The following is a 72089-nucleotide window of genomic DNA, read 5'->3' as shown; positions in this document are numbered from 1 at the left end:
AAATAATTTTTTGTTCATACAAGCTTATTCGAATTAAAATAATACAAATTTAATAATATTTTGAAAATTAATAAGGAATAGGTTTAAAAAATAAATTTGTTTATCGAACCAATTCATATGGTTAAGACAATTAGAATAATTATCTTTTTCACATCGTTCTGACCTTTTGTTTGGTCATAAGACAATTGTTTCAATTCATACAATCTTATTCAGAATAAATTAATACTAATTTATTAACATTAAAAAAATTAATAAGAAAGGGATTTAAAAAAATAAATCTATTTATCGAATAAGTTCAAATTGTTATTACTATTTGAACAATTGTCTATTTAAAATCGTTATGACATTTTGTGTTGTCATAAAACAATTGTTTTAGTTAATATAACCTTATATGGAATAAAATAATACAAATTTACTAATATCTCTAAAAATTAATAAATAAGAGATTTAAAAAATAAATTTGTTTACCGAATCAGTTAAAATAATTATGGTAATTTGAATAATTATCTATTTCAAATTGTTATAACATTTTGTTTTGTTATAAAACAATTTTTTTTTATCATTCAAGCTTATTTGAAATAAAATAATACTAATTTATTAATATTTCAAAAAGTAATAAGTAAGAGATTTAAAAAATAAATCTGTTTACTGAACCAGTTGAAATAGTTATGACTCTATGAATAATTAAAATAATACAAATTTATTAATATTCAAACAATTAATAAGTAAAAGATTTAAAAAAGAAATCTGTTTACCAAATAAGTTCAAATAGTTATAACTATTTGAACAATTATTTATTTTAAATCGTTATGACTATTTTGTTTGTTATAAAACAATTGTTTTTGTTCATACAAGCTTATTCAGATTAAAATAATATTAATTTATTAATATTTCGACAATTAGTAAGTAAAATATTTTAAAAATAAATATGTTTACCGAATAAGTTCAAATAGTTATGACCTTTTGTTTCATCATAAAACAATTATATCAGTTCACATAGCTTTATTTGAAATAAAATAATATTAATTGAATAATATTCCAAAAATTCTTGAGTAAGAGATTTAAAATATGAATTTGTTTACCAAACAAGTTTAAATAGTTATGACTATTTAAACAATTATCTATGTCAAATCGTTATAACATTTTGTTTTGTTATAAAATAATTGTTTCTATTCATACAAGCTTATTCCGAAGAAAGTAATATAAATTTATTAATATTCCAAAAATTAATGAGAAAAAATTTTAAAAATAAATTTGTTTTCTGAACACATTCAAATAGTTATGACTATTTGAACAAATATTTATTTCAAATAGTCATGACCTTTTGTTTTGTTATAAACCAATTGTTTTTGTTCATACAAGCATATTTGAAATAATACTAATTTATTAATATTACAAAAAATAATAAGTAAAAAATTTTAAAAATAAATCATTTACCGAGCAAGTTCAAATAGTTATGACTATTTGAACATTTACTTATTTCAAATAGTTATGATCTTTTCTTTTGTCATCAAACAATTATTTATATTCATACAAGTTTATTCAGAATAAAAAAGTATTAATTTATTAATATTCTAAAAATTAATAGGTAGTAGATTTTAAAAATAAATCTTTTTACTAAACAAGTTCAAATAGTAATGTCCATTTGAACAATTATCTATTTCAAATTGTTATGACCTTTTGTTTTATCATAAAACAATTGTTTCTGTTCATGCAAAATTATTCAGAATAAAATAATATTGATATATTAATATTTTGAAAATTAATAAGAGATTTAAAAACTAAATTTGTTTACCAAAATAGTTCAAATAGTTATGACTATTTGAATAATTAGCTATCTCAAATCTTTATGATCTTCATTTTATCATAAAACAATTGTTTCTTTTCATACAAGCTTATTTGGGTTAAAATAATGTTAATTTAATAAATTCTAAAAATTAGTAAAAGATTTAAAAAATAAATATGTTTGCTGAACCGGTTCAAATACTTAAGACTATTAGAATAATTATCTATTTAAAGCCATTATGATCTTATGTTTTGTCATATAACAATTGTTTTAGTTCATAAAAACTTATTCGAAATAAAATAATACTACCCTATTAATATTTCAAAAATTTTTAAGGGATTCAACAACTAAAGTTGTTTTTTGAACCAGTTCAAATAGTCATAAATATTTGAACAAATGTCAATCTTAAATCGTTATAATCTTTGTTTTCTCATAAAACAATTGTTTCTGATCATACAAACTTATTCAGAAAAAAATAATCCTAATTTAATAATATTTCAAAAATCAATAAGAGATTTAAAAAATAAATATGTTTGTCGAACCAGTTTAAATAGTTAAGAATATTAGAATAATTATCTATTTTAAATTATTCTGACCTTTTGTTTACTCATATAATAATTGTTTTAGTTCATACAAGCTTACTCGGAATAAAATAATACTAATTTTTTAACATTCATAAAATTAATAAGCATGAGATTTGAAAAAACAAATGTGTCTACTTAACGAGTTTAAATAGTTATGACTGTTTGAACAATTATCAATTTAAAATCATCATGACCTTTTTATTTTGTCATAAAACAATTGTTTTAGTTCATAAAAGCTTATCCAAAGTAAAATAATACTATTTTATTAACATTTCAAAAATTAATAAGAGATTTAAAAAATAAATCAATTTATTGAATCAATTCTAATAACTATGGCAATTGGAACAGCTATCTATTTCAAATTGTTATTACTTTTTGTTTTGTCATAAAACAATTATTTTTCAACATACTAGCTTATATGAAATAAAATAATCCTAATTTATTAATATTTCAACAATTAATAAATTTATTTACCAAACCATTACAAATAGTTATGACTATTTGAATAATTATTTATTTCAAATTGTTATAACCTTTTGTTCTACCACAAAACAATTGTTTCTATTTATATAAGCTTATTCAGAATAAAATAATACTAATTTTGTAAAATTCTAAAAATTAATAACTAAGAGATTTAAAAAATAAATCCATTTGCTAAACCAGTTTTAATAGTTAAGACTATATGAATAATTATTTATTTCAAATTATTACGACCTTTTATTTTGTCATAAATCAATTATTTTAGCTCATGCAAGCTTCTTAGAAATAGAATAAAACTAATTTATTAATATTTCAAAATTTTATAAGTACGATGTTTAGAAAATAATTCCATTTATCGAACCAGTTCAAATAATTATAACTATTTGAACAATTATCTATTTCAAATCATTATTACTTTTTTTTTTTGTCATAAAACAATTATTCTTGTTAATATAAGTTTGTTCGAAATAAAATAATACTAATCTATTAATATTTAAAAAATTAATCAGTAAGAGATTTAAAAAGTAAATATGCTTACCAAACCATTTCAAATAGTTTTCACTATTTGAATAATTAACTATTTCAAATCATTATAACCTTTTTTTATCATCAAACAATTGGTTATGTTCATATTATTTTATTCAAAATAAAAAAATACTAATTTAATAATATTCTGAAACTTAATAACCAAAAAAATTAAAAAATAAGTCTAATTGCCAAACCAGTTCAAATAGTTAAGCTATATGAATGATAATCTATTTCAAATTGTTATAACCATTTTCTTTTGTCATAAAAAAATTGTTTTGTTCATACAAGCTTATTCGGATTAAAAAAATATTAATTTAATAATATTTCAAAAATTAATAAAAGATTTAAAAAATAAATTTGTTTAACAAATCAGATCAAATGGTTAAGATAATTAGAAAAATTATCTATTTCAAATTGTTTTAACCTTTTGTTTAGTTATAAAACAATTGGTTCAGTTCATACAAGCTTATTTAGAATAAATTAATACTAATTTATTAACATTCAAAAAATTATTAAGAAAGAGATTTCAAAAAAAATATATGTTTATTGAACAAGTTCAAATAGTTATTATTATTTGAACAATTGCTTATTTAAAATCAATATAACCTTTTGATTTCTCATAAAACAATTATTTCAGTTAATACAAGTTTAGGCATAATAAAATAATACTAATTTATTAATATTTCCTAAATTATTAAGTAAAAAATTTTAAAAAATAAATTTGTTTACTAACTCATTTAAAATAATTATGGTCATTTGAATGATTACCTATTTCAAATCTTTATGACCTTTTGTTTAGTCATAAAATATTTGTTTTATATCTTATAAGCTTATTTGGAATAAAATAATCCAAATTTATTAACATTCAAAAAATTAATAAGCAAAAGATTTGAAACAATAGACCTGTTTATAGAACAAATTTAAATAGTTATGACTGTTTGAACAATTATTTATTTAAAATCGTTATGACTTTTTGTTTTGCCATAAAACGACTATTTTAGTTTAGAAAAGCTTATCCAAAATAAAATAATACCAATTTCTTAATATTTCAAAAATTAATAAGCATAAGTTTAAAAAAATAAATTTGTTTACTGAACAAATTCAAGTAGTTACTACTATTAGAAAAATTGTCTATTTAAAATTGTAATAACCTTTTGTTTTGTTATAAAATAATTGTTATAGTTCATACAAGCTTATTCAAAATAAAAAATACTAATTTACTAATATTTCAAAAATCAATAAGTAAGAAATTTAAAAAGTGAATCTATTTACCAAATTAGTTCAAATAATTATGACCATTTCAACAATTATCTATTGCAAATCGTTATTACCTTTTGTTTGGTCATATAACAATTATTTTTTGATCACACAAGTTTATTCAGAATAAAATAATACTAATTTATTAATCTTTCAAAAATTAATAAGTAAGAGATTTAAAAAATAAATCCATTTACCAAACCAGTTTAACTAGTTATTTGAACAATTGTATTCAAATCATTATAACCTTTTGTTCTATCATAAAATTTTTTTTCTGTTCATACAAGCTTATTCGAAATAAAATAATATTAATCTAATAATATTTCAAAAATTAATAACGAAGAGATTTAAAAAATAAATTTATTTATCGAACTAGTTTAAATAGTTAAGACTATATGAACAATTATCTATTTCAAATTGTTATGACCTTTTGTTTTGTTATAAAATATTTTTTTCAATTCACACTAGCTTATTAGGAATAAAATAAAATGAATTTATTAATATTTCAAAAATTAATAAGTAAGAGATTTAAAAAATAATTTTGTTTGCCTAACTAGATCAAATAATTATGACTATTTAAACAATTATCTATTTCAAATCATTACAACCTTTTGTTTTATAATAAAACAAAAGTTTTTGTTTATATAAGTTTGTTCGAAATAAAATAATACTATTCCACTAATATTTCAAAAATTAATAAGAAATTTAAAAAATAAATCTATTTATCAAAACAGTTCAAATAGTTATGACTATTTAGCAATTATTTATTTCAAATCATTATGACTTTTTGTTTTGTTATAAAAATAGTAGTTTCTATTCATACAAGTGTATTCAAATTAAAATAATATTAATTTATTAATATTTCAATAATTAATAAGTAAAAGATTTAAAAAATAAATATGTTTACCAAACAAGTTCAAATAGCAATGACTATTTGAGTAATTATCTATTTCAAATCATTTTGACTTTTTCTTTTATAATAAAACAATTGTTTCAGTTCATATAAGCTTATTTGATGTAAAATAATACTAATTTATTAATATTCCAAAAATTAATGAGCAAGAGAATTAAAAAAGAATCTGTTTATCGAATAAGTTCAAATAGCTATGACTATCTAAACAATTATCTATTTCAAAACATAATGACTTTTTGTTTTGTCATAAAAAAACTGGCTCTATTGATGTAAGTTTATTTTGAATCAAATAATATAAATTTATTAATATTCCAAAAATTAATAAGTAAAAGATTTAAAATATAAATCTATTTATCAAACGAGTTAAATAGTTATGACTATTTAAACAATTATCTATTTCAAATCATTTTGACATTTTGTTTTGTTGTAAAGAAATTGTTTTTATTTACATAAAATTATTCAGAATAAAATAATATAATTTATTAATAATTCAAAAATTAAAAAAAAAAACTTAAAAGTTAAATCTGTTTATCAAGCCAGTTCAAATAGTTATGATTATTTGAACAATCATCTATCACAAATCGTTATGATCTTTGTTTTGTCATAAAACTATTATTTGTGATCATACAAGCTTATTAGAAGTAAAATATAGCTAAACTAATAATATTCTAAAATTAATAAGAGATTTTAAAAATAAATGTGTTTGCTAAACCAATTCAAATAGTTAAGACTGTTAGAACAATTATCCATTTCAAATGATTCTGACCTTTTGTTTAGTCATAAAATAATTGTTTCAATTCATACATGCTTATCCAAAATAAAATAATACTATTCTATTAACATTCAAAAAATTAATAAGTAAGAAATTTAAAAAATAAATCTATTTACTGAACAAATTCAAATAGTCAAGTCTATTTGAATAATTATCTATTTTAAATCATTATGGCCTTTTGTTTTATAATAAAACAATTGTTTTAGTTCATAAAAGCTTATGCAAAATAAAATAATATTACTTTATTAATATTTCAAAATTTTATAAGTTGGATATTTAAAAAATAAATCAGTTTATTGAATCAATTCAAATAATTATAGTCATTTGAATAATAATCAATTCAAATTGTCAAACCAGTTCAAATAGTTATGACTATTTGAACAATTATATTTCAAATCATTATAATTTTTTGTTTTGTCATAAGACAATTATTTATGTTCATACAATCTTATTCAAAATAAAATAATATGAATCTAACAATATTATGAAAATTAATAACTAAGAGATTTAGAAAATAAATTTGTTTACCAAATCAGTTCAAATAATTAAGGCTATATGAATAATTATCTATTTTAAATCATTATGATCATTTGTTTTGTCATAAAAAAAAGTTTTCTTCATATAAGTTTGTTTGGAATAAAATAATACTAATATACTAATATGTCAAAAATTAATAAGAGATTTAAAAAATAAATCTGTTATGACTATTTGAGCAATTTTTTATTTCAAATTGTTATGACTTTTTGTTTGTTATAAAACAATAATTTCTATTCATACTAGCATATTCGAATTAAAATAATATTAATATAATCATGTCCATTTGAACAATTATCCATTTCAAATCATTATGACCTTTTGTTTTGTCATAAAGCAATTGTTTCTATTCATGTAAAATTATTCAAAACAAAAAATATTGATCTATTAATATTTTAAAAATTAATAAGAGATTTAAAAACTAAATCTATTTACTGAAACAATTAACAATGTTATGACTATTTGAACAATTATCTTTCTCAAATCGTCAAATCGTTATGATCTTTATTTTATCATAAAATAATTGTTTCTTTTCATACAAGCTTATTTGAATTAAAATAATACTAATTAATAGTATTTCAAAAATTAATAAGTTAGAATTTAAAAAATAAATGTGTTTGTTAAACCAGTTCAAATAGTTAAGACTATTGAACAATTATCTATTTCAAATCATTTTGACCTTTTCTTTAGTCATAAAACAATTATTTCAGTTCATACAAGCTTATTCAAAATAAATTAATACTAATTTATTAACATTCAAAAAATTAATGAGTGAGAGATTTTAAAAAATAAAATTGTTTACCAAACAAGTTCAAATAGATTTGACTATTTGAACAATTATCTATTTAAAGTTGTTATGACCTTTTATTTTATCATAAAACAATTATTTCAACTCATAAAAACTTATCTGAAATAAAATAATACTACTTTATTAATATTTCAAAAATTAATAAGCAAGAGATTTATAAACTAGAGTTATTTTCCAAACCAATTCAAATAGTTGTAACTATTTGAACAAATATCAATCTCAAACTATTATGATCTTTCTTTTTGTCATAAAATAATTATTTCTGATCATACAAGCTTATTTGGATAAAAATAATACTAATATAATAATATTTTGAAAATTAATAAGAGATTTAAAAAATATATATTTTTGTCAAACCAATTCAAATAGTTAAGACTATTAGAACAATTATCTATTTTAAATCATTCTGACCTATTATTTAGTTATATAATAATTGTTTCAATTTATACCAACTTATTCAGAATAAAATAATACTAATTTATTAACATTAAAAAAATTAATAAGCTAGGGATTTGAAAAAATAAATTTATTTACCAAACAAGTTTAAATAGTTATGACAATTTGAACAATTATATTTTTAAAATTTTTATGACCTTTTGTTTTATCATGAAACAATTGTTTTAGTTCATAAAAGCTTTTCCAAAAAAAATAATGCTAACTTTTTTAATATTTCAAAAGTTAATAAGCAGAAGATTTAAAAAATAAATAAGTTTACTGAATTAGTTTAAATAATTATAGCCATTTGAACAACTATTATTTCAAATCATTTTTACCTTTTGTTTTGTCATGAAAGAATTGTTTTTCAACATACAAGCTTAATTGAAATAAAATAATACTAATTTGCTAATATTTCAAGAATTAATAAGAGACTTAAAAATTAAATCTATTTACCAACTAGTTCAAATAGTTATGACTATATGAACAATTATCTATTTCAAATTGTTATAACCTTTTGTTTTATCATAAAATAATTGTTTCTATTCATATAAACTTATTTGGAATAAAATAATACTAATTTAGTAATATTCTAAAAACTAATAACTAAGAGATTTGAAAAATAAATCCTTTTACCGAACCAATCAAATAGTTAAGACTATAAAGCAATTATTTATTTCAAATTGTTATGACCTTTTATTTTATCATAAAACAATTATTTCAATATAAGCTTATTCAGAATAAAATAAAACTAATTTATTAATATTTCTAAAATTTATAAGTAAGAGATTTAGAAAAAAATTCTATTTACCAAACCAGTTCAAATAATTATAACTATTTGAACAATTGTTTATTCCAAATCTTTATTACTTTCTGTTTTGTCGTAAAAAATTTTATTTATTAATATAAGTTTATTTGAAATAAAATAATACTAATTTATTAATATTTAGAAAATTAATCAATAAGAGGTCTAAAAAGTAAATCTATTTACAAACCATTTCAAATAGTTTTGACTATTTTAGTAATTATCTATTCCAAATTGTTATAACTTTTTATTTTGTCATCAAATAATTGGTTCTATTCATACTACTTTATTCAAAAAAAAAAATAATAATAATTTAATAATACTTCAAAACTTAATAACCAAGAAAATTAAAAAAATAAATCTAATTGCGAAAGCAATTTAAATTGCTAAGACTGTATGAAAGATTATCTATTTGAATTTGTTATGACTTTTTCTTTTGTTGTAAGAAAATTATTTTGTTCATACTAGCATATTTTGATTAAAATAATGCTAATTGAATAATATTTCAAAAATTAATAAGCAAGAGATTTCAAAAATAAATTTGTTTACCAAATCAGCTCAAATGGTTAAGACTACTAGAACAATTATCTATTTCAAATTATTCTGACTTTTTGTTCAGTCATAAAATAATTGTTTTAGTTCATACAAGCCTATTTAGAATAAATTAATACTAATTTATTAAGATTCAAAAAATTAATAAGAAAGTGATTTAAAAAAATAAATCTATTTATCGAAAAAATTTAAATACTTATTACTATCTGAACAATTATCTCTTTAAAATCGTTAAAGCCTTTTGATTTTTCATAAAACAATTGTTTCAATTAATACATGCTTACATGGAATAAAATAATACTAATTTATTAATATTTTTGAAATTAATAAGTAAGAAATTTAAAAAATAAATTTGTTTACCAAATCAGTTAAAATAGTTATGCCCATTTGAATGATTATCTATTTCAAATTGTTATGACATTTTGTTTTTTCATAAAACAATTGTTTTTGGTCACACAAGTTTATTCAAAATAAAATAATACTAATTTATTAATATTTCAAAAATTAATAAGTAAGAGATTTATAAATAAATTTGTTTACTAAATCAATTCAAATAGTTATGACTATTTGAATAATTATCAATCTCAAATCGTAAAGATTTTTGTTTTGTCGTAAAACAATTGCTTTTGATCATAGAAGCTTATTCAGTTAAAAATAATACTAATTTTATAATATTTCAAAAATTAATACGTAAGAGATTTAAAAAATAAATGTGTTTGCTAAACCAGATCGAATAGGTTAAACTATTAGAATAATTATCTATTTTCAATCATTCTAGCCTTTGTTTAGTCATAAAATATTTGTTCCATAACTTACAAGTTTATTCGGAATAAAATAATCCAAATTTATTAACATTTAAAAAATTAACAAGCAAAAGATTTGAAAAAATAAATTTGTTTACCGAACAGGTTCAAATAGTTATGACTATTTAAATAGTTATTTATTTAAAATCATTGTGACCTTTTATTTTGATATAAAACAATTGTTTTAGTTCATAAAAGCTTATCCAAAATAAAATAATACTAATTTCTTAATATTTTGAAAATTAAAAAGCAAGAATTAAAAAAATAAATTTGTTTACTGAACAAATTCAATAGTTACGATTATTTTACCAATTGTCTATTTAAAATCATTATGACCTTTTGTTTTGTCATAAAACAATTGTTACAGTTTATACAAGCTTATTCAAAATAAAATGAATTTAATTTATTAATATTTCAAAAATTAATAAGTTAGTGATCTAAAAAATGAATATGTTTACCAAATTAGTTCAAATAATTACGGCCATTTCAACAATTATCTATTTTAAATCGTTATTACCTTTTGTTTGGTCAAATAACAGTTGTTTTTTATCATATAAATTTATTTGGAAGCTTATCAAACCAGTTCTTATTTGAACAATTATCTCTTTTAAATCACTATAACCTTTCATTCCCTAATAAACTAATTGTTTTAGTTTATATAAGCTTATTCGAAATAAAATAATACTAATTTAATAATATTTCAAAAATTAATAACTAAGAGATTTAAAAAATAAATTTATTTGCTGAAGCAGTTCAAACAATTAAGACTATATAAACAACTATCTATATCAAATTTTTATGACCTTTTGTTTTGTCATAAAATAATTGTTTCAGTTCATACAAGCTTATTCAAAGTAAAATACTACTAATTTATTAATATTCTAAAAATTAAAAAGTAAGTGATTTAAAAAGTGAATTTGTTTACTGAATCAATTCAAATAATTATGGCTCTGTCAATAATTATCTATTTCAAATTGTTATTACCTTTTGTTTGGTCATATAACAATTGTTTTTGAGCATTCAACCTTATTCGGAATAAAATAATGATAACTTATTAATCTTTAAAAAATTAATAAGTAAGCAATTTAAAAAATCTATTTACCAAAATAGTTCAAACAGTTATGACTATTTGAACAATTGTAAACTTCAAATTGTTATAACATTTTGTTTTGTCATAAAACAATTATTTTTGTTCATACAAGCTTATTTGAAATAAAATAAAACTAATCTAATAATATTCCAAAAATGAATAACTAAGAGAATTAAAAAATAAATTTGTTTGCCGAACCATTCAAATATTTAAGACTATATGAACAATTATCTATTTCAAGTCATTATGATCTTTTGTTTGTCATAAAATAAGTTTTTTTGAATTGATACTAACTTATTTGGAAAAAAATAAAATGAAGTTATTAATATTTCAATTATAAATAAGTAGGAGATTTAAAAAATAATTTTGTTTACCTAACTAGTTCAAATAATTATGACTATTGTAACAATTATCTATTTCAAATTATTATGATTTTTTATTTTATCATAAAACAAATATTTTTATTCATATAAGTTTGTTTAGAATAAGGTAATACTTCTATTAATAAAATAAGTAAAAGTTTTGAAAAATAAATCTACTTACCGAGTGAGTTCAAATAGTTATGACTATTTAAATAATTATTTATTTCAAATCGTTATGATTGTTTCTATTCATACAAGTTTATTCAAAATAAAATAATACTAATTTATTAATATTCTAAAAATTAATAAGTTTAAGATTTAAAAAATAAATTTATTTACCAAACAAGTTCATATAGTCTAGTCCATTCAAACTATTATCTATTTCAAATCGATATGCCATTTTCTTTTATTGTAAAACAATTTTTTTTATTTGTACAAAATTGTTTAGAATAAAATAATATTAGTTTATTAATATTTCAAAAATTAATATGAGATTTACAAACTAAATCTATTTACCAAAACAGTTCAAATAGTTATGATTATTTGGACAATTATCTATCTTAAATCATTATGATCTTTGTTTTGTCATAAAACAATTGTTTCTATTCATACAAGCTTATTAATAGTTAAATATTGCTAAACTAATAATATTCTAAAAATTAATAAGTAAGAGATTTAAAAAATAAATGTGTTTGCCGAACTAGTTCAAATAGTTGTCTATTAGAATAATTATCTATTTAAAATCATTTTGACCTTTTTTTAGTTATAAAATAATTGTTTCAATTCACACATGCTTATTCGAAATAAAATAATACTATTTTATTAACATTGAAAAAATTAATAGACAAGAAATTTTAAAATATATATATTTACCGAACAAGTTCAAATAGTTATGACTATTTGAACAATTATCTATTTAAAATCATTATGACTTTTTGTTTTATCCTAAAAAAATTGTTTCAAATCATAAAAGCTTATCCAAAATAAAATAATATTACTTTATTAATATTTTAAAAATTGAGATTTGGTGATTTAAAAAATAAATCAATTTATCGAATCAATTCAAATAAATATGACCATTTGAACAATTATCTATTAAAAAAATTACAAACTTTTGTTTTGTCTAAAAACAATTGTTTTTCATCAAATAAGCCTATTTGGAATAAAATAATACTAATTTATTAGTATTTCAAAATTAATAAGTGATTTAAAAAATAAATATGCTTACTAAACCAATTCAAATAGTTATGACTATTTGAACAATTATATATTTCAAATTGTTATAACTTTTTGTTTTGTCATAAGACAATTATTTATGTTCATACAAGTTTATTTGAAATAAAATAATACAAATCTAATAATATTATGAAAATTAATAACTAAGAGATTTAAAAAATAAATTTGTTAGCCAAACCAATTCAAATAGTTAAGGCTATATGAATAATTATTTATTTCAAATCATTATGACTTTTTGTTTTGTCATAAATAAATATTTTTGTTCGTATAAGTTTGTTTACAATAAAATAATATTAATTTATTAATATTTTGAAAATTAATAAGAGATTTAAAAAATAAATCTATTTACCAAACCAGTTTAATTAGTTATAACAATTTAAATAGATATTTTTTCATATTGTTGTGACCAATTATTTTGTCATAAAACAATTGTTTCCATTAATACAATATTATTTGAAATAAAGTAATGCTAATTTTTTAAATTCTAAAAATTACTAAGTAATGGATTTAAAAAATGAATCTGTTGGCCTAACTAGTACAAATAGTTATAATTGTATGAACAATTATCTATTTCAAATTATTATGATCTTTGTTTTGTCACCAAACAATTGTTTCTGTTCGTATAAGCTGATTCGAAATAACATAATTCTAATTTATTAATATTCAAAAAATTAACAAGTAAGATTTTTAAAAACTAAATTTGTTTATTGAACAAGTTTAAATAGTTATGAATATTAGAACAATTATCTATTTCAAATCACTATAACCTTTTGTTTTGTCATAAAGTAATTTTTTCTATTCATACAAGCTTATTTCAATTAAAATAATTCAAATTTTTTAATATTCAAACAATTAATAAGTAAAAGATTTAAAAAATAAATATGTTTATCGAATAAGTTCAAATAGTTATGACTATTTGAATAATTATTTATTTCAAATCGTTATGACTTTTTGTTTTGTCATAAAACAATTGTTTTCATTCAAACAAGTTTATTTGGATTAAAATAATACTAATTTATTAATATTCAACAATTAATAAGTAAAATATTTTAAATATAATTATGTTTACCAAACTAGTTCAAATAGTCTTAACTATTTGAATAATTATCTATTTAAAATTATTATAACCTTTCGTTTCATCATAAAACAATTCTATCAGTTCATATAGGTTTATTCAAAATACAATATACTAATTTATTAATATTCCAAAAATTAATGAGCAAAAGTTTAAAATATGAATCTTTTTACCGAACAAGTTCAAATAGTTCTGACTATTTGAACAAATATCTATTTCAAATCATTATAACATTTTGTTTTGTCATAAAATATTGGTTCTATTCATACAAGCTTATTTCGAATAAAATAATATAAATCTATTAATATTTCAAAAATTAATAAGTAAAAATTAAAAAAATAAATATGTTTTCTAAACAATTCAAATAGTTATGACTTTTTGTTTTGTCATAAACCAATTGTTTCTATTCATATAAGCCTATTTGAAAGTCCTAAATCATATGTTTCTATTTATACAACTTTATTCGAAATAAAATAATACTCATTTATTAATATTCTCAAAATTAATAAGTTGAATTTTTAAAAAATAAATCTGTTTATTGAACAAGTTTGAATAGTCACATCCATTAGAAGTATTAACTATTTCAAACCATTATGATATTTTATTTTGTTGTAATATAATTATTTTTATTCATATAAAATTATTCAAAATAAAATAATATTAATTTATTAATATTTCAAAAATTAATAAGAGATTTAAAAACTAAATTTGTTTGTTGAGCCTATTCAAATAGTTACAATTTTTTGAACAATTATCTATCTTAAATCATTATGACCTTTGTTTTGTCATAAAAAAATTGTTTCTATTCATACAAGCTTATTCAGAGTGAAATTTTGTTAAACTAATAATATTCTAAAAATTAATAAGTAAGAGATTTAAAAAGTAAATATGTTTGCCAAACGAATTCAAATAGTTAAGATTATTAGAACAATTATCTATTTCAAATTGTTCTGACCTTTTGTTTAGTCATAAAATAATTGTTTCAGTTCATACATACTTATTTGAAATAAAATAACCCTATTTATTAACAATCAAAAAATTAATAAGCAAGAAATTTAAAAAATAAATCTATTTACTGAACAAGTTTAAATAGTTATGACAATTTAAACAATTATCTATTTAAAATCGTTATAACCTTTTGTTTTATCATAAAATAATTTTTTCAGTTCATAAAAGCTTATCCAAAATAAAATAATATTACTTTATTAATATTTCAAAATTGAGAAGTTGGAGATTTAAAAAATAAATCAGTTTATCAAATTAGTTCAAATAATTATGACGATTTGAACAGTTATCTATTTCAAATTGTTTTGAATTTTTGTTTTGTCATAAAACAATTATTTTTCATCATACAAGCCTGTTTGAAATAAAATAATACTAATTTATTAATATTTCTAATATTAACAAGTAGGTGATTTAAAAAATAAATTTGCTTACCAAACTAGTTCAAATAGTTATAATTGTTTGAACAATTATATATTTCAAATAGTTATAACCTTTTGTTTTTGTCATAAAACAATTATTTATATTCATACAAGCTTATTCTAAATAAAATAATACTAATCTAATAATATTATGAAAATTAATAACTAAGAGATTTAAAAATAAATTTGTTTGTCGAATCAATTCAAATAGTTAAGGCTATATGAATAATTATCTATTTCAAATCATTATGACCTTTTGTTTTGTCATAAAACAAAAGTTTTTGTGCATATAAGTTTATTGAAAATAAAAATAATATTAATTTATTAATATTTTAAAAATTAATAAGAGATTTAAAAAATAAATTTGTTTATCAAACCAATTCAATTAGTTATAATAATTTGAACAATTATTTATTTCAAATCGTTATAACCATTTTTTTTTGTCATAAAACAATTGTTTCTATTGATACAGTCTTATTTAGAATAAAGTAATGCTAATTTATTAAAATTCTAAAAATTAATAACTAATAGATTCAAAAAATGAATCTGTTTGCCTGACCAGTACAAATAGTTATAACTATTTGAATAATTATCTATTTCAAATCGTTATGATCATTTGTTTTGTCAAAAATCAATTGTTTCTATTTGTACAAGCTAATTGGGAATAACATATTCTAATTTATTAATATTCTAAAAATTAATAAGTAAGATATTTTTAAAAAGAATCTGTTTATCAAACAAGTTCAAATACCTATGACTATTTGAATAATTATCTATTTCAAATTGCTATAACCTTTTGTTTTGTCATAAAATAACTTTTTCTATTCATACAAACTTATTTCAATTCAAATAATACAAATTTATTAATATTTAGAAAATTAATAAGTAAAAGATTTAAAAAGATAAAATCTGTTTATTGAATAAGTTCAAATAGTTATAACTATTTGAATAATTATTTATTTCAACTTGTTGTGACTTTTTTTTTGTCATAAAATAATTGTTTTTGTTCATATAGGCTTATTTGGATTAAAATGACATTGATTTTATTAATATTTTAATAATTAATAAATCAAAGATTTTAAAAATAAATATGTTTACTGAACAAGTTCAAATAGTCATAACTATTTGACTAATTATCCATTTCAAATCGTTATGACCTTTTGTTTCATCATAAAACAATTACATAAGTTCATATAGGCTTATTCGAAATAAAATAATACTAATTTATTAATATTCCAAAAATTAATAAGTAAGAGATTTAAAATATGAATTTGTTTGCTGAACAAATTGAAATAGTTATGACTATTTGAATAATTATCTATTTCAAATTATTATGACCTTTTGTTTTGTCATAAAATAATTGTTTCTATTCAAACAAGCTTATTCTGAATAAAATAACATAAATTTATTAATATTTCAAAAATTAATAAGTAAAAATTTTAAAAATAAATTGGTTTTCTGAACATGTTCAAATAGTTATGATTTTTTGTTTTGTCATAAACCAGTTGTTTTTATTCATACAAGCGTATTCGAAATAAAATGATACTAATTTATTAATATTCCAAAAATTAATAAGTAAAAGATTTTTTAAAATAAATCTATTTACTGAATAAGTTCAAATCATTATGACTGGTCAAACAATTATTTGTTTCAAATAGTTATGATCTTTTGTTTTATCCTAAAACAATTGTTTCTATTCATATAAGTTTATTCAAAATATAATTAATACTAATTTATTAATATTCTAAAAATTAGTTGATAGGAGATTTAAAAAATAAATCTGTTTACCAAACTAGTTTAAATAGTTATGCCTATTTAAATAATTATCTATTTCAAATCGTTATGACCTTTTTTTGTCATAAAACAATTGTTGCTATTCATGCAAAATTATTCAAAATAAAATAATACTAATCTATTAATATTTTGAAAATTAATAAGAAATTTAAAAACTAAATATGTTTACCAAAATAGTTCAAATAGTTATGGCTATTTAAACAATTATCTATATCAAATCGTTATGATCTTTATTTTGTCATAAAATAATTATCTCTTTTCATACAAGCTTATTCAAGTTAAAATAATACTAATTTAATAATATTCCAAAAATTAGTAAGTAAAAGATTTAAAAAGTAAATGTGTTTATCGAACTAGTTCAAATAGTTAAGACTATTATAATAATTATATATTTTAAATCATTCTGACCTTTTGTTTTTTCATAAAATAATTTTTTCAATTCATACAAGCTTATTCAAAATAAAATAATATAAATAGATAATTGTTCAAATAGTTATAATTATTTAAACTTGTTTGATAAACGATTCTTTTTTTAATTCTCTTTGTTATTATTTTCCAAAATATTAATAAATTAGTACTATTTTATTTTGAATAAACTTATATAAACAAAAATAAATCTTTTATGACAAACCAAAAGGTCATAACAATTTAAAATAGATAATTATTCAAATAGTCATGACTACTTGATATAGTTCAGTAAACATATTTTTTTAAAATTTTTTTACTTATTAATTGTCAAAATATTAATAAATTAGTATTATTTTAATTCATATAAGCTTGTATGAACAAAAATAATTGTTTTATAATAGGATAAGAAGTCATAACGATTTGAAATAAATAATTTGTCAAATAATCATAACTATTTAAACTAGTTTGATAAATACATTTATTTTTTAAATTCTTATTAATTTTTGAAATATTAATAGATTAGTATTACTTTATTCAGAACAAACTTATATGAACAAAAGCATTTGTTTTATGATAAAACAAAAGGTCATAATGATTTGAATTAGATAACTGTTCAAATAGTTGCAATTATTTGTATTTGTATTAATTATTAATGTATTTATCTCATTCAGTCAATCTTTTTACCAATAATTATGCAAAAAATACAATAAATACCTTTAATGAAGATCTTGATGAAAATTAACATTTTGGTCCATGAAAACATTAATCTTTTGACATCTTGAGCCTCCTCTAATATTAATCTCCAAATCATGCCAATTTTTTTTCCTTGTATGTTCCTTATGCAAAATATAAATTTCTCATAATTACCTTTAAATTGTTAGAAAAAATAAATAAGAGAAAAGAAATAATAGAAAATAATTTTGGCTCTGAGGCATGAAGAACACTTTCATAAAGGTAATTATGCATTTAGAATACAATAAAACCTCAAACTCTTCAATCAAAAACAGTGAAAATGATTGTACTGACAGATTTATTTATAATGAATGAACAGACATAAACTTATATTCAGATGGTTATGACTTTTTGTATAATCTTGACTTCTACGAATAATAATCTATTTATATTCAAATAGTTATAACCATTTGTCATATGATAATTCTGTTCAAACATAATTATTTAAAATATGAATAAAATTAATACAAAAATTAAATTTATTCATCAATAATTAAATCTTTCTATCCAATATGGAATGCATCACATTCTAAACTACCAATAAGTTCTACAAACTGAAGCTAAGAAAGAGTGGTTAACAATGATTTGCTATTGTTATATCCTTTGAAGTCCAACAACGTGAAACTTTTGGTTCTCTATATATGTCAATGATCTTATATTTATATTTTTATTTAAAAATTAACAATCAATTATATTCAAAATAAGTCTTTTGAAAAATTAAGTTTACAATTGTTCCACAACCACAAACAGAATGAAAAAAGAAAAAGGAGAAAATCTCCAACTCAATTATGATCGCTTAGAAGGCATACTTGCATGCAGAAGATTTGATACGCAACAAGCAAAAAGATGTAAAGGTGAAACACACTAGTAAAGTAATCAGTAATTAGCGAGCTTCATCAGCTTCTTGCCAGCATTTCGGTTGGAAATGGCCTCCCACCATGCATCGACATGGTTCCTTTGGGCCACTAAGTGCCCCATTGCAGCATCGTTGACCAAGTATCTAATGCCTGGTAGATGGCTAAGATCAGCCAACGTGAATGAATCTCCAGCAAGATAGGTGGTGTTGGACAAGCGTTGCTCGTAAATGTGCAAGACTTTCTCCAGCTTTTGCTCACAGCTGTGCGCCAAGGCCAAGTCGCCCTACTTTCCCATTCGTGGCAGGATCACCAGTTGAAGGACCAGAGTGTAGACCAAGTCATTGAAATTGTGTGCTTCCACTTCAAGCCACTGATCCACCACTGATCCATTTAGTTATTATATTTAATTTATTAATTTAAATATAGTCAAATGAAAAATATGCCGACCCTCCAACTTTGCTTAAAAAATTCAAAAACTTAATATAATAGTCCATAAAATGTCTAGTATAAAACTTGTTTTTGATACAAGGAAAAGGATATGAAACTAGCTCTTTAAATAGAGTGAAATTACATGCATACATTATCGTAAATCAATTGTAGGGTGCTACATCTAATTTGTTTAATACCAGAATTAATAATTAATATATTCTTAATTATATATTACGGTAGACCAGATAACATCATCAAACCGATTCCAACAATATTACCAAAAAGTTTCAAGTCTCCATCCTCTATGGCTGGGACTTGTCCAAACGGCTGCATACCAAATGTGAAATTTTAAATGAGTTATAAATAAATGGTGATAATACATGTATTAAGGCATTGATAAAATGACAAAAGATAAGTTTTAGTTATACAAGAATAATAAGAAGAAGAAGAATGATTGAATGAAAATTGACGTACTTGATGGAGGAGGAAATCGGGTTTTTTATGCTCTCCTGCATCAAGATTGACGTGAACAATCTCAATTTCAACATCTCTCGAGAAGGCAGGCCACAACCCTTTGGAGGCAAGCTGCTCTTATTGGACCATAGACTTTCATTACCATTTTCTAATATTTAATGTTTTCTTTTCTTTTTTTTTATTTATTTTATGTGCGTTTCTTCAAGCTTTAATTCTGGCTTGCTTGACTTGTTATTATTATACATACAAGGGATTAGGTTTTTAGTGACATTTTTTTTTACGTTTAGCGGCGTCTATAAACGCCACTAAAAGATTAGTGGCGTTTGTCAAAAATACCACTAATAGTGTTAGCTATACCTACATCAGAGAAAATAACGACGCTTTTAGAAAAACACTATTAACTTAGTGGCACTTTTAAGAACAAATGCCACTAAATTCAACATTTAGGTTTTTATTAGAAAGTGCCGTTAAATTTAGTAGAGTTCATAATATAAAATGCCACTAAGTTAGTGGTGTTTATAGTAGAAAGCTCCACTATATTTTGGCATTTAGCGGCATTTTTAGGCACAAACGCCGCTAAATTAAGAAATTTATTTTTTAAAATTTCTTTTAAAATTTATTATTATCATTAAATAAAAATATTAAAAGAAATAAAAATAAACTTAAATTCATAAACTGACTATTATAAATACATAATTTGTTTCAATATAGATGAAACATAAAGTTTAATATATGCAATAACATTCAAATTATTTTAGTACATTAACCAAAAATTTAAAATGTATGAAATTGATGACTGTATAGATTTGGAACATTACTATTTCATGAAAGATTTTTTTCACCTTGGTCACTAGCATACTTAAGAACCTACCGAATAAAGTAATACAAATTTTAACACTTAATAATAAGCTATTTTTTATATTAAAAAATATAAATAGTTACTAAATATAATACCTAAGTTGGTGGACCACTTAGATTAGTTTTTGAAAATTGTTGTTGCACAAAATTCATAAAAGTATTGAATCGATCATGTAACTGCTGAAATCTTGCACACTCTTGGTCTATTCTAACATGTTCTTCTTGAATTTTAACACACTTCTGTTCTCTTTCTACTTTCATTTGCTTAAAATCTACAGTGTAACAAAAGAAGATTAAGTATGTGGCAAATACTTTACCTTGCAGCATTCATAAATAAATATAGATGCCTTTTTGTGGTTATCTATCTTCTATTATTGATGGTTTTCATGCACAATGAATCTTTTTAAGCAAGATTAAGTCATTTCATCAAACAATATAATTTGGAAAAACAAACAAAACAAATGCCAAGATGAGATGAGAAAATTTAGGTAACAATAAAGTATAGGCAAAATATATTCATCGACATACGCACATTTTTTTATATGAAGCATACCGATATTTTGAAATGCAAAAATGTCTCTTCCTAGTCTCATTTCATCATCCCTTCCACTCCGTAAGTAGAAATGCAAAGTACTTTACAAGTACCTTACAAAAGTTTTACCTATTTCCTTTTGAATTGAAGATGTAAAGTTTAGGTATATGACATACCCCAGATAAAAATAACAGATATTGGAATAGTCTTAAAATTGAAGGAAAATACTAAAAAATCTAATTGAATATGGTAACTAGTAACATTAACATGAAATCAAGGAGACAAGCACATGCATACCACTAGACATGCATATGCATGCTAGTCTCTGCCCACGTTTATTTGCAAACACGATTGCTAGTTTTGGCAATTGACGGCATTGGCTACACAAGAAAAAAAAATCCTATATCAATAACTTTAGTAAAAAAATAAACTTCTACCAAGCAATGACATCAATGACAAATAGACAATGCACAGAACCTATAAACTACAAACAACACAAACACCCATTTGTCCTTTAATGAGGGATAAAGCCTAAAAGCACTCAGCAACATCTTTATATGAATATTTTACCAGTCAGGATCCATAAGTCCAAGTAAATATCTGATATATGTTCCAGTTTACATAACTTAATAACAAACTCATTAAATTACCAGCGAATAAAGACAAAAAAATAGTAAAAGAAGTAAAATCGAGTTAAAAATACTTGTACATTGTAATTTGTATGAAAGTGATAAGAAACCAAAAAAGGTCCCATAAAAGCCTATTTAATACTCAAATTACATTTAAAACATAATAAACTATTTTAGAATGGTTTTCTAAGGATATCTTGAATGAATCAACAAATTCATGTTAACAACTATTAATTTTTTAGTAATTTCAAAAATATTCTGTTGAAAAAAAATTAAATCTAAAATTTTATTCATGTTTATAAATAAATTCAACGTTCAATTTCAAGTTTTTTAGAGAAAAATCTTATTTCTTTCACTTTTTGTTCTATTTTGAATTTTTCTCACCAATCAAATAAAACCAAACTCAGAACTACAATAACAAAATAAATTGATCAAAAAAAGAAAAAAGAACAACCAAACACTAAAAATTGCCAATGTTAAAATGAAGCTTACCAATAGAGCTTGAACGATGACAGAAATGTAACAAATCAGGCAGAAAGTTTAGGGATTTAACCTAATAAATCATACAAAAAGTTTAGGAATTTAACCAAAAATGGCAAAAACAAAAAGAAAGAAGATGAAAATTGACCATAAAATGACTAAAACTTAGATAAAAAATGAGAAGAAAGCGACTTAAACTGAGCAGAAATGGAAGAAGTGAGTAGGGAAAAGAAACGTAGAATTGGGGTCTCACGAGTTTGAAATTTAAGAAAAATTTAGCAGCATTTTCTTATAGAAACACCACTAACTTTCTTACCCTTAGCGGCTTTTAATTTAAAAATGCCATTATTCAAAAACAAAACTCTTTTTTGAATTATTCAAGGTATTTTTGGCTAGAAACGCCTTGAATAATCTTTACAAAAAATTAAATTGGGTTATTCAAGGCGTTTCTGGCCAAAAATACCTTGAATAATCCCCTCAAAAAAATTGAAGGGGATTATTCAAGACATTTTTGGCTAGAAATACCTTGAATAATCTTGTTCAACTTTTTGTTAGGGATTATTCAAGGCTTTTTGGAGAAAAATACCTTGAATAATCCAAAAAAAGTACCAAGGGATTATTTCAAGTATTTTTAGCTAAAAACATCTTAAACAATCTCTTCATAAAAATTGAAAGGGATTATTGAAGGCATTTTTAGCTAGAAACGCCTTGAATAATCCCATTTAATTTTTTGTAAAAGATTATTAAAGGCATTTTCTAGGTAAAAATGCCTTGAATAATCCATAATAAAAAATTAGAGGGGATTATTCAAGGCATTTTTTTATCAGAAACACCTTGAATAACCCCATTCAATTTTTTGTAATGGATTATTTAATGCATTTTTCATACCAAACACCATATATAAATCAATTTTTTTACTAGCAGATACCTCTAACTAACTTACATGCATTTCCATACATGCTTTTCAAAATGATAATGGCTATTTCACAATTTTTTAGTCAGGTCAAATTCGAAAATAATGCTACTTTCCCTTCCAGAATCCTAGAACACCACAAGGAGAGGTGGATTTTTTATTCCAAGACTTTGGGTACTATTAAGAATCTGCCAGTTTTTCTCAGAATCATATTACCTTGAATCAAACATTGGAATCACACTCAATAGTAAGATTTTGAGGGAAAATGTATGGATTCTCCCGAACCAAACGCCCCTTGAGTTTTTTTAGATTTGTAATTAACGGCATTTACATTATAAATGCCTTGAAATTTATAAAAATCAAAGTATATAGCGATGTTTAGGACAACAAATGCCACCAAAATATATTTTTAATAGCATTTTTAAATCCAAATGCCACTATATAAGAATTTGGTGGTGTTTTATAAAAAACACACCACTAACCTTATAAAAACATAAAACTTTATAACGTTTATTTAAAAATGCCACTAAAAAACAGCCATTAAATTTTCATTTTTGTGCAGTATATATATATATATATAATATATATATATATATGGATGTGGATGCAAATTGGACCCAATGGCCATGGTGGTTGTGGCACATGCCTTTTCCCTTGATTTTGTTTTCTCTTATCAATATTCCTTCAAAAGTGGGGGTTGTCATTTGCCAATATCAATATGATCCTCCACCATTCAGGGGATGAAACTAATTGAAAGAAATCCAACTCTGTTTTACTCACCACATGCAATGCAATGCCAAATGATGGCCTTAATTTCTTCTTTTCCTCCTCACTTTTCTCATCACATCCTCTGCGTGCTGGTTAGCCTTTTATAACAATTCCACTACGCTTGCTTAAACCAATTTCATTTGAATCAACAAAATTAGGGATCTTTTGTTTTTTATTTTTTATTTTCATTTTTAGTTTTTTTGAAAATTAAAACAAATTCATTTTCTATTTTTGAAAACTAAAAATAAAGTTTTAAAAATGTTTGAAAATGATTGAAAAGAGAAAATTGGTGTTTTCAATTTTTTTAAAAAGTAATTTGATATTGTTACCATGCAAACACTATTCACAAAATTACAATTAAACTTCTATAGTGGCGCTATAATTATTATAATAACAAAATAATATTTTATTATATAAATATTATATTATAAATAATATATTAATAAATACTATTAATACATACTATATTTATAAATATTATATTAATAAATAATATATTCATAAATAATATTATATTTATAAATAATATATTAATAAATATTATTATATTAATATTATTATATTATTAATAACAAAAGGAACCTAAAAACTTTAACCACTTTCTCTTACATGTTTTCGTTTTTACATTTTTAAAATAAAAACATTTTATTCAAACATACATTCAAATTCAATAAATTAAAAATAAAACAAATTAAAATTTTAACAAACATAAAATATAAAACATAAACATACAATAATACTAAATGACTCCTTAATTTTACTCAAGTAAACCTAATCTGTATAATTATTGAGGCACAAATATAATTTTTTTTTGTTAGAAATATGAAATTATTTATCTTCAATAGAAAATTAAATTAGATGTGTTCATATGTCAAATAAGTTAAGATAGGTCTTTATAACACTTCTAAAAGTTTGCATAAGGTTTGGACAGTCACTTAAACCCATATTATTTAAATTTATATTTTTTAAGTATTTAAAAATATTTTTATATGAATATTCAATATATTTTAGAATTAAATTAAAATAAAATAATTATTTCATAGTAAAATATTTTTTGTTTAGCTTAAAAAATTATTGTACAAGTTTGACTCAAATTTGATCATATTTGACAAGCCCTTTAACCCATGTAAAAATTTAAATTAAACTGCTTGATACCTATATATAAAAAAAAAAAAAAAGGTTCCTAAATTAGGCCTAAAATTACATTTTTAATCTAAGTGGCCCAAACAAAAAAAAAATGTTTATTGTTCGTTATGAGCCTTGTTATAACGTATAAATTTGTGAATTTACCATTAGATATAAATTTTAGGAGTTGCCACCAATATCTTTTATTAAGGTATAATTGACCACCTGATCTAATCTATCCTATTTAAAAAGGTATCTCAAGATTAAATTAGGCATATTTAAATATTAGATTTTAGTTTACGAAACCAGATTTTAGATTCAAAAATACGGTTACGTGTAAGGAATATTATAACACCCTTTCAACACCTATTCAAAGGATGATACTAGTTTGATTTCAAATTATCTAATCTTTAATTATATTTATGATTTACCAAAATATTTAATATTGAAAATAGATCTTAGAATTACTATAATAGTTTGGTAGCAATTTATGATAATTCGCTTACCTCAAAAGTATTCATTAAGACTAGTATCTTATTCTGAAGAGGCTCTTTCGTCGGATTCATTAATATATTTTTATTCAAGAAAATAATTAAAAAAATCTTCCAATAATTTAGTAAGATTTACTTTTACGCAAATCTCCTAATAATTTAGTGAGATTTCCTTCTAAATTTATTTTTAGAAAATGTATTAAATTTTTCAATGGTTTGGTAGGATCAAAACAAAATATTTTATTAGTAATATTTTTTTATAAAAATTAATTTATAAAATTCTCCAATAGTTTGGTAGAATATATAAAAAATTTAAATTCACGAAAAATTCTCCAATAGTTTAGTAGAATTTATGAATTTACTTTAAAAAACATTTTTTAGGTTATTATTTTTAAATAAATAAATAAATAAAATGAAATTCATAAAGGCATTTTAAAAAAATAGATAGTAAAATTTAAATTTAAAGTAATGAGTAAATAATAATTAAAGGGAAAATAATAATAATAATAAGTAAAAATAAAAAAGCTAAAAATAAAATAGAAAAAGTAAAATGAAATGAAATGAAAACATAAAATAGGATGAAAGAAAAAAAAAAAAGGAAAACCTGTGATTAAATCGAGCTTGAAGCATGGATTTTCACGCGAATAGTCAGGTTTATGCAAAAATTTCAAATTTCAACCGCAAAGTTCATCATAAACCTAAAAAAACCAAAAAAAAAATTTAGATTCTTGAAAACTTAATAGATATCTCAGAATCAAAAGCCAACAGAAAACCCAAAAAAAAATCAAAAACTCAATAGAATATGAAATCAAACTCAGAAGTTGAAACCCAAATTCAGCAAACTCAAAAGCAAATCAAATCAAACTTAGGATGAAATAAAGTCATAGAACCCAAAGAAAAAAAATCTTAGAATTTTCTTGAGTGATTCCTCTAGAAAATTAAGTGTTAGCATTGAATTGATTAAAAGTTTTGAATTAACAAAACAAAAATTTGCCTAACTTGAATCAAACTCTTCTAATCTTAAATTGAACATTTTTTCAACCTTCTATCTTGCCAAAATTCATTTAGGAACTAAAACAAAGCAAATTCTCAAAACAAAATGGATTAAGGCATGTTTTGATAGAAGGGATCGATCCCTTAAGGGAAGGGATTGATCCCCTCCCTTACCTGATTGATCCTCCGACTAAAGAGATCGATCCATTTTTCTTTCAATAGCTAAAGTCTTAGGAAATCATCAAGAACCAATTGATCCTTTTCCCGTATGGATCGATTGGTTGGGGTTTAAACTTTTTCAATCAATCTCTTCCTTAAAAAGATCGATCTATTTTTTACACAGAATGCAATCATGGTTAACAATCCACCAAAAAGGATCGATCCCCCCACATAGGGGATTGATCACCTAAGCATCGGATCAATCTCTTCCTTAAAGGGATTGATTTATTTTTTATACAGAATGTGACTCTGGTTTGAAAATCCTCAAAAGGGATCGATCCCCCCATATAGAGGATCGATTACCTAAAAATGGGATTGATCAGGTATGTTACTTGATTGATCGAGTAAGCATTTTCTCACACAAAATTGGGCTTTCCTATAACTAACCCAATCGATCTCCTAAATGAGGGGATCAATCCCCTAGTGTCCAGAAAGCCCCAACAACTATTTTTTGTCTGATATTTTGTAGGTTTGAAGTATTAAATCCAAAGCAACGGCTATCTACTCCTTTTTACATATAAATTAAGGCTTCTACTACAAATCAAGAGTATGAATAGCTCAAAGAACTTATTACTCCACCAACCATCTTGTTCAAACATTCAAACCAGTTCAAAAGAGAGAAAAGTGTAGAAAATCCTTCTTATATCAGTTTTTTTCTAAATACTCTTATCAATATAGCTTTGTACTTCAAGCTAGCAAACACCCAACCTTCAAGAGGTTCTTTAAGTTTGCATAACACTTCAAAAATTTTGTATTGTGAGATTGTGAGCTTAAGGTAAAAGATAACCCTTAAGAGTTTATGGTGTTGATTGTGTAAAGCTTTGAGAAGCTAGGTTGTAACTTTCAACACATAGTGGATTGAACTCTTTGGTAAGTGAGGTTAAGGGAGAAGACGTAGGTGCCTAAAGAAAGGACCGAACTTTTATAAATATTGGTGTCTAATTCTCTATCTCTATCTCTTGTTTTTAATATTGTTAGTTTACTCTCATTTATTATGTTTATTTGCTTAGATAAATTGTTTTGCAGAATTTTTACTTATTAAGTATTGATTTTAAAAAATTTTATTATCAACCAATTCATGCCTCCTCTTGGTTCATTTCAAGTCTTTGAGCTAACACTAAGATCCCTAAAATTTTATTTTTCCCCCTTTTCTTGTGCGGTTGATTGGTGTTTATATAGGGCCATTTGCTATGAATTTTAAGGATTTGCATTGAAATGGAAAGATTGCAGATCTCATTATGCTCTGAATTGATTTTTTCTTCATTCTCTTTAAAATCTATTTAATTAATTTATGGAATTATCTCAATTTTCCTTGATTTTCAAAATTCCTCAAAATTTTTTAAATTAATTTCAACTTTAATTCCCTGATTTAATTTATTTTCAACCTTCATTTAATATTTGAAGATATCATGTTTAAGTCTTAATTGTCGATATCATCCTTGATTAGTGCTTAAATTACGCCACAAAATTTATTGACGTGATTTATGATAAAAATTTAAAACCAGATAAATAAATAAGACAAACGAGATATAAAAATGAATTGTAGGAAATTGGACAATTGGGCTTGGATCAAATGTGGGCCCAATTAGTTTGAGCCTTACACTAAATAGGGTGTCTAAACTATCCCTATTTACATAGTTTCTGTGAAACAAAAATTGTGTGAAGATATAGATACCCATTATGTCCAAGCCTAAATTATTCAACTTTTTTTTTTTAAAAAAAGGCTCTTAAAAAATGAAGGCACGTAACTTTTTAAAAAATTAAGGATAACACCTGAAGATTTTGACAATTATGGCTGGAGGTTTTACAGATCATGTCCAAAGAACTTGAAAATTAAGCTAGGAGGTCTTACAAATTATTTATTAAAAAATGCTCCTTTAAACAAATGCTACATAATTTTTTTAAAAAATTGTACTTGAAAGTTTTAAAAAATCATGCTCAAAGGTCTTATAGATCATGCCTACAGGACTTGGAGACTACGCCTGGAGATATTAAAGATTACACTTGAAGGTTTTACAAATCTTAACTCTAAAACAGATTTAGCTCAAAAGACTTACGAATCTTGCTCGAAGAACTTAGAGATTATAGCCAAAGGTCTTTCAAATCTCGACTTTAAAGTAGATTCAGCTCGAAAGACTCACAAATCTTACTTAAAGGATTTAGAGATTATGCTTAGAAGTCTTATAAATCTTAACTCTAAAACAGATTCAATTCATAAAACTTACTAATCTTGCTCGAAAAACTTCGAGATTATGTCCGAAGGTCTTATAAATCTTAACTCTAAAGTAGATTTAGATCGAAAAACTTATGAATCTTGCCCAGAGGTCTTATAAATCAAATTTTGAAAAAGCTTCTTTGAAAAAGCTTCTTTAGAAAAATGTTCAACTACATTAAAAAGAAAATAGATATTTAGAGCTTTTAAAAAATCATGCTCGAAAGTCTTATAGATCTTATACGAAAAACTTTAAAAAAAGTTTAACAATTTTAAAGATGTACCTGAAGGTTTATAAGAAAAAATTACCTTGAGGTTTTTTAAAACTGTTACTCAAAAATTTTAACAAATATACCCTAAGGTAAAATCTTGTTTAATCAAAGTTTCCTTTTTTTATCAAAAATTTAAGTCAACACCTCTTTCCCCTGAAAAACATGAATGCAACATATGAAAAAGATGTGATGTATACAATGTAAGAAATGCATAAAGTGCAATGAATGCAATGTATGAATTATATACCAAATGTCCTTAATTATGGTAATAGGATTCTCAAAACTTTTTCTCTCTTCATCTTTCCATAACATAGCCTTTGAATTAGTTAACAAGTTCTTTTATTCCTTAAAGTAGACATTCTCAACATTTTCATTCTTGAAAACTATTCTTCTTATCTAGTGAGTTGTTTCAATATCAATCCCTTGCATTTGACATTTTCTTGCCCCAAAAAGTCTCTTATAGCATTCATCTATCTCCCACCATGAGCATTAATATCCAACACATTTTGAATATTTCTAAAAACTTCCTAAAAATAGCAATAAAAATTGCCCCATATAACTTTTTTCTGTGTGTGATCAACTCTCTTAAAACTTGGTGATTATTACCTCGAATGAGGATAATGAATCTTAATTTAGTCATCCAAAAAGATGTAATAGTTTGGCACATCAAAAAGGATATTAACTACCACAGGAATTTGGCCACTAAATGAGAACAAGAACATCTTTTCATCTAGGCTCACAATTAAAAATAGTATTTTAAAGTGCTATCTATTTTGGCATTCATTTTAGTTCTTGATATGTGGTATTTTAATAAATGTCAAGACTAACTATGTTAGGTTCAAAATTTCAGGTCAAAAAAAGGAACAAGGCCTAAATTTTAGAGGTAATCTTTATAGTGATATCGATATATTTGGGTTTTTAAAGAAAAGTCTCATTGGTGCTACATGAAAAGGCATGAGTTTGTTTCAAAGTTTAAATCTTCCTGTATAATGCCATTTTGGGTTTTCACTCTAAAGCTTAATTATTTTCTTTTCTTTTTTTTCTATATTCCTTGATGCATTTGAGCATTTAAAGTTCATCAAAATAAAAAAGTATTGGTGATTTTCTAAAGAAAAACTTTTCAATTTAGATATCCATACTTGATCAAAATGAACTTTTTAAAGGACATAACGTAGGCTAGGATTTAGGGTTTTGAAAGAAAGGATTTAAGCCTATAAATGTATTTACAGGTGATCAAACCAATGATCATTTGTTTTCCAAAGACACGTTTTCTTTTCTCAAAATACGTCTTTTCATTTTTTTTCCATTTTTTTTCTTTTCTTTCTTTCTTTTTTTTTTTTTTTTTTTGTATGAGTTTAAAATTTTTTAAACTTATCTTATTTCAAGGTTACTCCTTAACATAAGGTATTATTTTCTAACTCTTAGCACATGATCACATGCCATCTTGATGAGATCCATTTCTTCTTGAACTTGCCTCCAAATTTGAAAGGTGATCCTTGGTTAGGGTTCATTCAGAAAGAATAATCAACAAGCTTAAATGAGGTAGCAAATAGATATTTTCTTTTTTTGTGAAAGAAATTTAAAAAATAACCAATTTTCATTTCAAGTATGGATACTTATTGAAACTCAGTTCTCAGGATACAACTTATTTTCTGATTGACTTTAGGTTCATTTGAATGCCTCACATGCATGATTTCATAATCAATTTTTTTTTTGCTCTTTTTTTTCAACTCATGTATGTTCATCAGTCAGAATAGTCAAAAGGGTTATTTTAGACATCAAGTAAATTTGACTTTTTCAATAAATTTACCCCAAAGTGAGTACAGAGGATCGCTTGATAAAAGATTCAAAGAGAAGATGAATATAGCACAAGCCAAAATACTGAAAAAATTGAGAAAATATGGCTTAAGGCATTTAGGTGGTGACGTGTTTGAAATAATCGTGATATTTATTAAATCACCAAAAACTAAAAAGCTTAAGAGAGTGTCTTAAAAAATTTTACAAATTAGTTGACTATCTCATTATTCACAACTTAAATGAAAACCAATAAATTTTAATGTTCATCGTGGTCAAATAAAGTGAAGTTTTGAAACTTTCATCCTTAGAAATTCTTAAGGTTTTTAATCTTCCAATTGAAAAGAACAAAATATTCAGGGAAATGGCTCAATATACCTATTCTTAATAGTAATCATCAAATTTCTTGAGATTTTTTTTTTTCATATGCTTTTGTGGGAACCCAAACAATCAAAACTCATCAGAAACTAATGGCTTCATGTTCAAGAAATCAATATATAAAGAACAATTAACCTATGATAAAACAACTTTCCATTGTTTAAAAAACTCTTAGGTCAAGGTGCCACTATGGATAAGACTTTCCATTTTTTATTTCAACTGCCTATATTTCTTAGTCAAAATGTGATAATCACATTTACGATTTAGGTCATAACTCTTGGTTGATGGATTCGAAGTTACTTTTAAAGATATTGGGGTGAGGTACTAATACTTTACCAGTAGAGACAACAGATCAAAAATTGAAATTAGGATTTTCTTTAAGTTGTTTTCTTGATCTTTTTTGGCCATTCAATGGTTGAGTAGCAGATTAGGGATAATGACTTATGTGAAGAGCTGATTGTTAGGTTGGTTAGTGAAAATAAGGATTTTGAAAAATATTTACAATAAGGTGGTAAAGTTGGTACATCATGTATGGGGTAAAGCTTTCAACTTGTTTCCTTTTATACATCACAACTTGAATTCTTTTTTCATTCTCGGTATACACACATCCTTTTCTGCCAAGTGTATTTTCGTCTTTAAGCTTAGTACTTTTGATGGCATTGTTTATTATCTCTTCTAATATGACCATGTTGGTAAAATTCTTCATTGTATTTCCAATCATTCTTTCATAGTATAGAGTTTTAAGAGTGTTAACAAACAAGATTATAGTTTTCTTTTTATTAAAGAAGGTTGAACCTAGGTAGTAGCATGTTTCCACTTTTGAGCATATTCTTTGAAACTTTCAACATCTTTTTTCTCCATACTTTGTAGAAATAATCAATCTAGGCTAATTCTACAATATGTTTGTACTAAGTTATGAATGCTCTAGCTAATTCTTTTCATGAAATTATTCAAGTTTTATTCAACTGAGCATACCACCTAGCAGCACATCCCATAAGACTATCTTGGAATACATAAATCAAGAGTTTGTCATAACAGGCATGGGCAGCCATCTTTCTATAGTATATAGTGACGTAAGTCATTGGGCACTTAGTCTCATCATATTTTTCAAATTCTGAAACCTTGAACTTAGGTGGAACAATCACTTCTGGCACCAAGCAAAGCTTCAATGCATCCAAAGATCCATAAAATTCTATTTCTTTGATAGTTCAAAGTTTCTCTTTTATGAGATCCATTTTCTTTTGAGCACCTGAATCTTCTGTTGTTTCAAATGAACTTTCTTTTAGTTTTGATAGTTTTTCAGAATCATTAAAGACTGAAATTGGTGAATCTATTAAAGGTATTCCATAACAAAAGTATGCCCTAAAAGGTGATGCTTGTTGTGATTATGCCCTTTAGGATGCTTGTATATGAGTTTCTTTCACCTCTTTCTCTCTATTCAAATTTTTTAGTATTTCCATTATCTAGGCCAAATCTACTCTCGTTTTCTCAACCCGACTATGTTGTTTTGGCTCTTAAACTTTATTGCCACAATTAAAAATTAAGATAATGTCTATTGTGCATTTATCCAAGAAAAAAATTTTATATATGAATGAATGGATGCATGCATTAAATTCTATCATATAAGAGAAGAAAAAAAAATCTCTAATTAAAAATTAAAAATTATTTTGACAAAAATGTCCAAAAACATTTCTTAAAAAATCTTAAAATTTTTTACCTGATCTTATTCTCTAGCTTTAAGAATTTGTACTGCCATGGACAAGTTCTTCAGCCACTATGACTATGCAATACCCTCCAAAACTCAATGCACCATCTCTAATTAAACCTTGCACATTATGTTGGAAAGCAATGCAATCCCAAAGTGATAATCACATCGAGTTTCAACATCAAACTATTTAGGATAAGGTAGTTTTACTGGCTTTATAGGAATTGGTGCGATTTGATAATTTTCAAGGAGTAGTTAAAGTAATGTAGTGTAAGTCACAAGGATTGGATCAATTATGGCTTTTTTTTTTTTTAACTTAATGATTTTTTAAGTTAAGTAGTTTTTTTTACTCACAAGTGTAGATCTTGGAGTAGAATTTGGTGTATATGCCTAAAAGTTCATTGGAAAACTTGGCTGCCAGATGGGTTGATAAGCAAAAAGATTTTGAAAAGCATAATTCATAATCAGGAAAGTATATGGGTATGGGCTAATCTGTGAAGGTTGAATAGAAATAGGTCTTATTTAAGATGCCAAAATTGGTTGTTTAGGAATAACCGATTGGGGATTTGGGTATGATTCAATATGTAAGTTAGTGAAAGATTAAAGTCTTTATCTCTTCCGCTTCTTCTCTAACTTAGTCTTTTCTTAGGCCACTGGATGCATTGGCATGACTTAGACCAACATCAATATTATAAGTGACTTTTTTATCCTGACAAAGTGGTTGTTTAATGCATATATGGATTAGAGTTGATAAAGATTCTTGAGAATGGGTTGCTTCAAGATTTTTAACCTTTTTTCTACCAGCTTGGTAAGTTGCATTTTTATTTCTTAGGTTATGCCCAAAATTTTCTTGGTTAAGTTCTAAAGCTTGGATCTGTGCCTTTAATTGATCTCTCATCTTTTTTAAACTGCTACTCTAAATGAGTAAAAGATTTTTATTATGCAATGACATGATGAATGAATGATGATTATCTATGAATGAGTAAGATGCATGAAATGAATGAAAACATACAAGCAAACAAATAAATAAATAAATAAATAAATGTGAACTAATTGATGCTAACATGATTCATGAACAGAAGTAACAAACAAGAACAAAGCTAGCAGCCAATACAAAGAAATAGAAAAAAATAAAACAACTTAGTGCATAACTCAAAGGTATGCGACCTACTTTGGATTATTTCTACAAAAAGGAAAGACATGGCTCTACCTATGGGTTAAGTTTATTACGGCTCATTATAGGTGGTTTAGGGTTGACTCAACAAGTTCCTAAATAATTCTTCACATCATTGTCCATAAATTAGTAAGGCATCCCAATCATCACCCATTATAGGCTACAAGTGGAAAGGGTTCAATTTGAGTGAAAGTTTTTTGCTAACTTATATAGAGACATGAAATCTCACGAAGGCGTAGGTATTTTACCCTATCTTAAGGGACATAATTCGGGTGTAAAGCTCATGTTATGCATATGCAAATGAATGAAAAATATATAAAATGAATAAATGAATAAATAATAAGATATAAGCAATAGAAGAAAATCTTAAATTTATTAGGTTAAGCTTGGATAATAAGAAATCATTTACTGGCCTTGCTCTTGATTTTTTAAGTAGAGTCGTCAAATTATCATAAGGTATAGATCGTAAACTTACCGTTAGACATAGATTTTAGGAGTCACCACCAATCTTTTTGTTAAGGTGTGATTAGTCACCTGATCGAATTTGTCATATTTAAAAAAAAGTCTCAAAATTGACTTAGATATCTTTAAATATTAGATTTTAGTCAATGAAACCAAAGTTTAGATTTAGGAGTGTGGTTACACGTAAGGAACATTATAGCACCCTCATAGCAGCCATTCAAATTATGGTACCAGTTTGATTTCAAATTATCCAAGACTTAACTATATTTATAATTTATCAAAATATTTAATATTGAAAATTGATCTTAAAATTACTCCAATAGTTAGATAACAATTTAAGATAACTCTCACCTCAAAAGTATTCATGGAGACTAATATTCTACTTTGAAGAAGCTTCGTCATCAGATTCATTAATATATTTTTATTCAAGAAAATAATTAGTAAAATCTTTCAATAATTTAGTAAGATTTACTTTGATGTAAATCCTTTAATAGTTTGGTGAGATTTCCTTATAAATATATTTTTAGAAAATGTATTAAATTTTTTAATAGTTTAGTAAGACTTAATTTAAAATGCAAATCCTCCAATAATTTGGTAGGATCAAAATAAAATATTTTATTAGTAATAATTTTTTATAAAAATTAATTTATGAGATTCTCCAATAGTTTGGTAGAATTTATAAAAAATTTAAATTCATGAAAAATCTCTAATAGTTTGGTAAAATTTATGAATTTATTTTAGAAACATTTTTTTGTTATTATTTTTCAATAAATTAATAAATAAAATGAAATTCATAAAGGCATTTTAAAAAAATAAATAATAAATTTTCAATTGAAAGTAATAAGTAAAATAATAATTAAAGATGAAAATAATAATAATAATAAGTAAAAATCTAAAAATAAAATGAAAAAAAAAAAAAAAGTAAAATCAAATAAAATCAAATCAAAATAGATAATAAGATGAAAGAAGAAAAAAAAATGAAAACTCGTGATCGAGTTAAGCTTGAAGCATGAATCTTCATAGGGGTCATTGGGTTCACGCAAAAACTTTAAACTTCAACCAAAAAGTTCATCCTAAACCTAAAAAAAACTCAGAAAAATTTTTAAATTCTTGGAAACCCAACAAAAATCCCAAAATCAAATGCCAATAGAAAATCTCAGTAAAAATCTCAAAAACTCAAACAACATATGAAATCAAACTCAAAAATTGAAACTCAAATTCAAGAAACCCAAAAACAAATCAAATTAAACTTAGAACAAAATAAAATTAGATAACAAAAAAAAATCTCAAAATTTGCTTGAACGATTCCCCCCTAAAATTAGAAAACTCAGATCCCTATAATTTTATTTTTTCCTCTTTTTTGTGTGTGGTTAATTGGTGTTTATATAGGATCTTCTGCTAGAAATTTTAGGGATTTGCATTAAATGAAAAAAATTATAGATTTGATTATGCTTTAAATTTATTTTTTTAATTATCATTAAAATCTGTTTAATTAATTTATGAAATTTTTTTTATTTTCTTTAATTTTCATAAGCCTTTAAAATTTCTCAAATTAAGTTTGACTTTGATTCTCTAATTTGAATTTTTTTTTAACATTCCTTTAATATTTGAAGAGATCATGTTTTAATCTTAATTGTTGATATCATTCTTGATTAGTGCTTAAATTAATCAACAAATTTTATTGACATAATTTATGATAAAAATTTAAAATCAAAAAAATAAAAAACTAAAAGATAAATAAATAAATAAGATATAAAAAATATAAAAAATTAGATAATTAAGCTTAAAACATATCCAAACCCAATTGATTTGAGCTTTGAACTAAATAAAGTGTCTACAAGCTTTAATCATCTTAACGGGCTTTTTTTTTTTTTTTTGTGATAGGTAGCCTTTATTCCAATTATCTTGAGATTTATTCATACTATAAATAAAATAAATTATATAAACGTTTCCTTATATAAATGCCTGCCTCTAACATTGTATCCCTTTAGAAATACAAATTCCCGAACCACTCTTTTTTATTTCAACTCATATATTTGATTGCCCTCTTCAAATAAAATAATGCCACACAAAAATGATTGCCCTCTTCAAATAAAATAATGCTACACAAAAATCATGGATGTTTCGTACATTTTACTCAAATTTTGATTTGTTTAAGATGAAATTAAAAAAAAAAAAAAAAAGAACCAAAGCCAGTTTTTTGCAATCATTTGTATTAGACAAGAAACGTGAAATTCTGAATTCCGTCCTTATGTACCATACAAGATTGTTAGATTTATGCCTCTCGTCTATCATTTGTACAAACTGAGTCTTTATACTTTCAACAATTGTTAAGATTCTTATACCCAACATATTGATGTGACATTAATCATGTTGAATGATGCTAACGTGACATTAAATCTATTGCAGTAGAGTCGGTTATTGATAATATTGACTAATTATAAAAAATTTTAAAAGTATTTTTTTTTAACATCTTAAAACTAAAAAGCATTTTTAATAAAAAATAATTTTTATTTTAAAAAAAGTGAAAATTTGAAAATAAAAATAATTTCTCAGTTCTTTAAAAAACTAAAAACTCGAAACAATGGGATAACGAAAGAGATGAGAAACAGTCAAAGGAGAGGGAACGTGAAAGAAAGAAGAAAGAGGGGAGAATCGATTTGACCATCCCATATTGATTTAGCATCATTAGCTAGGTCAAGCGTAGGGAAAAAAGTGAGAGAATGAGAGAGAAATTTGAAGGATTGTTCTTTTCAAAATTAAAAAAAAAAATAGTTTTATATAAAACAAAGATTATGTTTTTAATATTTTAATAAAAATTAATACTTATTTTAAGCTTTTTATTATTTAGATTTAAAATATTTTTTTTCAAAATTTTCAAAAAAATAAAATATTTATTTTTAATTTTCTAAATTTTCATTCATTATTTTGTTTTATGTTTCATAAAAAACTGTTTTTTTATCTTGATTTGGAATTTTGTGAAAGAATCCAAACAATCTCAATTGTTGGATAAAAAATAACAATGGTTGAAAGTACAATACTTAATTTGTACCAACAATAGAACAGAGACCAACTATAAATGCAACATTTGCGTATAGTACTCGGACAAATTTTGAACAAAGAGAAAGAGAAAGTGCAAAAATTAAAAAAAAAAAAAAAAATTGAAAGGCGTAAAGAAGGCGTAGGACAGAATAGAGAAAATGCTCAAATTTGAGAGGCAAAGTAGAGAATTGGTAAAAAAATATAATAATAATAAAAAATAAAATCTAATTTCAATAAAAAAGCGACCAAGGTAATAACTAGGTTGGATTGATCACTGTACAATAAAGAAGATAAAAAATTTTTGTAGGGATTTTGGCTTTTGCCTGCCCTCTTAACTTCGCTCCTGCTTGGCACCAGGTGCAAACAAATTCATAATTAACATGTTTTAATCCTTTACATTGTGTTTGTTAAGAGGAAAAGATGTATGAAGAAACAAATGTGGAAGAAAATATTATTTTCTTTTCACTATTTTTTCATTTAGTAGGATAGGAGAATGAGTGGATTTGCACATTTCTTTTTTTTTTTTTTTAAATCCAATCTTTTTAAATGTGAGAAAAAATTGATTCAACTTAAATTAATAAGTTTATTTATAACTTTACTCAAAACTTATTTCTTTCCTTTGATTTTCCATTCTTTGTATTAAGCACAATAAAAAAAATAACTTGCTTCCTCTCATTTCTTTTTTTTATTTCCTCACATTTTTTAGTTCCTTTCATTTTCTTTCCCTCTTACCGAAGATAATGTTATTAACGAAGTTACTAGTAAATTGTAAGAAAAATACAATTATAGATAAAGTTAAAGGCAAAACAATTTGGCAGGCTTCAATTACTAGATTTGGAAATTGTATATATGCTAAAATTGGAGGGAGAAGAACAATAAGTGGTTGTATCAAACTCAACCTTCTACCCTGCGTGCAGGTAGTTGGCTACATATAAGAGGCTGTAGTTGGTTGGAGTAAGGAACATTGCACGAATCATGTTACCAGCACGAAAAGAAAAGAATAAGTTATGCCTTCATCTTTTCCTTTGGATGGCCTCAGTTTCTTCTTACAAATTCTTTGCTTAATTTCTCTTCCCTCTGTTACATATTTCATCAAACCAAAAGGCAAGCAAGCATAAAGATATATATATATATATATCACCTATATATGAACTATCTAGTACTACAGATCAATTAAGCTGCTTTTGCTTAGCTTCCAGCATTTCCAAAGCACAATTATAAGGAAAAAAAAAATGGCCTCTACATCGACCTTGAAGCGTACCGACTCCATAGCTGACAACATGCCAAATGCCCTGAAGCAGAGCCAGTACTACATGAAAAGGTGCTTTGCTAGGTACATGGAGAAGGGAAGAAGGATTTTGAAGATTCAAGAGTTGAGGGATGAACTGGAGAAGGTGATAGATGACAAGAGTGAGAGAGATCGGATCCTGGAGGGCTCCTTGGGCACCATGTTTTCCCCAGTCGTTCAGGTTAATACATTCGTCTTTTTTTCCTTAATTCTCATAGCATTTTCAAATGTAATAATAATAATAATAAAAAAAATTCACTTATGACATGCAGGAGGCGGTTGTTATTCCCCCTCATATCACCTTTGCTGCAAGACCAACTCCTGGCTATTGGGAATTTGTTAAGGTGAACTCCCTCGATCTCTCAGACGTCAAACAAATCTCCTCCTCCGACTACTTGAAACTCAAAGAGATCATAATCGATGAGAATTGGTATATATGTTAATGCTATTGAATGCATGCTTTTCTAATCTTGTTGCGTACGTGCTGAAGCTCCAAGAGATGTTTACATTACAGGTCGACAGATGAAAATGCGTTGGAGGTGGATTTTGGAGCGTTTGACTTCTCAATACCAAAATTAACCATGTCTTCTTCTATTGGAAATGGACTCAATTTTGTGTCTAAGTTCATAACTGCCAAGCTAAGTGGGCGTGTGGAAAATGCACAACCTCTTGTTGATCACTTACTCTCACTGGAATATCAAGGAGAGGTATATGATACCATAAGTTTCCAAAGACTAGTTAATGCAAATTAAGGTTATTTTCTCAACTTTCTGCATTTCATAATCCGCAGAAACTTATGATAAATGAGACGCTTAACACAGCAGCAAAGCTTCAGATGGCTCTTATAGTAGCCGAAGTTTCCCTCTCAGATCTTCCCAAGGACACCCCATATGAAAGTTTGGAGCTAAGGTAAGAAACTACCCATCAATTAATTCATTTTTTTTCATCAGTCCTTGATGATTGCTTCTTATATCTAATGTTTTCTTTCAGGTTCAAGGAATGGGGCTTTGAGAGAGGCTGGGGTGATACTGCTGAAAGAGTGCAAGAGACAATAAGATCACTCTCAGAAGTGCTCCAAGCCCCTGATCCCCAGAATTTGAACAAGTTTTTTAGCAAACTTCCCATAATATTCAAGGTTCTAATATTCTCTCCCCATGGCTATTTTGGGCAGTCAGATGTCCTTGGCTTGCCAGACACTGGTGGCCAGGTATGAAATGAAGTCACCTATGCAGAAACAAATATTATAATGTTGCATTCTTGTAACAACCATATACAATCTGACATTTTTGGGAAAATTAAAACAGGTTGTTTACATTTTAGATCAAGTGAAGGCCATAGAGGAGGAATTGCTCCTCCGAATCAAATGCCAAGGGCTCAACATGAAGCCTCAAATTCTTGTGGTGAATTTCTCATATAGCAATTAAAGATTAATTTCCTAATTTCCTAATCAAGATTTTGCAGTTTGAGTGGTGTGGAATTGATGAATCATAATATTCGACCATAACAGGTCACACGACTCATACCTGATGCCCGAGGAACCAAGTGCAACCAGGAGTGGGAACCAATCATTGGCACCAAATACAGTCATATCCTCCGTGTGCCCTTCAGGACAGAAACTGGAGTCCTGCGCCGATGGGTTTCACGCTTTGATATTTATCCCTATCTTGAGAGGTTTGCTCAGGCATGTGTTTATCTCTACTCATGATCTATATATAAGTTCATGCCGCATCCATTCATATCTGTAATGGACATTTGTTCTTACCAATTGCTCACTTTTCTTTGGATATCATTAGGATGTTACATCCAAGATCCAGGATGCAATGGAGGGAAAACCAGATCTTATTATTGGAAACTACACTGATGGGAATTTAGTAGCATCTCTAATAGCTAGCAAGCTCGGGATAACCCAGGTGTCGTCTTTTATCAGTTTACATAGCCCAAGTTGCTTTCACTGCCAGATTTAGTTACTTATGGATGCTAATTTATAATAAGTATTTCAACTTAGGCTACTATTGCGCATGCTTTAGAGAAGACCAAGTATGAAGACTCAGACATCAAGTGGAAGGAACTTGATCCAAAGTATCACTTTTCATGCCAATTCATAGCTGATACAATTTCAATGAATGCAACAGATTTCATTATAACAAGTACATACCAGGAGATTGCAGGGAGGTCAGAAAATTAGCCATACCTTCATTCCTACTATTATTGGTTAATAGGTTGCCTAATCTTGACTGGAAAGTATTTGAATGCATTTGCTTTCGGATCGATTGGAAGAAAATCAACTTTTTTTTTTTTTTACTGAACTGAAATCTCATTTATTTTTCTATTTTTCTGCAATAAAATCTCATTTATTATTACAGTCAAATTGAAATGCAAATTTTGGGGAAAAACAAAGAGAAAAAGGACATAGCATTTGTCACATTGAATTCAGCTCTTTTGTTTACAGTAAAGAAAGACCCGGACAGTATGAGAGCCATGCTGCATTTACACTCCCAGGTCTCTGTAGAGTTGTTTCAGGCATCAACGTTTATGACCCCAAATTCAACATCGCTGCTCCTGGAGCTGATCAATCCGTATACTTCCCATACACAGAGACCGAAAAACGATTCACATCATTTCATCCTGCTATTGAAGAACTTCTGTACAGTAAAGTGGATAATGATGAACACATGTAAGTGCAGGTTTATTGAATCATTTTGCTTCAAAAACGCTTAGGATTCAGGATCATCCAACATCTTATTTGATCTTACTGTATTTCAAAAACAGTGGTTATCTAGCTGACAGGAAGAAGCCTATTATCTTCTCCATGGCAAGATTTGACACTGTGAAAAACTTGACTGGATTAACTGAATGGTATGGGAAAAACAAGAGGCTGAGAAGCTTGGTCAACCTTGTGATAGTAGGGGGCTTCTTTGATCCCTCTAAATCAAAAGATAGAGAAGAAATGGCTGAAATAAAAAAGATGCATGCACTGATAGAGAAGTACCAACTTAAGGGCCAGATCAGATGGATAGCGGCACAGACTGATAGGAATAGAAATGGTGAACTCTATCGCTTCATTGCTGATACAAAGGGTGCTTTTGTTCAGCCTGCTCTGTATGAAGCATTTGGTCTTACAGTCATTGAGGCAATGAACTGTGGTTTGCCTACCTTTGCAACCAATCAGGGAGGCCCAGCTGAAATCATTGTGGACGGAGTTTCTGGTTTCCACGTTAATCCGACCAACGGAGATGAGTCAAGCAACAAAATTGCTGATTTCTTTGAGAAGTGCAAGGCGAATCCAGGATACTGGAATCAGTTTTCAGCCGATGGCTTGAAACGCATAAATGAATGGTAATTATAACCATGGCTGCTGATTACTTGTAATTGCAAGATTGAATTTTTTTTTTCCTTTTAGAGATTAAAGCACTGACTTGGTCTTTTCTTGATTATTTGTTGGCTATATGTGTAGCTACACCTGGAAAATTTATGCAAACAAGGTATTGAATATGGGATCCATCTATAGCTTCTGGAAACAATTGAACAAGGATCAGAAACAAGCGAAACAGAGATATATTCAAGCATTTTATAGTCTGCAATTCAGGAATCTGGTACCTTATTATAAACAATGCATCTTTCACTGCTTTGATTCTAGATCTGTATTTAATATCAGGAACTTGCGCTTATTTTTGAAACTTGTACAGGTAAAGAATGTACCCTTTGCAAGTGATGAAACTCAACAATCAGACTCAAAGCCAGCAGGCAAACCACAGCCCACACAGAGGCATGTTACTTAAATTTCCAATCCACCATTACTTTTCAAGATTTCTCGGAAAAACAACCAAATTCATGGCCATTAATTTCAATTATAAGCATTTCAGCTAACAACTCTGCATTTCTTTTCTGCAGCACCAGGCGGTCGCAGTCACGGCTTCAAAGGTAAGGATTCTTTTGATAAGCTTATGTGTCTAAATTCTGTATTCGGCAATCAAGAAAACTCACTCAAACCATTTAACAATCGTCCAGGTTGTTGGGAGCTTAACATTCCGATGGCGATGCAGCCGAAATGATGCTTGTTGTGCAATCTGATTGATGTTATTTGTTTGATGCGGACATTAATAATATGTAATAGTTGTTTTTAATATAAAGTACTGCTTAAATGGCACTGTGAGTGTGAGGCCATTAATTTATAATTTCATAGTGAAACATGTTGGGACAAAATTTGGCTACACGTTTCACTATCTTGACCTTGATCAAACGAGTTACATATCATTTTTATCAATGTTGACAAAAGTTACAAGGTTAAAGTGCTCAAAACCAAACAACAAACTAAAGCTAAGAAAACCAAAAGGAAGCTTGAAAAGTCATAAATGAAGATAAAAGTTCTTGCATTTTGGTTTTTTTAACCCATTTGTGCTTTGGCTAATTTAATATTCCTGTTATAGTTGAAAAAAAAAAGTTAGCGATTAACTCAAATTTTAAGTTAAAATTAATTTTAATTTCAGTAAAATTCTATTGATTTGATAATTATACGGTGATTAAATTTATTTAGGGATAAGTATACTTAAATGGATAACAATTCTTAACAAATAGAAATTCTTTGTAACTAAGTAGTGGGGCTCTATAAATAGTTAATGTTATTTGTTTCATTAATCATAAGCAAGTGTAATTAGTGGAAGATAGTGGGACGAAGAAAGAGAAGAAATTTTTTTTTGAAATTTTTTGAGTTTTTTTTTCTCGAATTTGTTTTTAGATTGGTTGTGTATTTATCTTAAAATAGTGGGAAATACATGGGAATCCTTGTTATGGGTATCTTGTGTATCCTTAGTATGTTGTGTATCTATCTTAGGATAACGAGAAACGCATGAAAATCGGGATCAATGGTGAAATTCTATTTTTTTGTTAGAAATATTTTCAAAATATGAAAATAATATGATTAAATAAAGACTTAATGAAAAGAAAATTCATATTAAGTTGTTTAATAGCTTAAGGTAATGTTCCATAGTCAATATATAGGATTGATTATAGACTTAGGTCATGTTTGATGCATAGAATGATAGATAGGATAGTATGATAATTATTTTATATTATATTTGATTTGTATCTAATTGAAAAGGATATGATTACAAGAAGAATTATCGTATTCTTGGTATAAGATGATTTAATTCTCTCAAAGTGGAAAAGATTATTTTTAATCTATAAGATTAAATTTACATGTTTTATTATACCTTTAAAAATTATATTAATAATTTAAATTATATAAACTTTGAGAAACGATAATTTTGATCAATAAATAAATTATCCTATTTTAATCTTTGTAGACATTAAATATAAGATATGAATTATATTATTTAATTTAATCATATTCATAATATCATTTTATTCTATCTTATCATTATATTATATACCAAACATAACATTAAAAAATCAATGAAAGATAGCATATTATAGAAGCAGTCGACTACCATGTTCATACCTAAAAGAGCAGTCAACTGCTTAGACTAAAAGACTTATGAATTCTAGAAAGGTACTAAGGTCTTGGTACAAAATTTAACATAAGAGCAGTTGACTCCCTACCATAGGAAACTAACTTTTATAGCTAGTATAGTAAGAGGTGTTCCTTCGGTTCAATTAGAATTAGTTTATTTTTATTTTCATTAATGAAAAATTTTATTTTCAAAACTTAATCAATCAAATTTAATTCCATTAATTAATCGAATTTAATTAAAATATTTCTTGTGTTTCCTAAAAACTTGTAAACAGAATCAAACTCTTAACTATGTGAACTGTTTTGCCTCTAGTGAAGTATAATTTATTATTTGATAAATTCATGGTTTCATTCTATTTTATCTCATGAAACCAGAAAAAAAACATTTGCCATTTATAGAACCCAATCAAATTAGGTAAAAGAATATAATTTATAGAACTCCTCCAAATATCCATTTTGATGGATTCATCAAGTCCTTGATAGCAAATTGAGGAACTTGAATAACTATCGAATTGATGTCGTCCAAGTTTTAAGAGGCCTTGAGGGAATTCTGTAACATACCATATGTTAAAGGAACATAGTGAGTTCTTGTTTTTCATTTCTGAAATTACAGCTTTCTAACTTGGAAGGGTCTATTTTGGGAAAAGGCTTATAGATATAGGGAGTTAATAAAGTATAATAAGCTCACTAATGCTCAAAGATTTGGTCTTAATCAGATTCCTAATAATAGGTTTTTATAATTCGGTTAATCATTAAGTTAATTATGTTAAATCGAATTTTGAATTGAATTAATCGAAAATCAAAATAATCAAAATTATTTTAAAAATTAATAAAAATTATTTCAATGACTAATCGATTAACCAAAATAATTATGTTTGCTCGATTAATTCGATTTTAACTGAATAACGAACACCCCCTAACTATAGTTGGAATTAATTGCTTTATTGATTACTTTAAGTTTTGAATATTTTGGAATTGGGGGAAATTGACTACCCTAAGGCAGCAATCAACTGCCTTGTTTCATGGAGCATTCTAGAAACAAAAAAACACAAAGAGGTAGTCAATTGCTTTCAGGGAGCAATTGATTACTCTAATGGAAAATTATAACTTTCTAAAAATGTGAAAAGTTATTTATCTTAGAATGAAAATATTAACTATTCATATGTATCTTATTAATTATTTAAAAAGGTATCTTTCTAATTAAGGAAAGTGATTTTTGATTGAAATAAACCAATCAAAAAGTCATAGCTTTAACATTTAATTTGTATAAATAGAGATTTTGAGAATTCATTTGGGTGTAATTCAAGTAGTTCAATAGTTTGAACAATATAGAAACTCTCTTTCTTTTCTCTTATTCTTTCATAAATAAAGTTACTTTGACATTATTTCAATAGAAATTAATGTTCAAAGTTTGATGTTTTTGTTTTAATCAAAAGATGTCTAGTGGTTTGATATCACAAGTGAATTATAAGGATAGTCACTTAACTATACATGGTTTTCCAAATGGGTTACTCAACTTTAATTTGCACTAATAAAATAATTACAGTTTGTTAAATATACCAACCCTAATTATTTTACTAGATTTCATCCAAATCATTAACACAAAAATGACATGACAAATACGTAGACTGCCACCTCAATTGCCACACAAGCTAAAATCCATGTTACATGAACCAAAATCATGTCACTTTCCATTTGTCCAAGCTCTCGACTAGAAATGAGCAAATAAACAAAAAAATAACCTTAGTCTCGGCCACAAGCTATTAGAAAAACCACCAATGAAAACTTTCATCCCTCATCACCATCCCAAGCACACAAAGTATCCTATACACAAATCTTAAGCTTAAGATTAGCTCCCAATTCCACCACTTTATCCATTCTTTGAACATCGTCAAACAAATTAACCTCAAATCAAGCATAGATACTTTCACATAATAAAAATTCATTAGAAAGCTTAAAACAATAACAATTAAAATCTATTCATTTGTAGTCGCAAGTCTACATATATCTATTGCCATGAAGAGGAGAATTGCAAGATGTTATCATCAAATCAAACAAAAACTTTACCTATGGTGTTCTTAATTGTCTTGTTTGTTTGATAATTTTTGTTGCACATATTGCAATATTTATATTTTAAATTTCTGTTTTACATTTTAAGCATTTCACGTTAGGACATTTAGGGCTTAGTTATGTGTAGTTTTGTAATACCCCAACCTAAATGATAATTAAGCTAGATTATTACCAAAGCCCATTAGTTTATTTAAAAGAATAATTGCTTAAAAAAGGGTGGTTGAGGTATTATAAGAGAAAAACTAGCCATCTTTGTCTATCATAGAACAGAAAAAAAAATGAGAGTCTTTCTTCTTCATCTTTTCTAAAAGTTAGAAAGTATGAAAAATCAAGTTGAGGATACAAAATTAGAGGCTACAATTAGATTAATTTTTAAAGTTGAGTATATGCCCTCTTTTTATTTAAGAAAAGTATTATGTTGATTATTATTATTTGGAATTGAAGTTTATGAGAGAAAAACCTAGAAAATTTATGAAATTCGTTATTAATCTTTATGGTCAATTTGAGTAAATTATTGGTTTTCTTTACTTCATGTTATTAAGTGGATTTTAAAAGTTGAAAGTGAGAATTTGAGTTTTTTTAAAGATTGAACGAGAAATTTTGTTTATGAATGAAATGTTATTCTTTGCAATAGTAAACTAAAATGGAATTTTGTATTAATGGATAGATTAGTAGTATTATATACTGGTAGTAAGTTTGTTGAATCTATTTTTCAACTAAATAAACAAAACTCAATTTTATGTTTTCTATAAAGAGTTGTCTAATTTTTAATTAAAAATCTGTAAGTTGCATGGCGGTAGCATCAATGATGAATTATGAAAATTGTCTGAAATTTTATATAAGGAATTATGGATTAAGTCATATATGTTTGGAAAGCTTATTGAGTCTACTTTCTAATAAAACAAGTAGAATTGAATTTGGAGTTTTCTATGAATAAATATTTAATTTTTACTAGAAGGTATACATGCTATCTAGTAGCAGCATATAATGTAGATTTCAAAAATTATCTTGAGATATGGTCAATTTAATGAAAGGTGCTTGAGTTACCAAAATTATTTAGCTGAGTTAACCCATATATAACTTAGTTGTTTTTAGTATAAATGATTTAAAAAAGGGTTTAGTAGTTTTTGATATATTGAAATGGTCTAAAAAAGGTCTAGAAAAAGAGCTTAGGCTATAAAAATTAGTTAGTTGAGTTAATTATTTAGGAGAAACTGTTAATTATTTAGGAGAAACTAAGTGTTGGAATAAAAAACAATAAGTAGAATCTTATACACTTTACTTATTTTCAAACTTATATATATGTATGTTTCTAAATAAATGAAATTCATTTCTTTATTTTCGATATATAAAAATAGGGTCGAGCATATGATTTATTTTTTGTTTTTCTATATAAATTATAAATCATTCTTATGAATGAAACAAGAAATTGATTTATGTTTAAAAAATGGTTTTATGATAGCTACATATTTACGTCCTTAAAAAATAGGATCATTGACACCAGAACTAGTTCTACAGTCCTGGCTAATAGGTTATATTAGTTAATATAGCCATGATCATATAACCTTGCTAACAAGTTATAATAGTTAATATTAGACCCTGGTTAGTGAGTTATAATAGTTAACAATGATCATGGGGATGAAATTATTAATATAACCAATGTCACGACTTATAATAATAATAATAAGTAACGATAAACTAATTATAATGATGATTTATGATGATTTTTAAAGATTAATCCATGATTTGGTTTGATTACGATATTTGAATGACAATATATTTTACAATGATTTATGAATTGATATATTTAATATTGACGTATGACTTTACGAAATGTTTGACATAATGATGATTTTGAAAATATTTTGACATTATGATTTGATGAATGTTTTTGGAATTATCTATATAGTATCTGATAAGTTATATGAGCTTATATTTGCTATGCTATGATTTGTTCATTCTCCTTTTACTTTTTCTCTATAGATGAGTAAGTGATAAGTTTACTTAATCTTATAAGAAACTAAAAGATCAAATTGAAAAGACTACTTGGGCATTTGAGACATTGTTAGCTAGTGAGATCTGACAAAACAGTTTTGTATTTCAATTAGTGTATATTTGGGTACATGAAGATTTATCATTAATTGAATTAAAGTTATGAATTTTACTTAAACATATTATTTTATTGAAGAATTTTAAAATAATTAAAAGAGAAGGCTTCCTAATACTTTGAAGTTTTACTTTATAGTAATATGGTCATATTATGATTTGGTTTCAGGGCATGACATAATGTAGTATTAGAGCTTAGGTTCCGATTTTTGAAAATTTTCTATGAGTTAGACTATGATCTTTAAGTTATGATGAGATTTAAAAAAAAAAAAAAACCTAGATTATGATTCTTGGAGATTTTCTAAGAGTTCAGGTTATGATTTTTAAATTATGTGGGATGTTTAAGAGTTTATATTATGATTTTGGAGATTTTCTAAGAAGTTAAATCATAATCTTTGGAGAATTTTTAAGAGCTTAACTTATTATAATTAGATTAACGATGATTTTCTAAAAATATAACTTCTAATCCTTGGGTTGAAATAAATATTCTATTAGCATGGTTATGATCCATATACTATGTGGAGATTTTTAAGTACTTATATGATGATTTTTGGATTATATGATGATTTTCTAAGAGCTTAAGTTTGATTTATAAACTATAGCAATGAGTATACGTAAATAATTCGATAAATTTTGGAGTAGTTAAAATTTTAATAAATTTTTAAGGATTAAAAGACTCAATAAATTCTTGGTGTAATTATTATGATTGATAATTACATATTACTTTTGGATTTTGAAGTTAAGAGAAAGTCTAATTATTTTTATATAGAGAAATGTTATAAGTTGGAGAGATTTTAGGCATGATTTCTAATGAGGCATATCTTATGAGCTAAAGGATAAAGAATGATTTGATCATTAGAGATCCTAAGGGTTTGAGAAAAGACTTTTGATTTAATGCGATTTTAAAGTTATTTTTTAAATGTAAAATGAATCCTTAATTATGGATTAAAATTGGAATAAGAGTATATTATTAGAATTAAAAGTATAAAATATTGGAGTTGGAATGAAATGATATTTTAAAATTTTAAAGTAATTATTTGTAGGTTATAATGTTTGAGAATTTGTCTTAATGGATATAGTTTGAAATATTATAATTGTGGTAAATAATTTTATATACATTAAAAAAATATTTACTTGATTTGTTTTTACATTTTTATTGAGAAAGTCTCTAAGGTTTGATCACACGATTTAGATGTTTGTACAATTAATTTTAAGTTTGATCATTAAATTTCTATTTAAGGTGTATTGATTTTTTTAATAGCTAAAGTAATTAATTTATGGTTATAGTTTCTAATTGAAGTATAATATTGGATTCCTAAGAATTTTATATTTATGAAGAACATTGCCTATTATGGTACAAAGCTATGTACTTAGCAAGGAATTAAATTTATGGATAAAAATTAAAGTTGTGGTTATCTAAATGATTTAATAAGGAATTTGGTTTTGAAGGAGTAATTGATTTACAGAAAAATATATATGTTTTGGTTAAGAATGATTGTTTGAAATCTTACAAGTGCAAAAGATTGTTCATTTTATGATCAGGTCTTAATAATTAGTGATGACTTTATATACTTAGTGATGCTAAGTATGTATTTGATTTTAGAGAAATTTGAGTAAAATTATGAATAATGTGATGCATTTGGTTAATGTTTATAACTATACTTTTGGCACGAATTCAAGAATTTGGAGTTCTTATTATTTAAATTCTATAAGAGAATTTTACTTATGAGTTATGATGCATAGGTTTTGACTTTGACTTGGAGATGATACCAATATATTTGGTAAAAAAAACATTTGACACATTATGATATTGTGAGGATTGTGGAGAATTAATTGTTATATGATAATTGGTTTATTAAATTAGAAAGAATAATATTCAAAGTCAGAGACAATTTGGGTAACTAGAGATTTATGTTTGAGTTTACATAATGTAAATTTATGGATATGATCTATTGCAATGATTTCAAATATATTATAATGGTTAATTAATAAAAAATTTCATATTGTCAACAAAGAAAAAAAAAAGAAAATTAAAGTTGTATGTGATGTCTTTTTAGTGACTAAATGATTTATTGATATTGTCCTTCAACTTTAAGGTTGTTATGGTTATAAATATCCTATATGAAGCAAATTACATGAAATTTTGTGGATATATGTCTTTGTTGTTATAAAACAATGTTATAAAAGTTAATTTTTTATTTTAAAATAATATTGGAAAAAATAAACTCTAGAGACAAAATGATTATTTTTAGAAAAAATCAATGGAACAATCATAGGCAAGAAAAATGATTTGAGAAATGGAGAAATAAGTTTCAAGGATGAAACTTTTTATTAGAAGAGGAAACTGTAATACCCTCCCTAGCCCAAATGATAATTGGGCTAGATTATTACCAAAACCCATTAGTTTATTTAAGAGAATAATTACTAAAAAAGAGGGTTGAGGTATTATGAGAGAAAACCTAACTATCTTTGGTTATTGTAGAATAGAAAAGAAAATAAATGTATTCTTCATCATCTTCCTTAGGATTAAAGAGTATGAAAAGTCAAGTTGAAGATCCAAAATCAGACGTTACAATCAAATTAATTTTCTAAAGGGGAATATATGCGTTTTTTTTTTATTTAAGAAAAGTTTTATGTTGATTATTATTATTTGAAGTTGAAGTTTATGAAAGAAAAATCTAAAAAAATATATGAAATCTCTCAGTAATCTTTATGATCAATTTGGGCAAATTATTGGGTTTTGTTTACTTCATAATATTAAGATTTAATGATGATTATTTAGTGGATTTTAAAAGTTGAAAGTGAAGATTTGAGCTTTTTAAAGATTGAAAGAAAAATTATTTTTATGGATGAGATGCTATTATCTGCAATGGTAAACTAAAATAGAATTATGTATTAATGGATAGATTATTACTATAAGTATTATATACCATTGGAAAGCTTGTTGAATCTATTTTCCAATGAAATAAACAAAACTCAATTTTGTGTTTTCTATAAAGAGTTGTCTAATTTTTACATAAAAATGTGCAGACTGCATGATAATAACATTAGTGATGAATTATGAAATTGTCTTAAATTTTATACAAAAAATTACGAATTAAGTCATATATGTTTGGAAACTTATTGAGTCTACTTTTTAACAAAACAAACAAAATTGAATTTGGAGTTTCTTATAAATGAATATTTAATTTTTACTATAATGTATATATGTTGTCTTGCAGTAGCATATGATATGGATTGCAAAAATTATTATAATTAATCTACAATGAATTACAAGGTGGGCCATATATGTTAGAAAACTTATTTAGTTTCTAATGCACTAAAAATATTTATATATTAAATTGGATATCTTGAGATATGATTATTTTAATGAAATGAGCTATGTCTACCATAATTAATTAGTTGAGTTAACCTTTCTATAACTTAGTTGTTTTTAACATAAATGGTCTAAAAAAGGTTTGATTAATTTCTAATATGTGAAAATGATCTTAAATAAGCTATTAATTATTTTGGAGAAAAAACTAAGTGATAAAATCAAATGGAGGTAAATAGAATTTTATATATTTTACTTGTTTTCGAATTTATGTACATATGTATGTTTCTAAATAAATAAAAGTTTATTTCTTTATTTTTGATATATGAAAATATGGTCAAACATATAATCATTTTGTGTTTTGTTATATAAATGACGGATCATGCTTATGAATGAAATAAGAAATTGATTTATGTTTAAAGAATAGTTTCATAATAACTATGTATTTACATCATTAGAAAGTGGGATTATCGACACTAAAACTAGTTTTACGATCTTGATTAGCGAATTATAATAGTTAGCATAGTCACAATCATACGACCTTACTAACTGGTTCTAGTAGTTAGTATTAGGCCTTAGCTAACGGATTATAATAGGTAGAATGATTATGAGAATGAAATTATCAATACGGTCAATGTCACAGATTATAACAGTAATCATAAATAATGATAAACTACTAATAATGATGATTTATGATGATTTTTAAAGATTGATCCATGATTTAATTTGATTATGATATTTGAAAAATAACATATTTGTAATGATTTATGAATTGATATGTTTCATATTGATTTATGAATTTATGAAATGTTTAACAGAATGATAATTTTTTAAATATTTTGGCATTATAATTTGATGAATATTTTTAGAATGATTTATATAGTATGTATAAAAACAATACTTGATTCGATAAAATATATGAGTCTATACTTGTTATGCTATGGTTTACTCATTCCCCTTTTTCATTTTTTTTATAGATGAGTAAGTGATAAATTTACTTAATCTTGTAAGAAGTTAGAAGATCAAATTGGAATTAAGGATTTTACTTAAAAAGATTGTTTTATTGAAGAATTTTAGAATGATTAAGAAATAGGGTTTCATATTATTTTTGAATTTTACTTCATGGTAATATGGTCGTATATGTCTCAGTCTCAAGACATGACAAGTTTACGTGTAAGGCATGTTTAGGATTGGATGCATTTAAGGGTTAAAAATAGCATTTCATTCAATAATTTTAATTGTTGTTAATTAAAATGTTTACTTAGATTTAGATTTCCTTGCATCTTGCTTATGTCACTTATTAATTTTAGGGTTTAATTTCATGCATCACATTTTGCTCATGCATGCATTTTATATGTCATTTAGGGTTTCATCACATTTAAGGTAAAATTTACATTTTTATTTGTTTTTGTTCATTTTATTTTCTATCATGCATAATTACTTGTTGTATTTTAATTTTATGTTAGTAGTTAATTTTTAATTCAACGCCTTTCAATTTAGGGTTTCGAGATTTTTCATTTTTTGTAAACTTTCTATTTTTAGAAATTTTCATATTTAGTAATTTTTTAATTTTAGTAAGTTTTAGGGTTAATTTAGTAACTTCTATAATTTGTTAGTAATTAGATTTAAATTTCACTCGGTATAATTTTTAGGTTTAATTCATGTAGGATAATTTAGTTAACTAAACAAAAATTTCCCTTTGAACCAGATATGCTCTAGGCGTTAATTTCAGTACTTAGCCTTGATTATAAACCCAACCCCTAAGGAGACAATAAACCTTATTCTTTAATCCTATATTATTTGAATGGCCATTATACTTATGATACTCCTACATGGCTTGCACCATATCTTTGAATGTATTTTAGGCATGTATGTCCCTTATATGCTTTTTTTGCTAGAGTGGAGGAATGATTCATTTTCCTATTGAATTGTATCTCTTGTTCTTATCTTAATAATAAGGAATATCTATGTTGTCTATTTCATTTTAGTTATTTTATTCAACAACAAAAGTTGCATCGACCATTAGAATGAATATAGTATTATTTAATACTACTTTTTCCCCTAAATATTTTACATTTATCCTAAGGTTGGGAGTTGTATTGCCCTGATAGATTGCAATGATGATCCAAGTGTGAAAATGTTTAATTATTTGGTTGAAATTTAATTGTTTTGGATTTACATACTACTTGGTTAGTATGTAGTAAATTGGTGCGTGTTTCATTTGTATTGTACACTATTTTCATAGCTATTCTTTGCAAAATTTTAGATCATCAAAACTGTTGTAGTTATTGTTGAAAGTGTCCTAATACAAAAATGCTTTTTGAGAGGAGAAACGAACTGAGAATCAGTAGCTTACAAACATAACAATCTTCTTAATCATATCTAAAAAAGTTATAAAAAGATTTTTTATAGGGATAAAAAATCTTTTAAAAAAATGGCCAAAAATATTTCACTAAATATTTACATTTATGCTAGACAATACCTACACTTTACAGCGGATAATTTGGAGACAAACATTAGCAAAAGAGAATATTAACATCAAGAAACATAGTCTTTTTATATCACTAATGTTTGATTTAGAAAATAGTTTAATTACAAAAGGAAATGTGTTTTGGAGCTTTGAAAACTATTTACATGATAAGTAAAAGGGGATTAGTAGTCACTAAATATGAAATGCAAACCCAAAAACAAAGTAATTCAAATAAAAAAAAAAAAAAGGAATAAAAAACCTTAGTAAGTGATAGAAATGAGCAATAAGAATGCTTTAACTATATTATATAAAGCAAAGAAAAGTTTTGACAATAGGCCACATCACAATTACAAATGTAAGAAATTTGAGAAAATAATAGCAAACAAAGATAGCATTTTTTCCCTCATAAGCATATAAACAATCACCTTAACTTTAATTTAATTTAAGTAAATACATCAAAATTTTGATTTTAATAATTCAATGATAATGATATGAATCTTTGTTACTCAAACACAAATAATATCAAACATTTAATAAATTAGGAGCTTGTATAACAATATGCTAAAAATTTATGATTAAAACAACAAAAAGAGTTCCTTGTTAGTACTTTTATAATTCAATGATGCTAATGAAAAAGAAAGATGCATTAGCAACAATGATCATTTGAATATCAAATATTAAACAAAATAAAATGTTCAATTTAAATGAAAAAAAAAAAAAGGAAAACCAAAGAGCTAGAAAAGGGGTTTTGAAAGGAAACTACTTTAAGGCAATATAAAAAATTAAAAGAAAAAAATTGAAAGTAACATTCCCCAATAACCAAAATCAGTGGAAAAACAATAACCATTTTAAATCCCAAAAACAAAGTCTCAAACAAATCCAATATCAATGACATATTCATGTATTTACAATAAATTCATCCTAAAGAATACAATCTAAGTTACTATCAAATTTCAAGAACAAACCCAAATTTATGGCTTAATTAAATGGCATGCATCATTCAATTGGTCAATGGGTCACACATTTTATGTTTCTGAATTCAATTTACCCAATTTTGAAATGTTTGAATTAATTTCCTTTCTAAAATAATTATTTTCTATTCTTTTCATAAATTAAGGTTAACCGAAGCAATAAAAGTATATTGGAAAAGAACTTTGTTCTATATCCTTCCACTACAAAAACTCAAACCCAAAAAACAAATCCAACAAAAAATCATTTTGTCATGCATTTATCTCAAACATGAAAAAATTAGAGTTACTATTCTAAGAGTGGAGAAAAGTGTTAGAAATGTCAACAACAATTAACAAACAAAAAACAAATTGATTAAAACACAAATTTCACAATACAGTGTCAACAATTAACAAAAAAAATAAAATTACCTTGAAAAAACATCGCAAGGCATAAAAGTAATGAAAGAAAACCTAAAAAGAAAACAAAGAAATGTAGGAAAAGTTATTAACTACAATGCCAAAAATAAATAAAAGCAAACTTAGAAAAGAAATCCATAGAAGAAAGATGAAAGAAATCCAAAAGAAAAGAAAAATGAAAAAAGGAAAAACAACATATAGACAAAAAAAATCCTTAAAATCTAAGTTTGATTTAACCTAGTCTAACTACTTATTTTGCCCCATTTAACTGATGTAAGATACTCAATAAATCTTTTAAATAACAAATAACTACTCACTTAACCAATATAAGACCTATCAAGAAAGTAAGATACATATAACTTAAACTTGCTCAAGTCTCAAAGCTTCTCTTCTCCCAATAGTCTCTAGAAATTTCTCTCATTTATTCCTAAATTATCCTTTAAATTATTTTTTTAATATAAAAATAATTTGGCCATTAATTATAAAATGAAGATAGTTTTAATTTTTTTTATAGATATAATTATATAGGGAGGTGAGTTAAAAGAAAAGTATGAATTATTGATCCAGAGAGACAAACATAGAATTATCAATGAGTTGTGTAGTTCCATCAAATGCCTGACTAGCAATATACATTCCTAATCAATCAATTAAACAAAAAAAAATTATCTAAAAAATAAAAGTAAGAAAAGAAATAAGAGAAATAGAAACTGACGTTGGTACGAGAGTCAACGTCGAGGACAACATTGTTATAAGTAACTTCGATGGTGGTTGTTCCCATGGAGTGAAGGTTGTTCTAGTTCATATTCAAATCATTTTATTTTTATTATATTTTTACCCTTTAAAAAATCTAAATCTTAACAGAAAAAAAAGAGATGTTTTTTCCATGACAAGAGAAGTGAAAGAGAAAGAAAATTTCAATTTTTAATCTAAATGTTTTGCTAAGGTTAAAATGGTAATTTCAATTTTCTCTTTATAAATTTTATACCTTATCATTACTTTTAAAGTACTAAATTTTTTTAGAGGGACTATTTGCACCTTATATTCTTCTCTTTACAATTAATTTTTTTTTAATTTTTTGTAAGTAAAATTACTTATTTATTTTTTTCTTTTAAACAAGTTTCTAGAAATAAATTTTTTAAAATCTTAAAAGTTTTCATAAATGGATTTCTGGAAACTTTTAAGAATTTTTAAAAATTCATTTCCCGAAAACCTTTAAGACTTTTAGGAAATTCATTTCTAGAAGTTCTAAAATGCATTAAAATATTTCAGCACGAAATCTTATGACATAAAATCTTAGGAAACTAAATACAAAATCAAACAAAACATTAGAAAGAACAAACGGTTCTTAAAATATTTTAACATGAAATCTTATAAAACTAAATAAAAAATTAAACAAAAAATTAGAAAGAACAAAATATTTAATCTACTAGATTTTTTTTTACTTTTTTTGTTTAATTTCGTATTTAGTTTGGTAAAATTTCATGTTGAAATATTTTTATACGATTCAAAACTTCTATAAATAAAATTTCAAAAACTTTTAAGAATTTTCAAAAATTTATTTCTAAAAATCTTTAAAACTTTTTAAAATTTTATTTTTGAAAACTTATTTAAAAGAATAATTAAATAATTTTATTTTAGAAAATTAAAAAAAAAAAAAGATAGGCATTCAAATTTTTCTTTTTTTTTTCTACGGTAACAAACTTCAAATAGAAAGCATCTTTTTTGCAAATCTCCCAAAAAAGAGCAAGAACCGAAGGATATCAAAAAGTGGGTTGGGTTTGGTGACGACAAAAAGTCAGCATGCGCATATCGTCTTCTTCTTTCTTCTAATGGTTTAATAATAATACTTAGGCTGAGGCTGTCCAATTTTGTTTTTTCATCTAAATCTAAACATTAAAAGCAATGGGTTTTGAGAAGATCAAGGTCGCCAATCCCATCGTTGAGATGGACGGTATCTCTCTGCTTCTGCTTTCTTTTGTTTGAAACTCATTAGCTTTTGCTCTTTAGATTTGGACTTGAACATGGGTTTCTTTGGATTCAAAGAGCATCGAACATTCTGTTCAAAATCCTTTACAGATTTGCTAAACATTACTTTCTTAATCTGCTGTTAATTCGATTATGTTGATGATGTTATATGATGCTTTTAATGAGCTCTTATGAAGTATACATCTTTCATGAATGTATAACAAATAAAATTTCTAAAGCATGCTATCTTACTGCCACTGCACGCCTCATCATGAAAATTTTACTCTTCATATAAATTGCATCAAGTATGTTGGGCGGTAGAAAACCTTTTAGGGAAGTACATATACACACACGTGGATAAGGGTTCAGTTTTTTTTTTTTTTTTTTGAAAAGGGAAGCAATCACTGTTGGAATGCCACAGGGCATAGCTAATGCCTTTTAAGAATTTGACAATGTAACTTCTTTTGTTGATTCTGTTGTATTGGCATAATCACTGTTGGAAATTCTTTATTTTGGATATTCTTATCTATTCTGTTCCTGATCCTAAGTGCTTGCTCATTTTTGTGGCACAGGGGATGAAATGACCAGAGCTATCTGGAAATCAATTAAGGGTAAGGCGATTCATTGATCTATGTGATGCAATATATCTAATTTTTGTAGAAAAATTTTAAGATGGTTTCTTGGGAGAGTAACATCCTTTGATTTTTCTACAGCTCATTTTTCCCTTTCTGGAATTGGACATAAAGTACTTTGACCTTGGCCTTTCATATCGTGTTGCTACTGATGACAAAGTTACAACTGAAAGTGCGAAGCTACTCTTAAGTATGTTTTAATTATTTCTTTCTAAAATTCTTAAATAACAAAAAAACCCTATTTGTTTTAATATTCAGTCAATGCTGTTGCTCAATTCTTCCATCTGTCCCCATTTCCTATTGGCATACCGATCTGGCCATACTCTTTCCTGCATATTTTCTTCATTTACCAGGTTAGAAATTTGCATGTTATTTCTATTCTTGTTGCATTTTCTCTGTTCTATTGTGAACCAAATTTTTGGTTGATTAGAGTATCTCTGAATAATAAAGCAGTTAGGAACATGCATCTTGCTCTTGCTTTTGGTACTAATAGCTGCAAGTTTTAGTCAGATATGGATTGTATTCCTATGCTTTTTTTTTTCCCTGGTCAACATCATAATATCTGCTATTAATACATGTGGTAACTTAATTAGGTCCTTTTACTTGGATTGTATTATTGGAGTTTTCTTCTCCTGCTGATCTCTAGTGTTTCTGATTCTTATTTTAGGTACAATGTAGCCATCAAGTGTGCTACAATCACTCCAGGTTATACATGGCTGAACTATGGCTGAATTTCTTACTGGAAAGAAGCATGCATTTACTTGTTCAATTAGTGATATTTGATTTCTTATTGGAATGATGATATTCATCAAGCTTGAAATTGGGCTAGTTCTTACCATAGGGTGTTGGTAATTGCCTGATGAAACTCGTTTTAAGGAGTTCAACTTGAAGCAGATGTGGAAGAGTTTTAATCGGACAATTAGGAACATCATGAATGGTTGGCAATAATGCTTTCATATCTTTCTAGAAAATTTTTTCCTGCTATTTGTGGTGGTTCATAATTAGCTATTTTGGCTGGTTTAATCTTGCAGGAACTGTCTTTAGAGAACCAATTATTTGCAAAAATGTGCCCTGATTGGTCCCAGGTATTTTGTTTTTCTTTATGTTGCAGTTTCAAATGTTTTATTTATCTATTTATTTACATTTATATGAAGCTACTCTGACTTATTGTCTCATCAGGTTGGACAAAGCTTATATGCATTGGAAGGCATGCCTTTGGTGATCAATATCGAGCAACTGACACTGTCATTAAACGAGCTGGGAAACTTAAACTTGTCTTTGGTAAAATATTTTCTTTGCTTGATGATTCCTGAGATTCCATTTCTTATGTTAATTGGTATTTGCTATTTCTGCATTTGATTCATGAATAACTGGCTCATTGATTGCCATTGTTTGCATTTCCAGAGGGACAGGTGACAAGACAGTTTGAAGTTTTCAACTTCACCGGTGATGGAGGAGTTTCATTGGCCACGTATAACACAGATGAGGTCTGAATCTATAAATCTTTTAATGGTCTTGTTGAAGCCTAACTTGTTTGTTCTAGGTGTGTCTGATCGCTTTACGTTTGACTTGGGGATGAAGTCCATTCGTGCTTCTGCTGAGGCTTCTATGAACACTGCTTATCAGAAAAAGTGGCCTCTGTATATTAGCACAAAAAATACTATTCTTAAGAAGTGTGATGGAAGGTATGCAGCTTGCTTAATGAGTTCTATATTGATTCTTCGAATACTGTAAGCACTTTCTTTTTCAGTTTTTACTTCTGTAGACATGTTTGCTTATTAATGAAGATTTAAGAACATCTTTCAAGAGGTTTATGGGGCTAACTGGAAATCAAAATATGAGGCTGCTGGGATATGGTGAGTATGGATTTTTTTGTTTCAATGACATTATGTAATATTTTTTATATTCATGTCAAGTATTGATTCAGATGATCAAATTGAAGGTATGAACACCGTCTCATTGATGACATGGTGGCATGTGCTCTAAAGAGTGAAGGAAGTTATGTGTGCACATGCAAGAACTATGATGGTGATGTCCAGAGTGATTTCTTAGCCCAAGGTTTGTGCTACAAACTAGTAGTAGGCAAAGAATGTTCCCCTTTCAGCCCCAATTTGATTCAGTTTAAGGCCATAATGGCTCTGAGATTTGGTGTGCATTATTCTTGTTGCATGTAAGCTATATTGGTCTGGTAACTAAGCCTAAATTGCTTTTTGTAGGGTTTGGATCTCTTGAACATGTTAGCTATGCCTAACCTGTCTTGCCACCAAACGACATTTATTTTGTAGTTTTAAAATATATCTATGTGTATTAAGTCATGACCAATTCCTTTGTGCTTGTTTGGTTCCCTCCACCTTGAAGAGACCATTTTATTGGGAAGATAAACAGATTAAATAAACTTATTTGCGTAAAGTGATTAATCTAAAATGTTTTATTTTCTGTCAAACTTGGCTGCAATAACTCCCAGGAAAGTGGTACATTTCCAATAGATGCTTTAACTTGGGTAAAAATGGGATCATGTTATCTTTATGGCATGTTTTTTGCTTGATACATAGGAGGAGAAAAGTGTAGTTCTGGTAGTGCAAGGCGAACTCTGAGTTTTGATAGAATGAGGTCAGGAAGTTAGATAAATATTTTAAAGGTGTCTAATAGATGTATGGGATGATTTCAATTTTGAGATGTTGTTTGTTTTTGGGTTATCATAATGCTTGTCAAATAGATGTATGTGTCATTTTTGTTGCAGGTCCATACTGGGAAAGGGTTGAGAGCTGTTGTTGATGGTTTTGGGCTATTTGCAGGGAAGTAATAAAAGGGCATTGGATGACTTTAATCACCATGTTGGAACTATCTTGTTTTTATCTCATTTTTATCTTTATGCAAGGCATTGACTATGTTTTATTTTTGAAATGGATGTGGATTTTGTTCAATTACCTTGTCTCTCTGTGACCATATGATATATTATATGCAGCAGGAAAAGATGAAAAGAAAAGTATTTTTGGATTAATTTAGACATAGCCCCAATTGGTTGAGCTTTGTAAAAGATAAAACAAAATTGGAAGCAGCACAAGACATTCGGAAAGGATACCAAAAGAAACAAGGTTTTTAAATAAAAAACAGTAGGTCGGCCAAAATAAAACTATTCGTTGCGAAAGGTTCTTTTCCTGTTTTCTTGCCCAATTATGTGGCTAAAGGTTTAACGTGTAAAGATAAGCTAAGGTAGTATATGAAATCATAAATTGTACCTTGTTATATCTTGTATTAAGAGTTTGAATTAAAATAATATATTATTTTATAAGTTTAGTGTTTTGAGTGTAAATTATCTATTTAATTTCTTTAAGTATTAATTTGTATTTTTTTTTTTAAATTCAGATAATTTTATCATCCATTTTTAAGAGTTTATGTTTATTCTATCAAGTTTAAGTGATATATAATATAATGATAATTATTTTTAGGTGATAGATCTTTTTAGTTTCGTTTTAAATCATAATCTTTGATAACTATGTAATATCCAATCATTATTCTTTGGTTTATCAAATTAATTTTTTGTTTTTAAAGTTATTAATTATTTAACAACAGTGAAAAAGGGAAGAATAAGAAATAATATTTATTTATTATGTATAATTGTAAAAAAATCAAATTTAATTGCAATGATAGTAAAAAAAAAAAAATTCTCCTTTTTAATTATAAATAATAAGAATGATCATATATGAATATTAATTTAATTAATAGTTACATAAAAATGAAAAATAAAGAAAAATAATTTACAAAGTAATTTAAAATTATTAAATATTAATATAGTAATTTAAAACTTTTAATTAAATTAATTTTTTTTAAAAAAGTACACTTAATTGCAGTTTGATTCATTATAAATTAATAATTCAAGTTATGCACATTTAAGTCATTTTGATTAAAAGTTAAAATCATTTTAAATTTAGATTCATCAAACTCAAATTACTTTGGATCTTGAATTCAAATCGGAGGGTTTGACTTTTTTATAAGATTAATGTCACTAATAATTATTAAATTATAGCAAAACACTCAGTGAAGTATATGAACTTTAAAAAATCATTATAATGATAAATGAATTATGAATTAATGAATTAATGTGATTAGGGTTGGCAACGGGTTGGGTCGGGACAGGTTTTTGCTCGTCCCGAACCCGACCTGACTTTGTATCCTTTAAATTTGAATCTGATTTGATCCGAAATTTTTTTAATTTTTTATACCCGATCCTCACCCGACTCAACATTGTATAAATCGTACCTGATCAAACCTGACCTGAAATTAATAAAATATTATTTTTTAAATATAAAATATTATTTTTTAAATATAAATATTTAAATATATAATTATATAAATATATATAAATAAAAAAATTAAATAAATAATTAAAACATTAATTCTTGACTTTTTCTTAGCAATACTCGACTTGATTTGAAACTTGATTTTCAAAAAATAAAAATAAAAACTAACCCTAGGGGGTCGAGTTGGGCGGAACCCGTTAGGGACGAGTTGGGTTGCCGACTCTAAATGTGATACACTTCTAACATCATTAACTTTGACATATTACTAATTAGCTCTACAATTTTCAATTTAATTAACATATTTATAATTTAAATATCATATTAAAAATTATTATTATTGTTATTATTATTATTATTATTATTATTATTATTGTTGTTGTTGTTGTTGTTATTGTTGTTGTTGATATGTGTAGCTATTGCAAGACCAAAACCAAATCTCAATGTTCAACAACACAACTCCCAGATGACTTCGGCGCCATTAATTTCCTAGGCACAAAAATTACACCAAACTAACAGCAAGCAAATCAAAACCAATCCTATAATTCTCTAATCCTTTAATCCCAGTGTTTACTTGTTTTCAATTACAGCTCCATCAACAATCTCCAACTTCACTCCTGCTTTTGCTGCAATACTCACTTTCCCCTAAAAATATTTAAAAAAAAAAAAAGGAAAAGAAACATCATAACTAACATCTATCAGGATAATTTTCAATCTCACTGAAAGTGCCAGGTGATTGATTCCTAAATAAGCCCCCATGGAATTGAAGGCAAAACATTCAAGCATGCAAGTGGCTAGAGCTGTCTTAATGGTATGGATGGGGACAAGGATTTAAATTGTGGTTGTGGTTGTATTTTCAGTTACATTACATTTATTGTGATTACGAATATAATTGATAAAATAACGATCGTTGTGCCCATGCAGTCGTAAATTTTTTTTATTTTTGCATAACTCATTATATAATAAAGTAAATTACAATTGTAATAGTGAAAACTCTTATTTTATAATATTTAAAATAATTTAGAATATTTTAATTTCTTAACATATATGAGAAAATAAATTATTAATATTTTTATATTATATCTTAATAGTCAAATTAATTCATATTTAAAAGTTGTTTAAATATATTCATAAATATCGTGATATTCATTATCATAACTATATAAGAGTGACAAAATAGTATTATATATAAAAATTAAATATTTTTTATCTTTTTTAATTATATGTAATTAAACTCATAAATTAATTTAGTTAAAAATATAATGGATGAAAATTTTAATATATAATAATTCACAAATTAAATTTAACAATCAAACTTTAATCAAACACAAAAAAAAATTAAAAATAATATTAAGTAGTAAAACTTTAGTAATTTAATTTTAATTATTTTTAAACCATATTAATACATACAAAATACTCATAAAAATAACTTTAAAAAATCTCATAAAAATAAATTCATTTTTATCATCTCATTCCCTCTTAATTTTTATCTAAATCATTAAAAAAAATTATCAAATTCTTAATTTTCACTATTTAATTGTTTTTCCCTCCTAACTTTTCATATAAACAAAAAAAAATAATTTTAATTTTAATTTAAAGTCACATGAGAATGTGATTGCTCCCATAAAATCCCCTATTCTCCTTTTCCAGTGTTTCTTCCCTACTCCACTTTTCCCTATCCCTTCCCTCAGTTCATTCTTTTAATTTTCTTCTCCATCTATGCAATCCCACCCACAATCATCCGTCCAACCTTATGCGGCAGCCAGACCCTTGGCCTCTATTTTAATTAACTTTCTCTCTTTCATGTTTGGGCTCTTCTCTTTCAAGGTTGAAAAGATCAAAAACCCTTACTTACTACAATTGATAAGTATGGAAGATATGAAAGAGCACTATCTCTTTGATTCTTGTGGTTTGGTATGAATTTTTTTCTTTATTTTGCTACCTATTAGATTTTGATTTGATAAAAATAAAGAAAAAAAAATTAGAGAAGCCTCAATAGCAGTCAATTGTGGGAAAAACTGACCAATAATACCTTTATTTATTATATTTTTTTTGCTATTTGAGGTTGTAAAGAGTCACTATTGGTGTGATTCGTCTCTTTAATTTCTATAGCGGAGGATAGCGGTTTTAGAAGCCAATGCCAAAATAGTGATCACTATACCGTTATCCAACCGCTGTTTGAAACCATGGATGAGGACTTACATTCATCAAAAGAAAAGGAAGGTACTTAAGACAAATGATAAGTTAAAGCATATGAAAGGGGCTAAAATAAAAATCTTTCTATTGCAAGGTATGTCAATTTTGAAGAAGATAGATCACAAATCTATCATTGTGATATTAAGTTGGAATTTGGATAAAATAAGTTCTAAATTCATAAGTGATTGATTATTTATCTTAAATGATGAAATCATTTTAAATGGTGGAGATCAAATTGTGATTCACAAATAAAACAAAAAAATTGTTATGAGAAACAATCTTGAGGAGCATTGCTGAACATAAATCTGAGTTTAGTGATATGTCTCGTCCCAACTTACTTTGGCTTTAAAAGGTTTATTGAAAAGCATACCTTTTATAGAAAGAACTAAGGAAGGCAGTCCAACCTAAACTTGAAGGGTTCCAATCCGACTTGACTTTTAGGGTTGGTTTTTTTTTTTTTTTAAATCAGGTATCGGGTCGGGTCAAGTCAGATAATAATAGGAAAAAATTGGGTTTCGACTCAATCCAATATTTATAAAAGATTATTTTTAATTATTCATTTAATTTTATATTTATATATTTATTTAATTTTATATTGGTATTAAAAAATAATGTTTTATATTTTAAAAAATTATTATTATTAATTTCGAGTTGGGTCGAGTCAGATACGGTTTTATACAATATCAGGTTAGGTTAGGTTTAGGTATGAAAAAATAAAAAAATTATCAGCTCAAGTTTGGGTTTTATATATATAAAATCATGTTGGGTTCGGGGCAAGCAAAAACCTGTCCCGACCCAACCCATTGCCATCCCTAGAAAGAACCAAAGAAGCAATCATTTATCTAACAATTATGTGTTGTAAGGAAAGTAAGAAACTTTTTGTTAGTTGATTCAAACAAACTAAAACCTTGATCGGTGATATTAATTGGTGCTATAATAATAAATAATAATATATAAAATTAATAAAAATTATTTTTTGTTATTAATGTTTAATGGGTGTTAGTTTAATACTATATATAAATGATTATCGTATTCACATATAAATAAATATATATGTAACATTTAATCAAATAATACGTACAATTATCATGTAACATATTTAGCCTAACATACATATATTTTCATCCTTTATTGCCTTGAATTGTGACATGTGGACTACCATATACGCAAATAGGACATTTAAGTTAAATTGCATAAATTAAAAATAATTATTTCTACTTTGAGAGGATTACATCATCCTATACCGAAAGGATGATTAATTCTCCTTATAATCATATCTCTTTCTTTATATATAAATCAAACATAATATAAAATGATTACCATAATATCTTATCTATCATCCTATACATTAAACATGACCTTATGGGATTGGATTGCTTCAACTATATCCAAGATTGAAAATTTTTTTTAAGTATTGCTTCTTAATAGATTAGCAATTAAAGTTTTTTTTTTCTAACAAATCTTTCAAAACAAAAAAGGAATTTTTGCATGAAGAAGGGAGGCCATAAGATTTTTTATGCTATTAAGGGTCTAAACAAAATTTTGAAAAGGGAATAAGCTTAATGGTCTTGCAAATGAAATTAATATATAGTTCGATTAGATATAAATAGCATATATTTATACATACATATATATTTATAAAACATCTAACATACATATATTTTCATCTCCTGTTATCTAGAATTGCAACATATAGACTGCCATATATACAACCTTTATTTGTCATGTAAGACCATTAAGTTGCCATATATTTATTTTAAGTTATCAAGTCATTCAAGTTTAATTATCCCATATCTATGTCTTTCATCTCTTAGGGTTTAAAGTCAAGAATGTTTCATCTTTCATTCCTAGCCTATTGCCTCCTCAATACTTGTATTCCTCTTTCATTTACTTCAAATATATATATATATATATTCCATTTCCTTATTCAAGAGACAATGAATCTTTTAAAGAGTTTTTACAGCTTGAAATGAGATGAATTTGCACTATCCAAATTCTTAATGTAAGTAATTGATTGTTTTCCCTGGTCATTATTATTTATTTATTGCTTTTAATTTCCATTTACCAAGAAAAACCCATTCATCTAACCTTTAATTGTAAGTATAAATATTTTTTCACTTAAATTTTTTTAAAAAATTGTTCTTTATAATGGATTTAGGTTTTTTACCATTTTAGGCTTTATCGATGATCTATCGAGTACCTTCTTCTTCTTTAACAGCCTTTTTATGAAGAATATTCATCAAAGGCATGTTACTTCCAAATGAAACATTTTATCCTTCTCTTTTGGTTCTTCTATCCTTTAAACTAGAGACAACTCATCTAAGGAGATGGTCATCATAAAGGAAACTATTAAATGCATGGTTATTTCAACCTAGAAAATAATATTAAGATTTTAATTTGAATTTTTTTTTTTTTTGTAGATTGTTTTCAAATAAATATTTTTCCTTGAAAAACTCATTCATTTCCCTTATCAGTTGTAATTATTAGTCATTTTTTAATTGAATTTCTTTTAAAAAATTATTTCATTTGCTCTATTGGATATAGGTCTTCTGTTTTGGATTTTTGGAAGATTGAAAGGGTACATTCATCCATATAAGTAATCTTTTAAATGGATATTGTTGCCAAATTCTAGGTCATAACTCTCTATCTCCTTGTTCTCCTAAATTCCTTTTTGTTTCTTGCATTTGCTTTAACAAAAAATTCTCTATTGAAACCTTAAAATAGAACAATCTTCCTCTTATTTGAAGAATCTAGTTGAACAAAAAAAAATCCACTATCTTAGAAGAAATCACCAAATTTAGAATTTGTTTAACAATTATCTAACCACCTTTTTTTCATTTATATTATTTGCAATCTCTCTTACAATATGGATACATTTCTTTTCTTTTTCCAATTGTAAAAATTGTATTTTTTATTATATTATCATTGTATTATCGTTTTAATTTAATAGTAAAGATTTTAACGAAAAAAAGGTGAAATAAATCACAACAACTGATTAGTGATTTTTCTTAATTTTCTTTTTTTAAAGATGAAATAAGTAAGGGATTTTATATGGGATTGTGGGTTAATTCATAATTTAACTGAGAATCATTTGCCTTTTTTAATTATGGAAAAGATGACATTTTTTATTTCTACCAATTGTGATTTTTTTTCATTTTAAAAATCTATGAGATATTTGAAATGTGCCAAAAGAGTGCTCATATTTATTTTACCTTTTAAAATATATTTTTTTATTGTTACAATATCTATTAAATAATAAAATTATAAACCACTGTAATGCACGTATTGCTATCTTGTAATATATTATTTTTGTCTATAAGATCTTGATAGCATAACACGTGTATTTGAAAAAAAAGAAAAAAAAGAAAAGTTAGTATGGCAAAAGGGTTTTGAGTTGGAAAAAACTTTTTTTTTCTTTATGGGAATTGGATGGTTTGTTAGAGTTGATTCAATTTAATATGGAGTAGTCAGTGTATTTGAGGGATTTAGGACACCTAAAAGTTTTAAATTCAATTTCTAGAACTTTTTTCAAGAAAATTCTAGAAATAGCTTGAAATTTTCAGCCAAACTTTGAATTTTCAAACAAGTTTTCTAGTGAGTTTTGTAGTTTTCGATGACTTTTTTTATGAAGTTTAAATTTTCTAGCAATATTTCTTGAAATTGTTGAGCTTTTCGATGAAGCTTGGTAGAAATCAATGATTAAAAATAGCCTAGAGAGAGAAGCAAAAAGAGAAGAGAGAGAGAAAGACAAAGAAAGAGAAGAACTAGTCTAAGAAAAAAAAAAGAAATTAGGCCATTTATACAAGAGTCAAACGACTTCATTTTGGCCTTTAAAATTTTATAAGATCTGTGTGTTGTACTAAATTCAGATCCGACCCACGTTACTTAAACTACTTTGAACTTGTTTCAACCACTAGTGCCCAAGCCAAGCCAAGTTGTGATTTTTAGCGGCTTCAACCAATTTCTTGTAGCCTAGCCGAGCTAAGCTTACTCATTTTCTTTTGTATTTTTTATGGCTTTATTTATTTTTTTTTTAAATATATATTTTTTGCATGATTAGATTTTTAAAAAAAATTAGAGGAAGTTATTTTTAAAAAATATAAAATAAAAACTTTGATAAAATTTTGAAAATAAATTATAATTATTCGAAGATGAAATTTTAAAAATCATGAATGGTTAATTTCTAAGAAATTTTTAGATGAAAAATTTTTTTAAATTTGACTCAAATGGAAAAAAAATTTAGATAAAGTTTCAGGAACAATAATTAATATTTATTTTTAAATTAAAAAAATAATATAAATAAACTTTATAAACTTTTGGAAATAAGTTAACAATTATTATATGATAAGATTTTTAAAAGTTTCAAATGGTAAATTTTTTAAAAAATCTTTAAGTGAGGAATTTCTCTAAATTTAGCATGAATGGTGGAATAATTTAGAGAAAATTTCAATAAAAGTAATTGCATTCATTTTCAAACCAAAAAAAAATTAAAATCATAACTTATAAATTTGATTGAAAATATATGATAATTATCCAAAAATGAAATCCCAAAAAAATTACCAATGGTTGAGTTTTTAAAAGATTTATAGGTAAAGGTCTTTTCTAAATTCAACCAAAATTATGGAGGAATTTGGATGAGATTTCAAACAATAATTGTCATTATATTTTCATTCAAAAAAAATTAGGAAATAAAATAATGAATAAGATTCAATAATAAGAGTCTAAATTCTAAAAAAAAGGTAGTTCTAAATTTGGTCAAATTGTGAAAGTTTTAGATATTTCTCAATACAATAGAAATTTAAATATAGAAAAATTACCCAAATTTTAAAATAAATTTCAAGGGTAAATTTCTTAATGATCACAAATGAATGTTTTTCTAAGAAACTTTTAGGAGAGTAGATATTCCTAATTTTGGCTTAAATGGTAGAAGAATTAAATATATTTTTGGCAAGAAAATTTAATAAAAATAAGTGATTAGATCTTTTCAGACGACGAAGCTTCTTTAGGAAAACAAATGAAATTCTTAAATACTTTTAAGGTGAAAAAGTATTTTTAGGAATTCTACTAGATTGATAGAGAAATCTTTGAAGTTATTTTCAATATTTAAGTATTAAAATAAAATAAAAGATTATTTAAACCAAGATCCTTAGGATAATTTGAAATTAAGTGCTAATGTCTTGTGGATGGGTGTATGGGGCATTATAACCTTCTCTATACGTAAATAAGCTCTCAAACTTTATTTTGATTAGTAGATCATAACATATTCTTTAAGAACCTTTATTCAAGTTTATGATTTTCTCAAAGTAATAGATTCAGTTATGTGGTCAATTGCACCTAAACAAAAAAAAAAAAAAATTGGTGCAACTCCTTAAGTCTATGTCTTGTGATAGACTGTGAATCTATATGTTATGATAAATTGGTGACTCCACTAGAAAAAAATCAATAGAGAGTTAGGCACAAAATTTTAAATTTATCCTAATATTTGGTTTAATGGTCTTAAATTATAATGATTATTTTATCTGTTTACTCAACTTTTTCTTTGTTTTTCGTTTTTGCTTGATTCAGGGAGATTTAGGGTTGGAAGCTTTATATGTTCCTTCACATACATATTCATATGCATCACATGAGCTCTACACCTAAGCTCTGTCCCTCTTAGGAGAGAGTAAAGTATTTACGCTCCCATAAGATTATAATCTCCGTAATAGCTAGCAAAATACTCTCATTCAAATTGAATCATTTCCATTAGTGGCTTATAATAGGTAAGGATTGGAGTGCCTTATTAGTTTATCATGGACAATAATGTAAGAAAAAATTTATGAGCCTTAAGATTGCAAATCTAAAACACTTATATAATGAGCTATAATGGACTTAACCCATAGGTAAAGCCATGTCCTTCCCTATTGTAAAAATAACCCAAATTTAAGTCACATACCTTTTGTTATACGAGAATTACACACTAATTTGTTTTGTCTTTTTCTTTCTTATCATGACGTATAGATTCACGAACATACTACTAAATATAGATTAAAAAAGTTACCACCAATTTTTTATGTTAAAGTGCGATTGACTACGTGATAAAATCTGTCTCATTTAAAAAGGAGCCTCAAGAATAATTTAGGTATCTTTAAATAGCAGATTCTAATCCATGAAATCAAAATTTAGGTTCGACCGTACGATTATACGTAATGAAGGTTAGAGCACCCTTACAGCATATATCCGAAAGATAGTACCAGTCTAATTTCAAGTTATCAAAGTCTTAAAATATATTAAAAACTTACCAACAATTTCATATTGAAAATTTTTCTTAAATTACTCTAATATGTTACTAATAATTTAAGAATATTTTTTCAATTCATAAGTATTCAAAAAAACTTTTTGTCACGTTTTAAAGAGGCTCTATCGTTGGATTTACTTAATTTTTCATCTAGAAATAAATACCTATAAACCAAGTTTATAATCAGAAATATCTTCAATTTATTGGTAAGACTTTTTGTTAAAAATTATTCTCTAATATGTTGTAGGATTTTATGTAAAAAAAAAAAATTATTATTTTTTAAACTTGATTTTTTTTTAGGAAATTATAAGGCTTTCTAATATGTTAGTAAAACTTTATTTTGGAAATAAAATATTGGTCTTCCAATCTGTTGGTAAAGTCTTTTATTTTTATTTTTTAAAAACAAAAAAAAAAGTTATAAAGTTTTCAAATATATTAGTAAAATTTTATTTTAA

General features: G+C 25.3%; 1 protein-coding gene and 2 pseudogenes across 2 annotated transcripts; 2 read left to right on the top strand and 1 right to left on the bottom strand.

Moving 5' to 3' along the window:
- Positions 1-19254: 19254 nt before the first annotated feature.
- Positions 19255-20535, bottom strand: LOC111313612 (glutathione S-transferase F11 pseudogene; annotated as a pseudogene).
- An 18808-nt stretch (positions 20536-39343) lies between these two features.
- On the top strand, positions 39344-43684 carry LOC111314681 (sucrose synthase 5-like). Its single transcript, XM_022916291.2, has 15 exons — positions 39344-39654; positions 39746-39903; positions 39988-40180; positions 40264-40382; positions 40464-40680; positions 40778-40873; positions 40981-41154; positions 41267-41383; positions 41479-41645; positions 41923-42147; positions 42243-42809; positions 42928-43066; positions 43160-43239; positions 43365-43394; positions 43482-43684. The coding sequence occupies exons 1-15, from the start codon at positions 39418-39420 to the stop codon at positions 43495-43497; spliced, it is 2535 nt and encodes an 844-aa protein (XP_022772026.1). The 5' UTR covers positions 39344-39417; the 3' UTR covers positions 43498-43684.
- Positions 43685-58000: 14316 nt separating this feature from the next.
- Positions 58001-61790, top strand: LOC111313613 (isocitrate dehydrogenase [NADP]-like; annotated as a pseudogene). Its single transcript, XR_016332535.1, has 13 exons — positions 58001-58220; positions 58807-58845; positions 58948-59038; positions 59125-59219; positions 59534-59571; positions 59708-59803; positions 59898-59951; positions 60046-60147; positions 60271-60353; positions 60448-60551; positions 60654-60722; positions 60809-60924; positions 61607-61790. The product of XR_016332535.1 is annotated as an isocitrate dehydrogenase [NADP]-like (transcript).
- The last annotated feature ends 10299 nt before the right edge of the window (positions 61791-72089 follow it).

This window comes from Durio zibethinus, chromosome 23, assembly GCF_047325235.1.
Source record: "Durio zibethinus cultivar Kanyao isolate XHJ-2024 chromosome 23, ASM4732523v1, whole genome shotgun sequence".
NCBI lineage: Eukaryota > Viridiplantae > Streptophyta > Magnoliopsida > Malvales > Malvaceae > Durio > Durio zibethinus.
The sequence above is the reverse complement of the archived record's forward strand: the minus strand, read 5'-3'. Positions and strand labels throughout refer to the sequence as shown.

Bases quoted from the DNA above. Each gene is read 5' to 3' on its own strand.
- LOC111314681 (XM_022916291.2), top strand. From the start codon at position 39,418: ATGGCCTCTACATCGACCTTGAAGCGTACCGACTCCATAGCTGACAAC. The intron at 40,874-40,980 runs GTGAATTTCTCA...CGACCATAACAG, and splicing joins TGAAGCCTCAAATTCTTGTG to GTCACACGACTCATACCTGA. The intron at 42,148-42,242 runs GTAAGTGCAGGT...TTTCAAAAACAG, and splicing joins GTGGATAATGATGAACACAT to TGGTTATCTAGCTGACAGGA.